Below are 72,089 nucleotides of genomic sequence, written 5' to 3'. Positions count from 1 at the left end.
TTGAGTATAAATTGAATATTGAAAATAACATGGTACAGTATTACATAAGTTGAAGTACAGTGGCGAATATACATGCATAGATTGTGATAGTTTGACGGAATTGAATTCTGGGGGTAAGAACAGAATTGTGCTTTCTCCCTTCGCATAATCAATGTGCAAGCTTTCAATTACATGATACATTTTGACATTCCTACTTTGAGCCTCCTAACCAATAATATTCATATGACAAAATGTTTTCTTAGGTTAACACATCCAGCTCTCATTATAAATAATTGGGACGTACTTCGGTTAGAAATACAAAAAGAAAATTTAAAAACAAAGCTTTATGTATGTTTGTATAGTTACCCAGGCTTAATCGTATTTATACCGTGGAGATTCAGTCAGAACCTTAATTTGTTATTTATTTCTCATGGCTGTCTTGATTGAGATGGAAAAAAACACAGACATTTAAATTGGGCAATAAACTATGCCCTTATATAACACAGAATCATGAATACGCCTAAACGGCTAGCCTGTTCATTTCGGTAAAACCCGTAAAGATCTTCAGCAACCCATGCTCACTGACTTCCTTGATGGACCGCCTCCGTGGTCTAGTGGTTGAGCGTCCGCCCGAAGAGCGGAAGGTCCGGGATTCGATCTCCGGCCACATCATACCAAAATACGTTAAAAGATGGTACTTGTTGTTTCCATGTCTGGCGCTCGGCATTAAGGGGCTAAATCAAGGACTGGTCGGCTCGGAGCTAGTATACTGTGTCTGAGTGGGGTATTCATGTTAAACTGCGGCATGGTATCTCAGTGTGCTAGAACTATAAATCGGCATCAGTCCGGTATAGTACAAGCAGCCACACACACACACGTGTATGTAAGTGCAATAGTCTTGGACGCGACGTTAAACCCCATTAAACCTCAACTCACCTTGATTCATGTAATCGTATCATATCATCCAATTGTTTAGAAACATGCTTATGATGTCAATCACTGGGTTGTCTGGTCCAGACAAACAAAACAATTAATTCCGAAATAGTACCGCGGTATTTGGCTTAATATTCACGGTACCATTACTATATTGTGGAATAATCACGGTACGTCCTCGAAATTATCGCATATTGCCGCAATACTTCGCGGAAATGCCGCAAAGAAGGAAGGTAGTGAGTGGCAGTCTAGTACAACCCTACCGCTTTTGGAAGAAGGCTGAACATCGAACATGGTGACAGGATACAGTGGGAAGGCGGCCTGGATCCTGTTGTAGTCGGGATGAGGAGCCTCAAGTTGTTGCTGATGTTGGTCAACGCCAACTCCGGTGATGCGGATGCCATTCCTGTACAAGTGACGAAACCGAGGCTGAAGATGCGCGGGTGTAGCGTTGTTGTTCACCCGGTGAAGTTCAGCTGGTGGTACTGCCAACGTTGCCGAAAGTACCCCAAGTGCCACCACCGTTAAAACTGTCCACATGTTTGTGATGGAAGTCTGAAAGTAACATAATAGCTATTAAGGCGATATTCTTTTCGCAATTGGTTTACGGATTTGCTTCCCCTTAAGAAAGTAAACAGAATTAAATCTGAAAACTGCTTTCTGTTCCAGCTGCTTATCGTATTGCAATTTGTGTATATATTACACAATAATGTTCAACTAATAATTTCATCACCACTGCACACATGGCAGCATATTCCGATGAGGTTATTTTAATATCTGTGAAATATGAAATTGAATTTTCAATAATTGGCATACATTTTTCCTACCTACCGATTAGACATTTATATAAAGAAATCCGTAAATCGTTAAATATGTAAAAAACTTGACTAAAGATCTTTTAAAAGCATAGACCTCTGTGTAAACGTGCCGATATCCTTTGATGAATACGTTAGCCTTGGTGTCTGTTATTCACGATAGGATTCGCTGATTATATATAATTAAAACATGCCCATTCTTTTGAAAGCACGTCCCTTGGTTAGAACTGGCCGCCAGCACTCTATTGTGTTGTAAGAGGCGACTAAATTAGATGTGGCTTGGCTGATATGCTGTTTTCGCCAGAGGAAATCGGTGACGTTTTATCCCGTTGATTGTGTGTCATCGTACCCCGACGGCAGTTCGTTACTGAGAATATGAACTTTAATAACCACTGGATTGTCAGCACCATACCCGTGCTCGTGGGTTTCATCAAAGTGGTAAACGCCTGCTTCATTCGGGCTTTCCTCCCACATCAACCTGACACGCCGTGAAATAACTGGAGTACTGGTCACTGACTGACTGACTGACTGACTCACTGACTGACTGACTCACTGACTGACTGACTGACTGACTCACTCACTCACTCACTCACTCAGCGTATCCTGCTCCACCAGTGGTACTCGTCACACACACTTGCAACGGCAAGTCAACTGTTAACCAGAAAAAGCACGGGAATGTATGGTACAAGTCAACACAGGGAATTACATCAGACAATATTTTAGTCAGTGACGCGTTAAATTTTGAAATGGCATCCATATGTCTACAAAAAAACGTTTTGAAAGCTTAACTAATGCCTTGCATTTTGAAACCCTGATTAATCAATGTTTGAACAATAATCGTATGATATAACGTAATTCAAAAGTATAAAACACCCCTGCTAAATATTATCCCTAAAAGATCCGCAGCACAGGGCTTCATAAACAGCTTGCAATGATCCCGAAAGTGCCATGATGGGAATTTACGATGATTTATTACTGTCGCTGTATGCAGTGATTTATTGGACACTGAGACCACAGTTTGCAATGGACATCTTTGTAGCTGTGTGTATGTTTCCCACCCTGGAATAAGGGTAAGTAATGACATGTTGACACTGTTTTTTTACCGGTTATAGTACTAATTATTATTTTGAAGAAATAATATTCTCCGGTTTAAACCGTCTCATGCGTATATGCATTCATTTATTCAGCATCGAAGAAGACGCTTCTCACATTATGTTCCAGTTATGTTATCTGTGTGGCTGACTACTGGGACACGAGAACTGTTACAACAACAAAACAACAACATTACGATACTACTAAAATAAATGTACCACTACTGCAACAGCACAAAACAACAAAATTACGATACTATTCAAATAAATGCACCACTACTGCAACACAACAACATTATGATACTATTCAAATAGATGAACCACTATTGCAACAGCACAAAACAACAACATTACGATACTATTCAGATAAATGCACCACTACTCACTGGTACAAAACAACAACGTTATGATATTATTAAAAAAAGATGTAATACTTTTGGTAAAAAAAACCCATTACTATTCAAATTGATTATTGCAACAGTACCAAACAACATTACGAGAATATTAAAAAATATGTACCACTATTGCAGTAGAAATAAAAACAACAACAACATTTACGACACTATTCAAATAGACGAACCACTATTGCAGCAGTGCAAACAACAACATTACTATTCAAATAGATTATTGCTACGGTACAAAAGAAAATCACGATACTATTACAAAAATGTACCACATATACAAAAGTACAAAACAACACCAGTATGATATTATCCATACAGATGAACCACTATTTCAACAGTACAAAACAACATAACGACGCTATTCAAATAGATGTACCACTATTGCAACAGTGTAAAACAACAACATTATTATTTAAATAAATTTGTTATTACGAAACTAAACAATACAAACGTATTATTCTTCACTGAGCTAGCTTATTCATCGATTGTGAAGTAATTGATATACAATTGTAACAATTTGTATGTCCTACCTGCAAGGGCTTCTCCCAAGGCTGATGTTGCAGGTAGCACCAACTGTTTGCCTCCAATGTTTATATATATGCCTGAACAGATGATAGAGGAGAGCTGCACTTGTCCATGAATGAAGTCATCTTTACTGTCATTGTGTCAATCAAAACAGTTTGTACAGACATTCGAACACATCTTCACAAGAAATTAATGTCATGCCCTTGTATTGGGGTAAATAGTTCACAGACACTAAATCAAATACAATGTACATGATTGACATTGATTTATGTTTTAAAATTTACAAGCCAATTGTCTACTTATGCGTATGCTGTTTGTTTTCGAAACATGGACTCTAGTTACATGATAAGCTACATGATAAATATAAACTCATGTCTAGATTGAGAACAATACAACAGACTGTTTTATGTATACATACTTTAATCATGTTCGATGGAATTCCCTAGTTTGACAATATGTTCCCCTGATTTGTTAGGTGAACAATTGTTTGTTTGTTTAATGTTTAACGCCGCACTCAGCAATATTCCATCTATATGACGCCGGTCTGTAAATGATCGAGCTTGGACCAGACAATCCAGTGATTGATATCATGAGTATCGATCCACGCAATTGGGACAGATGACATGCATCAACCAAGTCAGCGAGGCTGACCACCCGATCCCCTTAGTCACATCTTACGACAAGCATAGTCGCCTTTTACTACAAGCATGGGTTACTGAAGACCTGTTCTACCCCGGATCTTCAGGTCAACAATTGATTTGCCTTTGCGTGTGTTTGTGACGGTGCCACCGGTTGGGCAGGATGCCGTCACCTATTGGATAGTGATTCATAAATATGCTCATGATATGGTCAGCGTCGTACTATCAATTTCTTATGAATACGGAAATGATTGTATCGCTTATATTTATGTTATACAAAACATATAGAACCAAGTCTTCCTATTCTGGTAGTGTTTGTATTTGAAACTTCAGTTGCAGCTACTAGTATTAATAATCTTGATATTCCGACGATTATGTCTAGATTGAAAACAATGGATATAGACCAGATAGTTGTATACATGTACATACTTTAACACAGATCTTAAAAAAACTCACACTTTCAGAAATGGCATTTTCTGTTCTCCCTTTGCCTCATAAAGCACCCCTATATTTCATCAAATGTAATATTTGTTTGAGTACAGTTTAAATCAGTGTATTAGTCCTCGCTCAGTTTAGATGGATCTCAAACGATTTCTTCATTGTGTCGGGAAGTCACGCGGGAAGTTTAAGAGAAAACAGGATGGGGTTGGTGATGTTGAAAACGAGTATGACTTAATATTTGTTTTCGTTGTATCAGAAAACAAATTTTGAAGAATGCATTTTTCTTCATCTTCATATCAATACATTCTGTCCGTAGTGTAATTATAAGCAATACATATCACATTCATGTTTTTAGTCTTGTTTAGTCACGACGAATTTTCCTACAACAAAATGTCTCATGGCCACATATACGAAATAAATCTGTCTGTCTGTCTGTCTGTCTGTCTGCCTGCCTGTCTGTCTGTCTGTCTGTCTGTCTGCCTGCCTGCCTGCCTGCCTGTCTGTCTGCCTGCCTGCCTGCCTGCCTGCCTGCCTGCCTGCCTGTCTGCCTGTCTGTCTGCCTGCCTGCCTGCCTGCCTGTCTGTCTGCCTGCCTGTCTGTCTGTCTGTCTGTCTGCCTGCCTGCCTGCCTGCCTGCCTGTCTGTCTGCCTGCCTGCCTGCCTGCCTGCCTGCCTGCCTGCCTGTCTGCCTGCCTGCCTGCCTGTCTGTCTGTCTGCCTGCCTGCCTGCCTGCCTGCCTGCCTGCCTGCCTGTCTGCCTGCCTGCCTGTCTGTCTGTCTGTCTGTCTGTCTGCCTGCCTGCCTGCCTGCCTGTCTGTCTGCCTGCCTGCCTGCCTGCCTGCCTGCCTGCCTGCCTGCCTGTCTGCCTGCCTGCCTGCCTGTCTGTCTGTCTGCCTGCCTGTCTGTCTGTCTGTCTGTCTGTCTGTCTGTCTGCCTGCCTGCCTGCCTGCCTGCCTGCCTGTATGTCAGGCAACACACACTTACTTTTGTATGCAGGTTGTGTGTGTTGCGGGTGCTACCGGTAGGGCAGGAAACTGCTTACCCTCTCAACGAACACCTGGTGTTATCACTGATTTTCAGTGATCCATTCCTACAAGTTTCACCTCTGAAAATGAATGGATCACTGAAAATCAGTGATCGCACCGGGTGTTCGCGTCTTCAAACAGATGAGAAAGAAACACAGCCATTTTAGCCATACCGCGTATTTGAGAACACGTCAGCCTTCCCAAGGTGACACGTGAAATGTGAAATATTGTTAAACCAAATCCATTCCCCATTTTATACCTACTGTTCAAGTGCTCTAATTTGTACACCTTTGTGCCTGACTGAGTGCTAAACATATCCCCCTACTGTTATGCCTAACATATACTACCTTAAGTCCTCTCTATACACGACATCGTGTTAATCCCACTATGGGCAGTGCCTCCGGGGTGTTTTTATGAAATATTTGTGTTTATGCCACGGCAGATAAGATTTTATGACTTAAGAAGGGGGATTCGAAATTAAGTCCAGAGATGTGAGTGTTAACGCTGCAAAGAATACCTTGTCTGCGCGTGATGTCTCCACGGGAGGCGGGCACGAACCACGCCCCGTCCCTACTGGCCTGCGGTAATCTTGTTCTGAGCCTCTCTGTGTAGATACATGTATAAAGGGTACCTACACTGCTGCTGGGTGCCGGTTTATGACTTGTAGCTACATGTCCTGGGGGGCATCTGTTTGTTCCTCTGCTGGACACGGATGAACAGTGTTAATATAACACGGCTGTAAAATATTTATGGATGTGTCACTCGTGCAGGTCCAAAAAGCAGTACACATTCCTGAATGTTACAAACATACAAACACAATCAGTGAAGGGTACTTAGAAATTCACACTACAACTACTGCTACTGCCTACTACTACTACTACTACTACTACTACTACTACTACTGCCTACTACTACTACTGCTGCTACTACTGCTACTACGACTACAACAACTACTGCTGCAGCAAACTACTACTACTACTTCTTCTGCTGCTACTACTACTGCTACTACTGCTGCTGCTTCTACTACTGCTACTACTACTTCTACGACTACTACTTCTATTACTCCTTCTAATTCTACCAGTGATAATAATAGTTATAACGACGACGACAACGACAACAACATATACATGAACTATTGAATTGATAGACGATAAGAAAAGAACACAAGGACATGAAAAATGACTGGGCCATGTGTCTTCCTGACCTGCTGTAGTATATCTACTTCACTTCTGTCACCTTTAAGGAAGTACTAACACAGTGCGCGGAGTTCACCGGCCATGTCAGATTTATGCACTGGAGGAGAAAACCCCGGCTTAAGTTATTGCTGGTAGGATTGACCTCAGTATGAGATCGACATACTTCGCTGCACCTACATCGCGCAATTATTTGTAACTTTCCTATGTGAGAGGTTGTTAAAGGAAACTAATTTGTTCACGAAAAATGGAAAATATGTATTAATACAAATATGTCCGTTGTGAACATAATTATCACTTGCGTATGTAAGAGAATGTCTAAAACAAATGAAATTTGGCCACGTTTTCCTCGGTTTTATAATAAGAGTAGTGAGTGAGTGAGTATGGTTTTACGCCGCTTTTAGCAATATTCCAGCAATATCACGGCGGGGGACACCAGAAAGGGGCTTCACACATTGTACCCATGTCGGGAATCGAACACGGGTCTTCGGCGTGACGAGCGAACGCTTTAACCACTAGGCTACCCGACCGCCCCTATAATAAGAGTACTCTAATGACGACATAATATATCAATGAACATTCTGTATATAGTCACGGCTTAATCTGCATTTTCATGTTTCATTAATATCTATATAAAGATATAAAACGCCAATGTCAGAGAACAATCAGTCTCTATTGTCTGCCGAAACAGATTCCATTGGGCGTCAATGTCAAAATAGTGGTGAAAATATACGAATGGATCACTTAAAATCCGGTGTTAACGAAAAGGGTAAGCATGTCCCAATCTATCAGAAGCACCCGCCTCACACTATTTTGAATAAGGAGGTACATGTATGAAAGATATGGCGAAAGATGTGTCCAGCGTCTGAGACGAATAAAGTAGAATTAGTATTGTCCCAACTGTGTAGGCTGGTGTACGCATTAGTCGCATTTAACGTGATATTAATGCAGTGCGGGGTACCTTAGGAATGGCCAGCAGTCCGAAGTTGACCTACACAGAAGGAAGCGAGCAACAAAATTTGTTTTTATATCACTGGAAAGATCTCGAGGAAATGAAGCCAAATAATGTGTATCCAAGTGTGTTCATATGTTCATAAGCTCAAAAATTGGTTGAGAAAATGTTTTCCTGCAGAAATCACTGGCAGAATTATTTTTTTTCTGCAGTAATAGCTAGCAGAAATAGAGGTCAATCGTGGGAGAGTTTAATTTGAATTCAGCAAAAGAATTATATTCTTCTTCTGGGTATCAATTTTACCTCTATCGAAAAAATGTTGAAGTCTTTTTTTTCTTTTTTTTTCTTCTTGAAATTTCAAGATACTAAATTGAAATTTTAAGTTGTTATGTTGAAATTTCAAGATACATACTAAGTTGAAATTTCAAGATAATCATCATGATAACTTGAAATTTAGTATCTTGAAATTTCAACTTAGTATTTCAAGGTACTAAGTTGAAATTTCAAGATGCTTTTAGGTGAAATGTCAAGATGCTAACTTGAAATTTCAAGATACATAAGTTGAAATTTCAAGATAATGAGCAACCTCGTAATACATTTATATAGTGTACATATATCTTGAAATTATATAGTGTACATATATCTTGAAATTTCGTTAGTATGTTAGTATCTTGAAATTTCACGTTAGTATGTTGAAATTTCAAGAAAAAAATAAAAAATTGCCCAAAAAGGTTTCCATACGAAATGGACAATGGAAATATATATATTGGTCTCAGACCTTTGTATACTACAGTGGATAGCTGCAAGTGAGAATGTCACGTATAACGCTTATAACGTAACAGTAACATTCGAACTTCAACCTCAGCTGGCACTGACATAAGATTTATGCTTTATTTTATTATTTTTAGGTTTTATGTTAGAATTATATATTATGACGTGGGTCTTTGTATGGCAGGAGTACAAACACACACACACACATACACACACACACACACACATACGCACACACACACACACACACATACGCGCGCGCACACACACACACACACACACACACACAGATATATATATATATATATATATATATATATATATATATATATATATACTGTATGCAATTCGGCTGATACCGATAGGGCTGACGCCATGCTTACTTTTTTCGCGAAGACCTGATATCCTCACTGAGTTTTAGTAATTATAATCCATTCATTATCCCTTTTACTGCTATTTTACCTTTTATGCCCAGAGGGATCTGTTTCGTGGGATAATCGACATTGTTCTCTGGGGTTGACGTTTTATGTTTATATATCATTTTCTCTTCACGTGTCTATTTGTTTATTGTTTATTATTTGTTTATCAGTGTAGAATTCTGGATGTCTTCAGTGTCGAGTTCAGTTGGCATTTACCCAATGTAGCGCCTCCATCACGCTCCTATCTGTAAGTCAGCTGTGAATCTATAGCTTAATTTAGAATCACTCGGCATCCTCAGGCGAGCCACTGACGCGATGTTCCACAGTGATATCTATTCAGGTCATTAGGTTAGAGTAACCTCCCTTAGTTTGCGTCAGTTTCAGAACAGAAAGCTAAATTAGGTAGCCTGGATTTAATGTAAGTTAATCCTCTGATGAACAGATTAAATAAACCAACTACTGTGTTAATGGTATTGTAAATGTATGCCTGTATGTCTTGTACATGTAATATGTAATGTTAGTAAATACATTCTTGTTTTGAACGTACTTTGGTTGATCAGAATCTGAATTAAAGTGAGAGTGAGTTGGGTTTAACGCCGCTTTTAACAGTATTCCAGTTATATCGCGGCGTGTCAGCTTAATGTGGGAGGAAAGCCTGAAGTGATGCAGGTCTCTGACGTTAACCCACGAGCACGGCTATGGTGCTGACAAACCTAGAAACATAGTCGGGGCGATCCGGGATTCGAACCCACAATCATAGGCTTCTGGCGTGCCTAAGGGACGCGACTCTGCAGAGCGAATCATCGCGGCGCCTTAGATGACTGGGCCACCCGTGCCCCCGAATTAGAATTTAAAATAGTGATTATAGTCGTACGTTTCATCGTGTGAAAATACAACCGAGCCATCGTCACGTGGGTTATTTCTATTTATTACATACGTTTTCAAACACGTTCAATGTGCGGTATCATGGTTAATGCCCTAAAGATAAACAAGTAATCATTTGTGTAAATATGTTGAAAACCCGACCCTCCAGCAAGGCTCATTAATTCCAGCGGATGTTTTTTTTCCAAAACAGTGGGATTTTTTTCCAGCCGTGGGATGTTTTTCCAAAGCTTTGATATGTTTCTATGATCTTCGTATTCCGTTAATGTGGGGATGCCAGATATTAATTCCAAAGCTGGAAAGTTGATAAATTTTTATTGTGAAATATATGACTATTTCATATGACATTTCGGTTGTGTAAATACCATCACATATATTAAGTTTTTTGCTCGTCATATTTACTTTCTTTACTTTGTCTATGGGGGCGGTAGGCTAGCCTAGTGGTTAAAGCGGTCGCTTGCCACGCCGAAGACCCGGGTTCGATTCTTCACATGGGTACAATGTGTGAAGCCTATTTCTGGTATCCCCTGCCGTGATACTGCTTGAATATTGCAAAAAGCGGCGTAACATTATACTCATTCATTCACATGTTCATGAAATTGTCGGAATCGTACAACATAAGATGTCCATCAGTCCCGATGGGGCACATGTGTTAATTTCCCGCTATGTTTGTTTATGTTCCCCGATCCAGAAGCGTACATCCACCGATGTCACCCGACAGACTGGTGGACAACAAATCTATCTTACCGCACACCTACTTCTGTCTTCTGTATGAGGGGCGGTCAGGTAGCCTAGTGGTTAAAGCGTTCGCTCGTCACGCCGAAGACCCGGGTTCGATTCCCGACATGGGTACAATGTGTGAAGCCCTTTTCTTGCTAGAATATTGCTAAAAGCGGCGTAATACCATACTCACTCACTCTTATGTATGAATGTTTTGTTCCGAATCGGTAAGAATACCACAGTTAGGCATTTATTAACACGCGACGGAAAACAAACTCAGAGTTATTCCCCCTTAATCTATTTCATTCGGAAAATATCGTAAACATCCGAAAAAATGGCGACTTACATCATAAATTCGAGATACAAAATTGCGGTTGGTGTGTTGCAAATGTAATGCCAACAGTTCGGCAACTGTAGGGAACATAAGAAATGTACATTACACGTTATCGGGGTACATTGGAGATAATAGAATATACCTCAGTCAATTAAAATCTGACTTTCATGTGTAAGGTGATATAAAATGTTTTTGTCGCGTTCATTTAACTCAAGAAGAAGTCATAACTCCCTTCTGCAGCTGCATCATGAAATTATATGGAGGTAATAAAGTTTGAGCAAGAAATAGGCTGACATCTGTTATTCCTTTCATATTTGACAGGAGAGACAAATGGATTTCAAGTGTTTTTTTCATGTCAATGCGACGTTTCGGAACAGGTGCAAGTACTATTATATCGGAAATTGATTTCTTGATCAGGTTCCGGTTTATCGTTTTATAAGTGGTTCCGACTTTCTCTACTTGACTTAGTTGTCTTTCGTTAAAGCTGGTAATGATGGTTGGTTTGTCTTTTTACGCCGCACTCAGCAATATTCCAGCTATATGACGGCGGGCTGTAAATAATCGAGTCTGGACCAGATAATCCAGTGATTGATATCATGAGCATCGATCCACGCAGTTGTGATCGATGACATGCTTCAACCAAGTCAGCGAGCCTGACCCCCCGATCCCGTTAGTCGCCTCAAGATCATTGTTGTAGCTATGTATATATAACCAAGAAGTACAGGTATGTTAACCCCGCTCATGTTAAGTCGATATGCTATTTTCACACATTATGGGGCGTTGCACAGGTCCCTAGGAACCAAAACAAAATGTAAAAACAAGCCTCGATTATCCGCCGAACAGACTCGATTTGGCGTAAAAGGCAGATGGTATACTCCCCATGGAGCTGAGAATGAAAATCGAGTGCTCACTGATCCATTGACTGGGGTTATAATGTAAGCGCCATGAGTTCACGAGCTGGTATGGAGTTTGGCGCCATACAAATTCTTTGTTTATTTGTTGACTGACGCGCTTAGCAATCCTCGGGTGGTCAGGCTCGCTGACTTGGTTGATGCATGTTACGAGCCCAATTGCATGTATCGATGTTCATGATATTAATCACTGGATTGTCTGGTCCAGACTCGATTATTTACAGACCGCCGTCATATGTGCGGCGTTAAACAACAAACAAACAAAACAGCAATCCTCCTGCCACAAGACCGCGGGCTGCAAACTAACCAGACAATCAAGTTGTGGATCAGAAACTCCAGTGACAAGATTCCGCACTGACTGATTTTGTTGAAAGCAAGTCGTAAGAGCACGATGATTGGATGGTAAGAATGTATGACCTGGCTAAATGTACATGTATACTACTAAATAAGGTTAAGGGTCATCCGATTCTTTCATATTACTGTTACTCCACTTAATCTGCCATGACAGATTAACTGTAGTAATACGAAAGAACTTTTTCTATTAGTATATGTCAAAGAAACTCCTTTGCGCATGCTATGAGTCACTGGTTTGTTGGATTCTGACTCTCTCACCACTCTCATGATTCAACTGTAATATTACTTCTCTAAAACAACAACCATTCACCCCTGAAACAAATAACATTATTACTGAAATGTTGTTTTTTTATAATTCTAACATTGAATCACATACTCATTTATATACTCTAAGGGGTGCACGGGTGGCCCAGTCGTCTAAGGCGCCGCGATTCGCTGTGCAGAGTTGCGTGCCTTGGGCGCGTCGGAAACCTATGATTGTGGGTTTGAATCCCGGTTCGCCCCGATTATGTTTCTAGGTTTATCAGCACCATACCCGTGCTTGTGGGTTTCACTGAAGTGGTAAACGTCTGAGACCTGCATCACTTCTGGCTTTCCTCCCACATTAAGCTGACAGGCTGCGATATAACTGGAATACTGTCAAAGGCGGCGTTAAACCCAACTCACTCACAATATACCCTGAGGCACAGGTAGTTGTGATAATATCCTTATTCTATCATATTGTCATATCTCCCCTTCTCCCCTGTTCACTTGGGATGAAGATTGGCACAACTGTGTTTCTAGGTATTTAGAATATATCAATTTATTAAAAAATACAATTTACAAATATACATTTTGGTTCTTGACACAAAACCTTCCACACATGTTATTTATTTGTTAGTTGGTGAGTGACTACGCACTCAACAATATCCCAGCTAAATGACGGCAGCCTGGACCAGACAATCCAGTGGTTGATATTGTGAGCATCTATTCACGCTGTATTTGGATGATAAAACGCAATCAACCAAATGAAATTGACCAACCGATCCATTAAACCAATTCTAACCTGGAACGTAAACCAGTTTGAAAAGGAAAGTTTAATAGAAGAATGCCTTTGCCTTTTGAACTGGATAAGCACCATGACCCCTGTAGATTCCTGTGGAACCCTGCACAGGCTTGAAAAAATATTTGTTGTGCACATTCAATATCAATAAAACTCCATGTTGTTCATGTGATCAAATATATTAGTAACTTTCAATTATTAAGTGTGAAGCCAATATCTGGAGTCCACGCCGTGATATTGCTTGATAATTGCTAAAAGCGGCGTAAAACCATATTCACTTACTTTAGTTATTAATACTTGTATATTATCGAGCATATGTTTGCTTCAGAGTATACAATGTAAAAAAAATTACACTTTAACATACTTACAAGCACCTAGGACTTCAGAGAAAACGTATATTAACTTTTTTTCAAATTCATTTTTACAATATTTACAGGTAAGACTTAATGTACAGCGACTTTAAGTGTTGCCCTCTGTGTACACTGAGGCTTAACGTGGCTTTCAGGTGCATGCCACGTCGCTTCTCCCTCAAACCTTTATGTAAAACATGCCTTGCACAAGACGTTCTGAAGTCATAAAAATCCACTCGCCTGTTTTCAATTGTTATCTTCACATTTTTTTACCACATGACTGATTTTACTGAATGCATAGTAATCCACGTGAGGAAAAGTTAGATAGACCAATAACATTGTGGTAACATGATTGACATTTTTACGAATGATTTCTTTAGGATAACAATTGTCAGTTAATACCATCTTCGGGGCGTGTAACGTGTATATATAGCTGTAGTCAACTTCATCTCCTGAGAGATCCTTCTTCATCAAGGACACAGTCTGATTCTCACATGCATATAACGAAGAACTAATCAAGGTAAACGTATTCAATGTTCCGGAGAACCGTGAAGACCCCGGGGTAGAATAGGTCTTCAGCAACCAATGCTTGCCGTAAAAGGCGACTATGCTTGTCGTAAGAGGCGACTAACGGGATCGGGTGGTCAGGCTCGCTGACTTGGTTGATGCATGCCATCGTTTCGCAATTGCGTGGATCGATACTCATGATGTCAATTACTGGATTGTCTGGTCCAGATTTGATTATTTACATCCTATAGCTGTAATATAGCCGAGTGCGGCGTTAAACAACAAACAAACAATGTTCCGGAGTATTTTAATTACATAAAGTCAGGTTAATGTGTGAGGAAAATGCGATTATGTGGTAATATTGGCCGACATTAATCTACATATTGTTGTATTTTGTATTTATTTGTTTGTTTGTGTTTATCGTCTCACTCAGTAACATCCCAGCTGTATGATGGCGGTACGTAAGTAATCGAGTGTGGACCAGACAATCCAGTGATTGATATCATGAGTATCGATCTACGCAATTGGGAAACGATGACATGATTCAACCAAGTCAGCGAACCTGAAGAGCGATTCTCGTTAGTCGCTTCTTACGATAAGCATGGGTCGCTGAAGACAAATTCTAACCCGGGTCTTCACGGGATGTCATTGTTGTAAAGCACGTTGCTCGACTACAATGGGTCGGTTTGTCTGGCTCTGTGATTTAGATGATACGTGTCAACGTGGCCCGATAGTGTGATTCATTTCTCATGCTTTCAGTCATTGGTTTGCCTTGTGCATACTCGATTGTGTTCGGACAACAGTGATAACCATAAAACAAATATTTTAATATTTTATGTATCATTATATTATTATAAATATTCAATGTTCAAAATCACTCTGTTTACTTTGCAGAAACCCTGGAACGCTTTAAGCATCCGTCTAATCTTGGTGAATTTTGAACTCGAGTCCAAACATTTCAACCATACAATACAAAGTGAATTAATCATTTTAAACAAAGCAGTACTGTCCGTATGCGATCACTAACACATTCAAACAATACCAGCAGGGGGCCACACGGAAGATTGAATATACAGGGTGATGGTTCTTTTATGAGGGAGCCAAGGCCTTTCCTAACTGTAGAGTGACAAAGTAAATACGCTTCATATTATACAGCATTGTATGCAGGTATGTTTTGTGTTTCACTAATATCTGGATCTATGACAGTTGTTCTGCAGAAATGTTGGCTCTGTGGCTCCTCTTCCTGACGACAGTGGCTCCAGGTAAGCTCCTTACAGTGTCTTCTATATAAAGCTACTGCTTTCATTGCTGTATGCATACACCCTGAACCGTGAACACTCACCATTGGAGTCAGCATTGTGTCAGTTAAGGTCAACACGGGCAACATGGCGTCAGTTTTACAATGTTGCATTGAATGACGAAAAACTGAGCTTGTACATTCAATCTTATAAAAATCATCTTGAACACATATGAATGAAATAAAGCTTGGTGTATTTCCGTTGAGAGCAGTCCCCGACATATTTTCTGTTCATTGAAGCAAGCATATATAACCTTTATGATTTAAGTTCTTCCGCCCTTGTTTGGGATTGTACAGTTTTAAGTAAACATTCATTCATATCATGCATTCCTGGCATTTGATAAATAAAGCAACAAAACCTTTTTACATAATTAAGGATACCATTGTACACTTCCGTTGCAACTACTGTAAAACTCTTGACATTGACTTTGATACAGATCTGTTATACAGTCGTGAAATTTCAAGCATTTTCTTTATTGAATTATTGAATTAAAGTATGATATAGAAACAAATAGAAACATATAGAAAAATATATGAAACACTTTGAAAGCGCATATTCGATTTTTGTAATATTTGACAAAATGGCAACAAAAATCAAGTTGTTCTGTGTATTTAGGCATGAGACATTCAAACACTCGTATGTTGAATAATGTAAATGCCACATATATGATGTCATGTTTTTCTCATGATAGAAAGGTTGAAATAAAACATAGAGTTTGTACCCCACTGAAAATGTAAAAAAAATAATATAACTGAAAACTTAGAAACGTTATGAATACTATCGGACATTTTCAAATGAAGGAATCGAGTCTCTTTTCTGTCTTTCACAAACTAGTTGTAGACTTATGACCTGATTGTGTATGGCTAATAGGTAAGAAAAAGGCAGGTTTCCCCAACCGAAAACCAAGACAAAAGATGCATGTTGCGATAAAAACAGGTTTCTTAATCATTTTATAAAAAACCCATTCATATGTCCTTATTATGTCTCACCCTTTTCTAGCTCTGCTTAATTATGCATAGTATTACTTATTGATTCTTGTCATTGCATTGCATCGGTTTCAAAATGCCTTGTTTATCATACACCAACACTCTGTATCGTGATAAATATTGTATCTACAGTTTAGCTTGTGAACTGTTATTAAGTAATTATTTCATCATAATTTAGCTTCGTGGTTATTACGTCCAAGAATAGGCCCCATGTACCCCTGCTTGTGGTAAGAGTCAACTGCCGGACTAAAGAATGTTTACACTTAGATATTGCTTTTGACAAACAATTACTGACGTTAGTTCATCGCTAAAAACACATTCGCCGAAACACTGCGGACTTAGGTCTTGTTGCTTCATTTTTAGCCACCATCACACTAAACATGGATGTATACTTTCTTTTGCCCGTCAGTTTATTTGACGATTGCGGGATTTGAACTAGCTGGTTGTGTCATCGTTATATATCGTAGATGTTAATTTGCTCAAAACATGACCCACTAGTTTGTCTTGCCTAGAATCGATTATTTACAGGTTATTGTGATGCAGCTGGACATTTGCTGTGCTCGCTTGAAATAATAGTCCTTCCTTCGCAGACACCTGGTGTTATCATTAATTTTCAGTGATCCATTCATTCAATTTAAGCCTCTATTTTGATTTTACGCACAATGGAATCTGCTCCGCGGATAATCGAGACTGGTTATTCTCCGGCGTTGACGTTTTATTTTTCATAATTCACAAACTTGAACAGGCTTTATGATCCCTATTGTGATTTCTAGTTACCCCAACGTTTGATTGCCGTCGACCGAATCAAGCCTGTTTGAACACTGGATTGTGCTGGTTTGACTCGCCGCTGTGTAAGTGTGACGATGTTACACCGCCCACTCAAGGATACAACTGTGGGCTGGTCACATGTAAGTACTTCTAACAGGGAATTATTAGTAGCTCATGCACGTGTTGAAGGACAGTCTTGAAACATCGGTCCTTTCTGAAAAAAAACCATGACTGTATATTTAACTGAAACATATAAATTATAAAGTTTGAAATAAATAATCATGCTTGGTCTGAAATATTCCCCTGTTTTCTCTTCCTATGGTTTGAATGAATGTCTAATGTCTTTTGATCTCCGGCATCTGGTGTTTCTGTTTATTGTTAAGAATGTATGTGATAACCCACTATAGTCCTGCTGTTGTACTGTGATAACTCGTCACGCCGGAGGCCAGGGTTGACTCTCAACATTGGGGTAATGTGTGAATCTCACTGATGGTTGCCCTGCCGTTATATAAGCTAACGACTAAAAGAAAATTTACCCTAGTTTTAAATCACTCCAGTTTAACCACCACAAAAGATAGAAGCCTGAAGTAAAATTTATTGAAAAGATCAAATTCTCAACGAATCAAGATTTAAAATGATAGTCATACAGCATCGGATATTGGCATGACAGTTGCCCATTACACATTTAAAATGAGTCACCTAGTCAGTGTCTGTCGACTGACCATATGCCCTCTGGCATTCGTCGCCGATGACGTCACTGACAGGAATCGATTCCGGAGATGCCAAGTACGCCAGTACCGGTCTTCATTGGGCGTAGTTACCCTTGGTGAAATCTATTCCTTTCTTTAGCTGTATCGCTGCCGTACCAGAATACAGGCTACTACGGTACAATGTCTGGGTAAAATATGATAAACCAACGTTAAACGGTTAATCGGTAGGGCAGGCTACCATTTTCACAAACACCTGGTGTCATCACAGGTTTTCCATAAACCATTCATATAATTGTTACCGCTATGTTGCCTGTTATATACAATGAAATCTGTTATCGAAGGATAATCGAGACTTATTATTCTCTGGCGTTAACGTTTTATGTTTGATATCTTATAAATTTTGAACTAAGTGATGTTTCAAATGGATGTTTAGATGACTAGATTCACCAAATAACACGCAATGGCTCATCGCTGATTCTAGCAAGGCGTATTGGTACGTCGGCAATTTGTAGTGTACCATAAGGTCCCTTACCTCAACATGATATTATTAAGTAAAGCAAGCGACAAAACCTTTTCCATATCCGTTAGAAATCTCTGCATAAAGTAGAGTCGATTGTACAATTCCGACAACATCATGAGCAGGTGTTTATGAATAACTGTCAAATAGGACACTATTAATTAGGACACGAATACATAATTTTCATGTAAATACATGTTTTCAATTTGATTGAGTATGGTTGTACGCCGCTTTTTGCAATATGCCAGTAGTATCAAGTCGGGCGACACCAGAAATATGCTTCACACATTATATCCACGTGGGTAATCAAACCCGGGTCTTTGGAATGACGAACGAATTCTTTCACCACTAGGCTACCCCACCGCCCCGTTTTCAATTTGATAATATGATAGTTCTTTACAGCCTCAAAAGGTACAGGCGCTTGTGTCAATTCTAACCCCTGTACTCCAAGCCAGGGCGACTGTTACGATGATGGCGGTGTTGCCAGATGCTACTGCGACGCCGACCACTACGGCCAAACATGTCAGGAAGAAAGATGTAGGTAGCGTATGGGAGATGTACACAACATATGCTAGCATCAGCAATCTGATCCCCTCTCAGGCTGTTGCTCAATACACTAAACCACGGAAGCGGTCCTATCATGGAAGAAGCTTCAAAAGTCAATATGTTTTTGTCAGAGAAACCTCAACCTCTGTTCACATTCACCGCACATGTATATTACAATCAAACTACTGTAATGAGACTGCTGCAGATTGGGCTTAGCCGATGTGATTTCAATCCATCTTGGGGGCGAGGGTGGCCCATTCGTCTAAGGCACCGCGATTTGCTGTGCAGAGTTGCGTCCCTTGGGCAGGCCAGGAACCTATAATTGTGGGTTCGAATCCCTGTTCGTCCTGATTATGTTTCTAGGTTTGTCAGCACCATACCCGTGCTCGTGGGTTTCACCGAAGTGGTTAACGCCTTAGACCTGTATCACTTCGGGCTTTCATCCCACATTAAGCTGACACGCCGCGATATAACTGGAATACTTATTACGCGAATAATAAGTCGGCGTAAAACCCAAATCACGCACTCAAGGTAACTGACCTCGAGAAGACGTCTATGTACGTTTGATGATATGACATTAACAATATCAATGATACACGAAGTCTTAATAGCGGCACAACATCTATTTTGAACATCTCCAAAATTTAGCTACTGCATTCAAATTGCAATTCTAGTCACGGTGTCTTGCACGCCCTACACCATGGTCATCGGCATCAACCCCAACGGCAACTTCACGGGAGTGGCTTATATAATGGGAAAGAAAGACATAGATTCATGCCACGCAAAGGCGGTGCCCGTGGAAGCTTCCTCGACTGACCGCATCCCCGACACGTGGAGAGGACACTACATCGAGGTGGACCACGAGAGCACCGACTGCGGAGACACTGACACGACGATGGTGAGAAACGTTTACCTAGTATTGTCACTATTTTCTTTGTTTGTTTCTTCATGTTTACTCAGCCATATTCCAACTATCTGACGGCGCTCTGTAAATGTTCGAGTCTGGACCAGACAATCCCGTGATTGGCATATTGAGCATCGATCCACGCATTTGGTATACGATGACATGCATCAACCAAGTCGGCGAGTCTGACCCCGTTAGTCTCCTCTTACGACAAGTATAATCTCCTCATACGCCAAGCATGGGTTGCTGATCCATGAAGACCTAGATCTTCACGGTTCCGCTATTCTAACTAGTACCATATGGTCCCGTGTTTTTTCAAGTAAACCATTGACTTGCCATTACATGTGCTTGTGGCGGGCGCCACCGTTGGGGCAGGATACGCTTACCTTTTCGCGAACACCTGGTATCATGACTATTTGATAATGATTCATAAACACATGCTTATGAAATAGTCGGAATCATACAATCGATGTATGATTCCGACAATATACTATACCATCTCTTTTTTAGTACATATTCATCATGATTATAGATAGGGTTTTGTCGCTTTTATTTTTTTGTAAACAGTCTCGACGCCTCGGTGGTCGGGGGTTCGATCCCCTGGTTACGTCTTACCAAAAGACGTTAAAATATGGTACTTGTTGTTACCCTGTCTGGCGCTCGGCATTAAAGGGGCACTGATCTAAAGCAATTCCCCGGGACTGGTTGTTGCCTTTGTTATTGTTTTTTCCCCGTGAGTACCCGGATGATAGAGCAGAAACCTAGACTAGTTCGCAACCTGTGCTGCGCAATTCGTGAGCGCATTTGTCACTTGATGGTATAAGGGAGTATGGTCACATTGATCAACAAAATGAAATACAGTTTTCGAAATAATAAGGAAATGTAGGTATCTTTGTGGGAAGCATCGTAAATGGTGACGAAGTTTTGATAAGTCACTTGCTTGGTAACTGTGCGATTTTCGTTTACACTATTTTGACTTGCAACACAAAGTTAATATTTCCCCTGAGCATTGCTTATTTTATCGTGTCTATATTTTTACAGTCAAAATGAGCAAAATTTTCACTTAGGAATGTTATTCAGTTATTTTACAAATTGACTGAAAAATATGTCCATCTGTATTATTATGACAACGAATTCAAAACATTTTTATGTTTAATATCATCACCAAGAGACTGAAAATGTTACGATGAAAAGTACATTTCTATATTGTTTGGCTTCTAATCCTACATAATAATCTATTGTGATGTTTTTAGGCCATATTGATCATCTTAATCAATTTTAGTCAATCTGTTAAAGAAATGGACAGATTTTTCAGTCAAAATAACTGAAATATTTACACATTTCATAAATTGCCTGAGAGAATCACATTTTACAAAGTGACTGTAATATTCAAACGAAAAGACTTGTGAAAACTACGTCTATCGCGCATCGAAGAATTTCCCAACCAAGACGTAGAGGAACAAGAATGAATCTGTCCAATGCTACTGCAAATGAAGGAAAACAAAATGCGAATATCATAATTACAACCTACCAAATTTATGTGTATAATTTTAGGCAGCTTCCTTGTTCGAGGAATGTATCCGTGAATATCCACACAAAGGAACAAATACCCAAACGTCTGCAGCTGTACAAAACGTATTCGATGTCACGTGTCTCTGTAACAATCAAATATTTTAAAATATATATATCGCTTCGGGATATTATAACCCGTGTTCGTTTCTCAACTGACCACTTAGATTGTTTCAGGTGTTTCACATAGGTGTCAAGTCTCAAAGGTCGGCTGAGAAAGCCCACGTGACAACTATTTTCATAACGTCCACGGTTCCTAAAAAAATCCATTGAGTTAGATAACAATGAGCAATTAATCAACGTATTATCAGTTAACCCTTTGAACAAAGTATGTTGTTTTAACATCGGCACTTCACGCAAGGATATGAGTGTATTCCCTTTATTTTAGTAAACCATTTAGTAAATCAATGTATTTTCTGTTAATCCTTTGATGACTACGAACGATCCGCTGATTTACAAAAAAAGTAAATCAACTGATCATTCATCTCTTGCTGGGCTGCCACGTGCATATTACATAACACACATTTCACTTCACTTCAAACCTGGATTTAGATTGAATAATTACCCCAGACACAGTAAATGCCAAATGGGAACCTTCGTCAGGTATTCGGAGTGGTGCCACCACTAATTGTACCTGTAATAAATTCATTAACTGAGCATCAAGTGAATGAAGACAAATACACAAGTGCAGGGTCATACCAGAAAACGTGGATGACAACAAGGGAGTAGTAATCGTATTATCGACGCAATCCGAAATCCGAAAATGCTTTCACTGCATTGATACTTTTTTTAAAAACTATAACACTCAGGGGTATATCCAAATGACGACAACCGATGAGCTCCGCCGTTCTTTTTGTCTGTTTGTTTAGGCTGAAGAAATTAATTAACATGCGCCCTTTGTCAAAGTTTATTTTGCTGTCATTGCAAGACGGTAGCACAGTCTCTTGTCATGCTCAGTTGCGTTGCGTATCATCTGGGTACTCACAGGGAAAAAAACAATAACAAAGGCAACAACCAGTCCCGGGGAATTGCTTTAGATCAGTGCCCCTTTAAGGGGACGAAACAAGGACCGGAGCCTGTTTACTGTGTCTGAGGTGGGGTGTCCATGTTAAACTGCTGTATGGTATCTCACTTGGCTGGCACTATAAAACCGGCATTAGTCCTGCTCGTAGAAGCAGCCACACACACGTGCATTCACGTTGCTCTATAAGTGTAACTATCTTGAGTGCAACGTAATTCCTACTCCACCTCATCAACAGTCGGATATTGTTTATCCAGGGACCCGGCCCTCAAAGGGTTCGTTGCGTTACGAGCTATCGTAACTGTAAAGACATTGGCGTATTATCATTGGCTTACAAATATCGCAGTGCTGCGAACGCTTTGCGGTTCCGGCTCAAGGCCTTATTTCGGGCAAACCTTAAATATGGTTACTTCCCGATTTGTATACACATAATTAGAATGGCATCGTGATAACTAATATTGGTGTAACTGAATAATGTGTAATAACATCGAGAATTTGTCTTGCAGTAACATGACGTTATGTATACACAGGTTTAGAGTGTTATCTGTATCGGTAGCTTGACGTTCTTCTTCCTCCTATTCCTCATATTCTCGACCTCCGTGGTCTAGTGGTAGAGCGTCTGCCCGGAGAGCGGAAGGTCCAGGGTTCGATCCCCGGCCCTGTCATACCAAAAGACGTTAAAAGATGGTATTTATTGTTACCCTGTCTGGCGCTCGGCATTAAGGGGCTAAAACAAGGACTGGTCAGCTCGGAGTCAGTATACTGTGTCTGAGTGGGGTATTCATGTTAAACTGCGGCATGGTATCTCAGTGAGCTAGAACTATAAATCGGCATCAGTCCGGACTAGTACAAGCAGCCACACACACACATACGTGGATGCACGTCGCTATATAAGTGCAATGATCTTGGACGCGACGTTACACCCCATTTCACTCACCTCTTCATATTCTTAAAGTGGTAACGACCGTTCTCCCTTTACAGGAGCCTAATGTTTTGTATGGACATCCGGTGGTGATATGTAACGTATACGTAGTACATATAGTAGTAGCCGCTCTGGTTGGTGTGGGATGGGGTAACCTAGTGGATAAAGCGTTCGCTCGTCCGACGGCCCGGGCTCGATTCCCCACATGGGTACAATCTTTAAAGCCCATTTATGGGGTCCCCGGTCGTGATATTGCTCGAATATTGCTAAAAGTTGCTTTAAACCATATTCACTCACTCACCTAGCGTCCCGTGAAGATTGCGGGTTAGAGGATTGGTCTTCAGCAACCTATGCTTGCCGTAAAAGGCGACTAACGGGATCGGGTGGTCAGGCTCGCTGCATGTCATCGATTCCAATTGCGTGGACCAATGCTCATGGTGTCAATCACTGGATTGTCTGGTCCAGACTCGATTATTTACAGACCGCCGTCATATAGCTGGAATATTGCTGATTGCGGCGTTAAACAACAAACCAAATCAAAATCAAATCAAATGCGTAGATCGATGCTCATGATGTCAATCACTCAAATGTCTGGTACAGACTCGATTATTTACAGACCGCCGTCATGTAGCTGGATTATTGCTGAGTGCATCGTTAAACAGCAAACAAAACGCCAAAACAACAACACTCAACTAACGCAACTTAACACTTTATTACAATCCAGGAGTCTTATAGAAAGTCTATGTTGTAGTAACGGTTCATTTTGTACGTTCATTCTAGCAATGGTTTGAGACACTATATCACTGTGACTCGTTTCAGGGCTCCGATATTACGGAATTCTCCCGCGATGTCGTCATACAGTACAGCCGGGACTACATCGCCGACGTTGACGACAAATACACCGTCAAGTGCATCCTCGACGACGAGGGCACGATGGTATCTACCCGGGTATTTTCCATAAATCCTGACGTGTGAGTGTACAGAATATCATGACTGTTTTTGGTAATGTGGGACAATGTACTATGTACTATGACGTATTGGCTAAAAGGAATTATTTTCTAACTCTAACAAATCTCTGATTTCACATAACTTTCACCATCATTTTGCCTTTTACGTCCAATGGAATCTGTTTCGGCATATAATCGAGTCTGGCTGTTCTCTGGCGTTGACGTTTTATTACGCACATGGTACTTTGTAAAGGGGTAACATAACACAGTCTTGTGATACAACACCTTCCTGTAATTTGATTGGCTGAGATCATGAACCTTGACCTAGCCGAGACTGTTTTCAGCTGTTTCATTCATAATTTCGCAAAAATTCAATCTCATGAAACGAGAAAAATTTTTTAGTTGGACTGTGTAGAGAATGCTTATTGATTATTTTGAAATATGTAGCCATCACACTGTAATCGTGTTGTAAGACTGAGGTAAACCTTCAAATTCAATTGTTTTAGATCTCTGCAAGTTGATTGCACTTTATCCTGTTTTCTACTCAGGAATTATGTATCATTAAGTTAGTAATGGATATATTCATTTTTTTAAATATTAGCCATTGTTATTTTTGCAACCATTTTTGAAAATACAATGTGACCTTATAATGTTGCCGGTAATGAGCCACATGTCCGGGCCTCTTTACCCGTGTTGCGGCTAATACAATGAATATTTACAGTGCTCCGTTGAACCCCGTCAACAACTCCGATACAGTGAGCCCAGTATTCCTGGCGCTGACCTCAGGCGGTACCTCCGTCACTGACAACCCCATCGACATCGGCGCGGAGCTCGTCTTCACGTTCTCCGTCCCCCATCGTGAGTCAATACAAGCTTCTGTTGATAACACTGCCGTAAACGTTACACCTGGAGTGCCAATGCTTCTACTCAAACACTTGGTTGTTGTTAATCCAGCTTGATAGCGGTGTAAGAATCTACATCGAAACGTCGCTAAATGCAATAAACCAGAAGTTGTTATCCATAAAGTTGTTTTACTTCGTCATGGTCCTTAAGACATATGGTCCTTTTGATAAAACCGGTTGCATTTGTCTACATCTATTGATGTTATCACACTACATATATACTGGCACATTACGTACCCGCATCCTTAACTGCTCAGAATACATCTAGTTTATATGAGTATATTTAATATAGATGGAATATATACAGATGAAATAGATTTACAGCTCAAAGTTAATATTTTATTTATGTTTTCTTTATGCGCTAGTTATATTACGTTTGAGACGAAATTACTATTTTATTATACAATGATCACAAAGAATTTATCCCTCATATCAGATGCAATTATCTGCTGCTTGTTTGAATCTTAATTTTGGCAATAAAAGCTCTGAAAGCGTGCAGCTGTCGCGCTAATTTCGTCACAGTGGGGTGGGAAAGTGAACCAAGCTTCAAAGCATCAAAGACAACGGATATATTTTATGTCCGGTATTTTTTTATCCAACATTTGTGACGGCCTTTTAAAATTGAATGTAGATGTTTTCATTGGAAGCAATGGTTCTTAAGTTCATTTTTACGACATTGTGAATGTATGTGAACAGGTCATTTAATGGTTCATTTTTATATCGTTCTCTTCTGACCTAAATGTTCGTTTGAAGCGTGTTCTTATTGCTTCAAACAAAAAATGTAATGTGTAATATAAATAGTGTACAGACAAGACATTGCACAATAATAAAAGACTTGCAGGATTTTTTATAAATCACAACCTTCATTTGCTTACAAATGTAGCAGTTGGTTACATATTGTAACATATTGTAACCAACCCATCAGCTGTATTGTTTCTACGGGTAATAATTCAAAGCCTCAGCTGAACAACCAATGCGGATGTCTCACTAGACCGTAGCTCACCCTTCGATAAGATAACTATCTGCAGACTTAAAAGTCTAAGCGGTGTCGGGGGACACGGTTACCAGTTAGGTTCCCAGGTTCTCCCTGATAACGTTTGTGAGGTTTGTCAGCACCATACCCATGTTTGCCATTTGCATGAGACTGTATTTGTTATCATTCGCCACCACTCGCCCTCGTCAAGATTCATGAAATTGTGGATTCGAATCCCGGTTCGCCCCGATTATGTTTCTAGGTTTGTCAGCACCATACCGGGGGCACGTGTGGCCCAGTCGTCTAAGGCGCCGCGATCCACTGTGCAGAGTTACGTCCCTTGAGCACGCCAGAAACCTATGATTGTGGGTTCGAATCCCGGTTCGGCCCGATTATGTTTCTAGGTTTGTCCTCCATACCGGGGGCACGTGTGGCCGAGTCGTCTTAGGCGCCGCGATCCGCTGTGCAGAGTTGCGTCCCTTGGGCACGCCAGAAACCTATGATTGTGGGTTCGAATCCCGGCTCGCCCCGATTATGTTTCTAGGTTTGTCAGCACCATACCCGTACTCGTGGGTTTTACCGAACTGGTAAACGTCTGAGACCTGTATAACTTCGGGCTTTCCTCCCACATTAAGCTGACACGCTGTGATATAACTGGAATACTGTTAAAAGCGGCGTTAAACCCATCTCCCTCACTCACTCAGCATCATACCCGTGCCCGTCGGTTTTCCCAAATGGTCAACGTCTGAGATATGCATCAGTTCCCTCCCTCATCAAACAGAAACGCCATGATATCTCACTGACTCTAAGCTCATTGTGGACTTTCCCTATTAGGTTGACATGCCATGCTTTTACCGACAAAACTTTTAAAACGACAAAAAACAAAACTTGCTCATCTTTGATAAGTCTAGATGTGAAACATGCACCTTATATATCACTTTTAGTCTATTACAATGATTGCCAGCGATAACGCATCTTTGGAATATATCGTACACCACATTGTTTGTTTGTTTGTTTGTTTGTTGTTATACGCCACATTCAACAACATTCAAGCTATATGCTGGCGGTCTGTAAATAATCGAGTCTGGACCAGGCAATCCAGTGTTTGTCATCATGAGCATCGATCTACACAATTGGGATACGATGACGTTCATCAACCAAGTCAGCGAGCCGATCCACCTAATCCGTTAGTCGCCTCTTACGACAAGCATGGGTTGCTGATGACAAATTCTAACCCGAAACTTCAGGATTGCCAAATGACTAAAAAAGAGCACAAAACTCACTTGTTTTACCTTTGTTTGCAAGTAATGGTTGTATATGTGTCCATGATATTGCTTTGCAGGCTACGAGTCTATGAAGGTAATCTCGGGCTTGGCCGACAACACCCTAACTACTGGTAAAAGGTCACTCACCCTCATATCAGACGGGTAAGCAGTAAAGTAGTGACTTCTCTATTAAGATCTTGTAGTGCAATAGGATGTTTTATCTATACAGTCTGCCGTATTTCTTGGTGAGTGAGTTGGGTTTACCGCCGCTTTTAACAGTATTCCAGTTATATCACGGCGTGTCAGCTTAATGTGGGAGGAAAGCCCGAAGTGATGCAGGTCTCAGATGTTTACCACTTCAGTGAAACCCACGAGCACGTGTATGGTGCTGACAAACCTAGAACGTAATCGGGGCGAACCGGGATTCGAACCCACAATCATAGGTTTCGGGCGTGCCCAAGGGACGCAACTCTGCACAGCGAATTGCGGCGCCTCAGACGACAGGGCCACCCGTGCCCCCCGTATTTCTTAGCATTTAAGAGGGATACTCAGACAGTTCATTTGCAACAGGGGCGGTGTAGCCTTGTGGTTAAAGCGATCGCTCGAACCCGGTTTCCCCACATGGGTACAATGTGTGAAACCAATTTTTGGTGATATTGTTGGAATATTGCTAAAAGCGGCTAAACCCCAACTCACTCACTCGCTCACTCATGTAAACTGGTGTTTAACGCCACAGTAATCTATGTTCCAGTTTTCAATCGTTAGTTCCGTTTCATAACTTTTACAATATTTTCAATCGATTAGTTTATATACTTGAAAGATAATAGTTTAAGAACTGAAGGATACGATTTTTTTACTCGAAATCCTTTGATGTGCATTCTGATTGAGTTTCTAAAGGTCGGATCAATATCAGCATCAGTGAGTGAGTATGGTTTTAGCAATATTCCACTGCGAGGGACACCAGAAATGGGCTTCACACATTGTACCCATGTCGGGAAGCGAACCCGGGTCGTCGGCGTGACGTGCGAACGCTTTAACCACTAGGCTACCCGACCGCCCCATATCATCATCAGACCTATAAGGACGTTATTGATGGAGGGATTCGTAAATATGAATCGGAGACCAGTTAATATTGGCTAATACAAGCAAAAGCAGTACATGGATACCATTTCGCAGCTATTTCGGTATTGCTGGAGTAGTGCTAAAAGCGGCGTGAAACCATACTCAATCATTCACCACAGACACCTACTTCAACTAACAAAACAAAATGCAGATGATGAACAATCTGCGTTCCTTTGTCGTTAGCATTCCCTATGCCTCTTCGGGGCGGTCGGGTAGCCTGGTGGTTAAGCGTTCGCTCGTCACACTGAAGACCCGGGTTCGATTCCCCACATGGGTGGATTGTGTGACGCCCATTTCTGGTGTCCCCCGTCGTCATATTACAGGAATATGTCTAAAAGCGGCGTAAACCCATACTCACTCATTCACTATGCCTATTCAACAGCATCTACTCTAATAAAACAATTTTTCAAAAATGGTTCAGGAATTAAAACTATTTCATTATTGAGTGACTGAATGAGTGAGTGAGTTTGTACGCCGCTTTAAGTAATATTCCAATAATTTCACGGCGGGGGACACCAGAAATGGGCTTCAAACATTGTACCCATGTCGGAAATCGAACCCGGGTCTTCGGCGTGACGAGCGAATGCTTTAACCCCTAGGCTACCCCACCGCCCTGAAGTCATCATTCAGCATGACGTATGAACATTATGCATAACAATGTAGAAATCCACAATAATTCCAACTAACTTCATTTCAGCTGTGTACACCCTGAGGCGTATTCCATTACAATACAACAACCATTACGTCATGAAATAGGAAGTGACGTGGACAAAAGGGAGATAATTTACAAGCTGAAAGCGTTTCTGTTTGACGGAAATAATGACGTCATCTTCAAATTCAACGTCAAAGTCTGTCTAGCTTCAAACGACGCCGACTGTGAACCTGTGAGTATAGTAGGACACAATCACTTTGGCTATGCCCATTAACTAAATATGGGATCTTGTTTAAACCTTAAGGGTTAATCGGAATTTATGAATATAAATCCATCAATGTTTATAATTTTCATCGAATATTTAGAATACTTCATACGATGGCCAAGGCGATGGCAATATTCAGTATCGGTCATGAAATTTTCGATGATGTTATTCATTTTGCTATTAATTAATTATTGCTCTTAGTTATGTTATTAATTAAAACGAAGAATGTTTGTCTTTACGTCTTCCAAACAGAATCTCCGCACTTGTAAGCAGCAGACGTAAGAAAATAACATATCGTTTTTAGTTTCAACAAAATCAGTAAATGCGCAATCGTGTCAATGGATGTCAATCACATGATTGTCTGGTCACTATCACTGGATTGTCTGGTCCAGACGTGATTGTATACAGTCGCCGTCGTATGGCAGGACTAGGCAACAAACAAACTCTGATGATTTATATCATGTGACGCGAACACCTGGTGTCCTCACTGATTTTCAGGTATCAATTTATATAACTTTCACAACTATTTTGCCTTTCACTCCCAATGGATTCTATAATTGAGACTGACTATTCCCTGGATTTTTATGTTTAAAGCTGAAATATAACGAATATTTACAAAGGTGTTATAATAGAGACGGTTGTCCGCGGTCTTTTGTGTCTTAGTACCGCAAATATAACGAATATTTACAAAGGTGTTATAATCGAGTCGGTTGTCTGCAGTCTTTTGTGTCATAGTACCACAAATATAACGAACATTTACAAAGGTGTTATAATCGAGACGGTTGTCTGCAGTCTTTTGTGTCCTATAACCACAAATATAACGAATATTTACAAAGGTGTTATAATAGAGACGGTTGTCTGCAGTCTTTTGTGTCTTAGTACCACAAATATAACGAATATTTACAAAGGTGTTATAACAGAGACCGTTGTCTGCAGTCTTTTGTGTCACAGCACCACAAATATAACGAATATTTACAAAGGTGTTATAATAGAGTCGGTTGTCTGCAGTCTTTTGTGTCATAGAACCACAAATATAACGAATATTTACAAAGGTGTTATAATAGAGACGGTTGTCTGCAGTCTTTTGTGTCATAGTACCACAAATATAACGAATATTTACAAAGGTGTTATAATAGAGACGGTTGTCTGCAGTCTTTTGTGTCATAGTGCCACAAATGTAACGAATATTTACAAAGGTGTTATAATAGAGACGGTTGTCTGCAGTCTTTCATGTCATAGTACCACAAATATAACGAATATTTACAAAGGTGTTATAATAGAGACGGTTGTCTGCAGTCTTTTGTGTCATACTACCACAAATATAACGAATATTTACAAAGGTGTTATAATAGAGACGGTTGTCTGCAGTCTTTTGTGTCATAGTACCACAAATATAACGAATATTTACAAAGGTGTTATAACAGAGACCGTTGTCTGCAGTCTTTTGTGTCACAGCACCATAAATATAACGAATATTTACAAAGGTGTTATAATAGAGTCGGTTGTCTGCAGTCTTTTGTGTCATAGAACCACAAATATAACGAATATTTACAAAGGTGTTATAATAGAGACGGTTGTCTGCAGTCTTTTGTGTCATAGTACCACAAATATAACGAATATTTACAAAGGTGTTATAATAGAGACGGTTGTCTGCAGTCTTTTGTGTCATAGTGCCACAAATGTAACGAATATTTACAAAGGTGTTATAATAGAGACGGTTGTCTGCAGTCCTTTGTGTCATAGTACCACAAATAAAACGAATATTTACAAAGGTGTTATAATAGAGAGGGGTGGCTGCAGTCTTTTGTGTCATAGTACCACAAATATAACGAATATTTACAAAGGTGTTATAATAGAGACGGTTGTCTGCAGTCTTTTGGGTCATAGTACCACAAATATAACGAATATTTACAAAGGTGTTATAATAGAGACGGTTGTCTGCAGTCTTTTGTGTCATAGTACCACAAATATAACGAATATTTACAAAGGTGTTATAATAGAGACGGTTGACTGCAGTCTTTCATGTCATAGTACCACAAATATAACGAATATTTACAAAGGTGTTATAATAGAGACGGTTGTCTGCAGTCTTTTGCTGCCGTTGTTTCATTCCGGGTTAAAATATTACCCAGCAACTTCGATAGTTTAGTCAGGCTTACACCAACGGCGTGGATTGTTGATTGTAATAGCTATCACATTCCTATAGCTGAAATATTAAATGTAAACCATCAAACCAACCAACCAAACAAAACATCAACTATAACCACTGATCAGTGAAAACATACCGGAGTAAGGTCACGTTTAATGTTAAACGTCTGAAGAAATCAGGGTAAACGGGTAGTGCAGTCGTCAAAGACGCCGCAATTCGCTGTGCTGAGTTGCGCCCCTTGGACAAACCAGGAACCTATGATTGTGGGTTCGAATCCCGGTTCGACCCGATTATGTTTCTAGGTTGCCAGCACCATACCCGTGCTCATGGGTTTCACCGAAGTGGTAAACGTTTGATACCTGCATCATTTAAGGTTTTCCTCCCACGTTAAACTGACACGCTGTTAAATAACTGGAATAATGATCAAAGCGACGTTTAACTCAACTCACTCACTCATTGTATCAACACGGTGCGTTTGTTAGTGTTGCTAAACGTGCTGGCTATTGCCTTTGAAAGATGTTTCAATTTGTTATTTGGTGTAAACAGAAATGTTTAATTGTTATAACAGTACTTTCATTTACAACATTTGCATACAGGAGACCTGTGGGGCGGTCTCGCCTACTGCAGCCAGGAAGAGAAGGGATGTCACCGACCAAAGCACACTCGAGAAAACCGTCCGCATCCGTTATCCGGGTTCTACACGAGGAGGTGAGTTACATCTAAACTGTTAACAAATCTTTTTAGCACAGTCCACTGTTTGAATCACAGAATTATTCTTTATCCATTAATTTATCTTCACTTTTTATCCATTAATTCATATGCATATTTTTTATCCATTAATTTATCTGCATCTTTTTATCCATTAAATTATCTGCATCTTTTTTATCCATTAATTTATCCGCACCTTTTTTATCCAATAATTTATCCGCACCTTTTTATCCAATAATTTATCCGCACCTTTTTTATCCATTAATTTATCCGCACCTTTTTATCCTTTAATTTATCTGCACCTTTTTTATCCAATAATTTATCTGCACCTTTGTTATCCAATAATTTATCTGCACCAAAAATGTGGGTTACAACTTTGTCATAGACGTCTACGAAATGAGTAATTTACCCCTGAAGATCACGCGTAGACTAGGTCTTCAGCAACCCATGCCTACAGTAAAAGGCGAGTATGCTTGTCGAAAAAGGCGACTATCGGGATCGGGTGGTCAGGCTCACTGACTGGTTGATGCATGTCATCGTATCCTAATTTCGTAGATCGATTTTCATGATGTCAATCACTGGATGTACAGACCGCCGTCATTTAGTCGGAATACTGCTGAGTACGGCGTTAAACAACCAGCCAACCAACCAACCAACAAACAAAACATGTGTAACTCTTGGCTGCCACTAACCTGCTGCGCCATATTATATCTGACTTGACGTCCAAAACGACGTTAAAACCAACACATGCACTCACTCATCATAAGTTCATTCCTTGCAGGTGATGACAACGGTCGAAGGCCTGTGTGTTCCATATCTAAGCAAATGACGGCTGTTGTAGTTGCCATGGCGACTTGCCTCTTCCTCCTGATCATCTTCGCCATCATTCTTGTAGATCGTGTCGTACAAACAGCAAAATGCAGAAACGACACGAAAGACAAAGACTTGAAGGTGGTATACTGAGATACATCAGTGTGGTTACAGATAAGGTCAAATGCGAGCTGCCATTTGTTACATCACCCAAACGCCTAAACGTATCCACTTTACGCAGTCTAATTGAAATCAGATATAAGTTCTCGCTACAGGTGCACAAAAACCCGACGACATCTTATAACCGACCATTTTTGATTTTACATATGTCTTGCATCTAAAAATATACCCAAGACACAGTTAACTGTGTTCAGTCATACTGTATAATTCCGCACGTCCCGATGTCCTTTAAATTGCATCTGAAATATATATAATATATGGGGAAGTATATGTGAACCATTACGCAACGAGTTGACAATTGTTTTAGGTATGCCCGTTTGCGCTAAGACGGAACCTAGTCGCAAAAATGGCCATGCGAGGGGCACGAGTCGCAATTCGGCTTGTCCCGGAATAACACGAGTTGGTCACGAATGAACTGATTCGGAATTAGTGGAGTGGAACCGTGACAAGTCAGGCTATGTCCCGCAATGCAAAGCGTTGTCTCCCTTGCATTACGAGTTATAGACATGTTGCCTTGGAGTGTTCTCAGTGGAGGCCTTTTCTATGTCTATAACTTTCTGTGTTTCCCACTGTCTAAACACAATGGTTGTTTCCGTGCTCTTCAAGCCTTAAGCCTTTGCCTTGGCAAAATACAAAGCTGCTGTATTTGTGTCTGTTAACGAAATACAACTGTGAAGTACTGTGAACTGTGCCTGGCAAAAAAAGCATCCTCTTGGAAATTGGATTTGACCAAATTACAAACGTTATGAAAACGTTACTTGGCTGAAAACGTTTGCCGAAACACTGAGAGTGAGTGAGTGAGTGGGTTGGGTTTAACGCCGCTTTTAACAATATTCCAGGTATATCGCGGCGTGTCAGCTTAATGGGGGAGGAAAGCCCGAAGTGATGCAGGTCTCAGACGTTTACCCCTTCGGTAAAACCCACGAGCACGGGTATGGTGCTGACAAACCTAGAAACATAATCGGAGCGAACCGGGATTCGAACCCACGATCATAGGTTTCTGGCGTACCCAAGGGACGCAACTCTGCACAGCGAATCGCGGCACCTTTGACGACTGGGCCCCCCGTGCCCCCCGAAACACTGAGAACTTTGGGTCCAAAACACAACTATGATACCCGTATAAAATACATCACCATTTAATAACCCTTTCTTGTTTGTTCATTTGTAGTCACCATGAAACATGGGTGTATACTTTCCTTTGTCCTTTAGTCTGTACATGTGCTTGTGTGTCTATGTGGGTTGCAGGGAAATGTTATTTATTTTGTACTATTGATATTTTTGTATAAATGTGTGGACACTGCTGAGCTCATTGATAGTCTGTACATTTGAATAGAATAGAAACGATGTCAATAATTGTAGCAGATTTCGTGTTTGTTTTTTGTTACAATATGTCAGCTGTTCGGACCATTTCTTTAAAGAAATATTTCCTACAAGCCGGTACAACTGTATGGAGTACGTGATGAGGGGGAATTCCTGTGGGGTATCTCCAATGAGTAGCAAGGTTTGCACGACTGATCCAATGTACAGCTGGGTTTTAAACAAAATAAGGCATCGGGTATCGGGTATTGGGACTATAATTTTATCAGGCAATAAAGACGACCCCGACGTTGGGACTATATTTCACCTGGCAGTGAGATCTGGACGTTCGGTCAAAAGTACTACATGGCAATATGGAAGATCCGGTCGTTGAGTCTAAAGACTTCCTTGGCGATAAGGCAGACCTGGATGTTGGAGCTATAGTTTTACTTGGCGATAAGGCATACCTGGACGTTGGGGCTATAGTTTTACCTTGCGATAAGGCAGACCTGGTTGTTGGGGCTATAGTTTTACCTTGCGATAAGGCAGACCCGGTTGTTGGGGCTATAGTTTTACCTTGCGATAAGGCAGACCCGGTTGTTGGGGCTATAGTTTTACCTTGCGATAAGGCAGACCCGGTTGTTGGGGATATAGTTTTACCTTGCGATAAGGCAGACCCGGTTGTTGGAGCTATAGTTTTACTTGGCGATAAGGCAGACCTGGTTGTTGGGGCTATAGTTTTACCTTGCGATAAGGCAGACCCGGTTGTTGGAGCTATAGTTTTACCTTGCGATAAAGCAGACCCGGTTGTTGGGGCTATAGTTTTACTTGGCGATAAGGCAGACCCGGTCGATTGGGCTATATAGTTGAACTTGCTAATAAGGGAGACCTGGAAATGGGGCTATATTTTCACCTGGCAACAGGCACACCGGCTTTTGGGAGGCTCTATTTTCACTTGCATTGCAATTGGAAATAAGGCTGTGGAGTAAATAAGCTACCAATGGCAATACTTAGCATGTGCGGGGCGTTGAAGCTACCAAAAGTGTAATATTTTTGTTATTCTCTAGATTGAAATAAACCGACAAAACCCTTTCAATAATGGTAAAAAATGTCTGCAGAAGGTAGAGTCTATTGTACGTTCCAAGATATCGTAAGCATGTGTTTATGAAACATCATTAAATATAATGCTTATATATAACACTGTCGAGGTACAGTCAAGATGACGTCAATAATGACAGATGGTGACACAACTATTGTGACGCCATAACACATGAAGTCACTGTCGGTGTACCATAAACAATAAGGTTTGTATAACGTCATTATTGTAGAACACGTAAACAAATACTTCAATTGTTCTTATTAAGTCGCTTATGTTGATCATATGAATAATAATTAGTAATAACAAACTCACTCCTAAAAACGGTTTGAATACAAAAACCACGAGTGAGTTGTTTTATCCCCTTAATAATGTAATGCCAGGCGGTCAATCAAGTCAGCGAGACTGACCACCCGATCCCTTTAGTCGCCTCTTGCATGGGTTGCTGAAGACCAATGCATGGGTTTCTGAAGATCAATTCTATCCCGGATCTTCTCAGGTCTGAGGCGATTTGAATTGAGATGAAATGTGGCCAATAGGGGTTAACATGTTTAAGATTATTGCATCGATATAGTGACATACATCAACGAGTGTGTGGCTGCTTCTTCTAGTCCGGACTGATGCCGATTTTACAGTGCCAGCCCACTAATATACCGCAGTTTAACATGAATACCCCCCACTCAGTCCACCGTAGTGACTCGGAGCCGACCAGTCCTTGTTTTAACCCCTTAATGCCGAGCGCCAGGCAGGGTAACAACAAGTACCATTTATTTAAGGTCTTTTAGTATGACGCGGCCGGGGGTCGAACCCAAGGCCTTCCGCTCTCGGGGCGGACGCTCTACCACTAGACCACACAGGCGGTCTAATAACCAATTGTGATTATATGTTGCCCTGTATCTTCTGGTGAACAACTGACTTGCCTTGGCATGCGTTTGTGACAAATGTCACCGTTGGGGCATCATAAGTTTACCTTTTCACCTGGTTTAATCACTATTTAATTGTGTTTCATAAACAAATACACATGAAATAGTTGGAATAGTACAATATACTCGATGGATTTCTTTCAATTATAGAAAGGGTTTGTCGCCTTTATTTCTATCGAGCGACGCGAGACAAACACAAACTGATGCAGTCCTCTGGCCAATTGCTGGGTGCGAAAGTGTTAATTCAACTCTGGGAGTCATATGATGAGTAGAGAGGTGAGTGATTATGGTTTTACGCCGCTTTTAGCAATATTCCAGCAATATGACGACGGGGGGCACCAGAAATGGGCTTCACGCATTGTACCCATGTCGGGAATCGAACCCGTGTCTTCGGCATGACGAGTAAACGCTTTAACCACTAGGCTACCCGACCACCCTATGAGTGAGTGAGTATGGTTTTACGCCGCTTTTAGCAATATTCCAGCAATATCACGGCGGGGGACACCCGAAATGTGCTTCACACATTGTACCCATGTCGGGAATCGAACCCGGGTTTTCGGCGTAATAGGTGTAACTCAGTCGTAGGAGTAGTTATGTGGAGAGCGGAGATTAATACTTAAAGTAGCATATGATGTGTGATAATTAATACCATTACGATATCTAATCTTAAAATGCCAAGGATTGTCCCAGTATGGAATATTATCATTGCTGACAAAATGACGCAATCTGGCAAGTGAATGTAAATTTTTAAATAAAACATAAAAGAACAATACAATGTTTACTCTAAGACTGTCGAACATTGAAAATATACTGGCATCACCATAGTTCGAGACAAGCGATGCTCCTATATTAGACCATATTTTGAGTCAATGCAAATGACGAATGTTTATGTTTCGGCTTATCGACAGGTTTTTTACAGTTGTGTGTGAAAACTAACGCGGTCAGTTGACTGGGCACGTCCCTCGGTATTACATTTGTATGTCTCATTGCAATTATTAACATTATGTATCAGGACATGCTTACGATTGTGTGAGTACGCCACAGGAAGACTGTGTGATTATACATGTGACTAAGTACACACTCACATTCGTATGTATAATACGTATGTATGCGTGTCTATAGGCCAGCAGCCCATACACTACACGTCATGACAATGTTCCGTCCACATGTGACAGGTCATCGTGACCTCTTCCTCCGCGTGGGCGTCACGGGGAGATGGACTGGGACAGGACAATTGATGCAACGCACTTCTGCCTGTGCTACAATACATATCCACCATGCATGTATTCTTCCTCACATAACAGCTGACTAACCTGATCTTACTTAAAAAACGTGCTCCGTGCATGGACAACTGACCCACAGCCCCAAATAAAAGAGTGAGTGAGTTTGGTTTTACGCCGCTTTTAGCAATATTCGAGCAATATCACGGAGGGGAACACCACAAAAGGGATCTTCACATTGTACCCATGTCGGGAATCGAACCTGAGTCATCGGCATGACGTGCGAACGCTTTAAACACTAGGCTAACTAACCCCCCCCCCCCCCCCAAAAAAAAAAAAAATAAAATAAAAGAAGATAACACGGTTCGCCTTGAAATCTGGTCATGTTTTTAGAATGATTCTGCCAAAAATATGTTTTAAATAATCATCATAAACTCATCGTCTTAGGCGTGCAAGTATATTGCAGGTTTATTTAAAATGATATACATGCAAGACGAATGTGAAAAAAACCTCACTAAAAATTGAACAATAGCGAGCTGTAGCGGTATGCAAATTACGGGCTTGGTTTGTTGGACCAAACAAAATTAAACACCGGCTGTTCTTTTTTGTGACAGATACGAATATGTATACCCCGAGGCTTTGACGTTTTATTGCCGAAGCTAGCTGGAGTAATTGCTGTGTCATACAGATTAGTTTTACTGATGTCTGGGTGACGATTTCTGCACGGTTTTTGTAGTGTTAAATAATTTAATAATCCTATTAATTATGTTCCTTTCTTTGCTGATCTGTGTTCTTATGCAGTTATAATGTCTTCTCGGATTTACAAAATCAAAACAAGGGAATTTTCCCAAGATGTTTAACTTAAGCTTCAGGTATATCGACGATCTGATTTCGTACAATAATTGTCAAATATCTAATTCCCTACCACTGATTTACCCACGCGAGTTAGAAATAGAAATAAACTATGAAACGGCCTAATCAGTTTCATATTAAGATCTAATGCAGAAAGATTCAGAGTGACAAAAACCTATCACAAGACTGTGTGATAAGAGGATGACTTCAACTTTCCAATGGTCAACTTTCCCGTCATGCATATTAAAAAATAGTAGCAGTAGGAGATATGCCTGAAAAGTGCCTGATAGTAAGAATAGAAGTAATAATAAATGTCAGTTCATGGAACACCCAAATGTAACCTCCGACAAACCGCTGACATAAAAATTAGATGACTTTAGTTTGGATGAAATCACCATCTGAAATAACGAAGTGATCATGAGTTTTGATTAAATGAAAATTGAATTGTATTACTGTCCAAATAGTTACTTATGTATTTACGATACCATGAATAATGACAAAAGTGAAATGCAAATTCAAAAGGATGTAATTTGCCATGCATAATAAAATGGTGAATTTGTCTAAAGCATCACGGCAAAGTGACATTTGGCTACCTTATATTATGTGATTGATGACTGACTACAATTCTCAGTCTGTCACTAAAGACGTCACCAACCAGACAACGCTGTCTATTGGCTGTGGAGAGTTGCAAGGGATATAGAAGGCAACAAGGAAATGCTACATTCTACGCGTCAAACGATGTTTCAAATGTGTACTCAGTCCTATATAAGACCCCGTGTTGCCTGCATATTTCACATCAGATCTACATCGCCGGTGTCAAACTCACAGCTGGATATTCTGGTAAGATTCATTCGCTTTTACAAGTTGTGGGTTTAACTGTTTCCATCATTTAAAAAATTGTTTACAAGAAGGAACAGTGTTGACAACGTGTTTAATATACAATCGCTCTTAAGTGTCATATTACTACTCAGTAATAGTTCTTGCACATGGAGAAACAATGTGATTTCCCTGTCTTAAAAATATTAAGTAATTTATCAATTTCTTATTAAAATGATCCACCTACTATATCTCCACATATTCTATATGAACAGTTTCTTTTGGCGCCCAGGATATATTAATTCCATATGTAATTTAAAAGCCGTCGAATGTTATCTAACTGTTGTTTATTCAGTTGTTGACGCATATATATTCATGAGTTCATAACGCTGGCAAATTATACGAAGTCTCAAATTTGTCACATCTGATATTAACAAATAGCATGTTTATCAAACCTATATGTACATCATGGATTGAAACCAATTTATGGTGATGTTCAAGTGAATAACTATTTTTTTGTGATGTTCTTTCAGAATCTCCACCATGGAATCTGTCTTGTCTCTTGCTCTGCTGTGCGCATGCGCCCTGGTATGTTCCGGTGCTGTTTACAACCGATATCCATCCTACGGGCAGTACCCGGATGTACAATACTACCCTAACAACTACCCTGGCAACCATTACCCAGACACATATCCTACTGGTAAGTGAAGAAATATCTAACCTCATTTTACCTAAATACCTCATACCTATAGGAACTGGTAATATCAGGCTACTTAAGGAATATTTCGCGGCCCTGTTGTCTCAAAGCGAGGAGGGAGGTAGGGCTTTTTTTCTCATTTTGTATAAGACAAAAGTGATGTATTAAAAACAAAAGTGATTTCGAAGGAAACAGTTATATAGGTTTACCGCCAAGAATACCAGCAAACACAAATAGCACAAAAATATTTCCTGGGGAAACGATTCTCCTTTTCATCCTAGAGCTACTTGTTGATTTGGAATCAGCCAAATCAGTTTTTATATATTAATTTGTTTACCGCAATATGCGTAACAACCAACACAATTGGTTCCTAGGTTGAGTGGTATGATTTTCAAACAGCTAGAGGCCGAAATCGCAGGGTGGTTTCTTGTGTAATGCTGATGACTGTTTGACTGATTGTATTGACTTGTTGATTTATATATATATACAATCCATGAATGAGTCCGTGCATGGATGAAATATGGGAGTTAGTAATCATTATAACCATACAGTGAAATGCATTTTATCTTTATTTACAAACAATTAATAAAACTGAATTGTTTTCTTTGTACACCTAAATATTTACCTCTGGTGTGCTTGCTCGTCATCTTTGTCTGTCTAAAACCACAAATGGATAGCAAAACGTCAGTAATTTTTAAATGAATGTATTAATTTACGACATAAATTACAACTTTTGATGGTTAAAGAAACGAAAAAGTGGGGCGGTTTATTGCATCTCTGTGGTGTACAACAAAGTTCAGTCGATCAATGGCAAATGGCAAATACTCCGATGCTGTTTAGTCCAGTCAAGTGACAAACCAAGTAACTGACATACAACGCTGTATGTATCAGATTGTATACATGCCGGCCTTTTTCTCCTTCCAGATGTGTGGGGAGGACGCTCTCAGGGACATAACAGAAGTAAGTCTTTATTATCACACATCATCCTGTGTGTGAAGAAAAGATTAAAAGATATGATTCTTTCTGTATCATGTTCCACAGTACATTGCTATGATTTATAGATTTGTTATTTCAATATCGCCTGCTATTTTTTGCATACAAAATACCCGGCTAACATGATGAATGTATTCATTTGAATAGGATACCGACGATCTGTGCCGTCCCATGTCAATGGATACCCGAGTTACAGACAGACCTACCCGTCCAATGACTACCCTACCTATCCATCACACCTACCTTCCTACCCTGAGCACGTGAACACCTACCCCGGACATCAAGACCATTATCAACAAGGTACCAATCACATGTATTTGTTTGTTTGTTGTTGACGGCGGCCTGTGAATAATCGAATCTAGACCAGGCAATCCAGTGATTGACATCATGAGCATTGATCTTCTTACCTGGGATACGATGACATACATCAACCAAGTCAGCAAGCCTGACCTGGCGATCCCATTAGTCGCCTCTTACGACAAACATGGGTTGCTGAAGATCAATTCTAATTCGGATCTTCACGGGCATTAATAATATTTAATATATTTTAAATCCTTTTAGATTGGTGTCATGACACGCGGATATCTCTGTCAACATAATGAAAGATAAGCACCAAACACCAATCTCCCTCCACAATACCTCTTTAAGTCATGTGCCTTTCCATTCAGTCATATTTAATTTGATTGGAGTGCGAAATAAGCAATACTAGAAGCGATCGTAAAATGTTCAAATCTTTCTCTCTTACTCGCACAATTACGCACCTTAATATTTGCAGGTCAGAAATGGAACCAGTGGGGATCCCAGTCCGGCACTCAGAAATATGGCTCTTACCGGGTAGGTTTCTTATCCTTAGTGGGATAATGGACTCATCCAAATTTAAAACTGAATCAAATACTACTGAGACAACAACAACAACAACAACAACAACAACAACAGCATCGAGTATAACTAATGGTGACAACCAATCTTTAATCTCACGTGAAACAGTTTGGCTGTTATGAAACTTTACGTTCTCTATTTGCAGGGATGAAGATATAACCGATGCCGCAACCATGACCTCCTGACTTGAAATCCTCACTACATGATCTGCAATGTACAAGTCTTTCATATAAATAAACTTTACATTATAGTCTTGTGTTATGTTGATTTTAGTTGAGAGATTTAGTATAATATTATCACAGTATATTGGCAGAATTAATAGTCCATGTGAACTATGATTATGAACTGTGAACCCTACTCGTGTTACGTCGGAGCCACTGTGTGGCTGGATGGTCAGTTATACACACAGGTTCACAGAAACTTCTCAGGGGCGTATCTATGCTTCAAGGAAGAACGATGACTTCCGACTCAACATCGTGGTGAATCTGTGAGGTGAGATGAAATGGAGTTTAACGTCGTGCCCAAGATTATTACACTAAAAGCGACGTGCATGTAGACGTGTGTGTGTTCGCGCCTGTTTAGGCGTGTGTGTACTAACCCGGACTAATGCTAGTTTTCAAGACCAGCACACTGAGACACCATGCTGCAGTTTTAGCCAGACCACCCAACAGTATCAGCGAACAGTCTCCGAGCTTTACTCTATCCGCTAGACCACGGAGGAGGATAGTGGTGATTCTGTATAGCCAGTATTTCATAAGTGTACATTCGAATATGGATTGTGTTTTGTCAAACAAAACATAAAGCCAGCAGCATTTAGAAATGTTATGTCCTCTGTTGAGAGAACGGCAGTAAGGATATGTGCATATTTAGGTATTCCGATCATTGACGTTTTGAAATAACTTTGCCACGACGAATGTCAACCTTCTTACACAGCGTTCATTTACGCCATTGTGACAACATCAATTGTTGTGCACAGAATAACGTTACATGGGTGTTATATGGACGCAATATTATAACGTTGCCAAAATGAACACAACATGTAAAATACAACGTTACCACAACGTAAAATACAATGTTACCACAACGTAACATACAACATTACCACAACGTAAAATACAGCATTACCACAGCGTAAAATACAACATTACCACAACGTAAAATACAACATTACCACAACGTAAAATACAACATTACCACAACGTAAAATACAACATTACCACAACGTAAAATACAACATTACCACAACGTAAAATACAACATTACCACAACGTAAAATACAACATTACCACAACGTAAAATACAACATTACCACAACGTAACGTGATGGGGACGTGAACATGACGTATCAGAACGTTAGCCAACAACGTTGTGCCACCATGAATGGAAGCCTACGCAATAACAGTGCGTTGGCGTAATATCATAGCATTGTGACAACATGAACATAACGTTGCCACATCGTTGTGACAACGTGACATTGTTAGCTGGGCACCAGCATCAACGGATCAAATCACCTCACTCTCTCTGTGGGACCAACCATTTGGTGTTCTAGGGAGGGGAGGGGATTTTGTATGGAGACGCAAAAACAGATTTTGTTTTTCTAATAACAACTATTAGCCTAACTATTCTTTTGAAAAAACAACCAAACCTTGCAACAATGTACTTTTTGTGGCTGACAATTTCTTCCTTTGTTTCAACAATCTGAAACATTTGTTGTCCAACATTCCCTGGGACAATTTACTTCTTTTCGGTACAATCCTAGGCACCACACAGGATACCTTATGAACTTTCCATGGTTTAAACACTGTCAATATTAAATCTATGTTTACAAAATGTTGCAAGAAGAAAGAAAGACAAGTCGTCTCCATCTCAACTGACGCCATACTCAGAGGTCAATCCTACAACTTCCAGAAGTCAGCTGATTAGGTTAGTCCTTCATCTTCCATCTTCTAAAAGCCAACAGTGGAAGTCAGTTCCACATGCCAAGCCTTCCACAATCAAACTATAAAGGTTATTTCTACATCTTACGGTTTGAACGTGTCAATTGTTGAAGTTAATATATCGATTGGGGAAGCCATTTCCATAAGTTACATATTACACCTTCAACAAGTCAAATGCAGAGGTCACAAGTAAACTGATGAAGTAAGTCCTTCATCTTCCATCTTCCACAAGTCAACTGAAGAAGTCAGTCCGACATGTAACACCTTCCACAACGCAACTGTAAAGGTTATTTCTACATCTTACGCTTTGAACGTGTCAATTGTGGAAGTTTTATCAATTTTGTGAAGTCATTTCCATAAGTTACACCTTCAACAAGATAACCGTCGAGGTTATTCTTACATATTACACCTTCAACAAGTCAAATGAAGAGGCCATACTTTCTATTTGCTCACTTCCATGTGCCATCGGCAGAGATGGTCCCTATAAAGAACATCAAATGAAGATGAAATCCTCTTTTGAAAATAAATCATAGATACGATGGTTTTGTCTTTGCTATTTATAATAACTACTTTGAAGCGCCTCCGTTGTCTAGTGGTAGAGCGTCCGCCCGGTGAGCGGAAGGTCCGGGGTTCGATCCCCGGCCGCGTCATACCAAAAGACGTTAAAAGATGGTACTTGTTGTTACCATGTCTGGCGCTCGGCATTAAGGCGTAAAACAAGGACTGGTCGGCTCGGAGTCAGTATACTGTGTCTGAGTGGGGTATTCATGTTAAACTGCGGCATGGTATCTCAGTGAGCTAGCACTATAAATCGGCATCAGTCCGGACTAGTACAAGCAGCCACACACACACGTGCATGCACGTCGCTATATAAGTGCAATAATCTTGGACGCGCCGTTAAACCCAATTTCACCTCACCTAATAGCTTCTTGGGAATAAATCTGTCATGGGCTTTGAATCTATAGCTCCACTTTGGAAAAAGCCTATCCAGGGAGTTGCAACTGTATATCTAGCTATTAATGGCCCACTTATGGAAAAGGCTGTCCAGGGCGTTGAAACTTCTTCTCTACTTAGGAATAGAGCAGTTCAGGGAGTTGAAGCTATAGCTCTTTAAGGAATAAGGCTGTCCAGGGAGTCGAAGCTATAGCTGCATTTATTAACGGTGGCTCAATCGTCTAAGGCACCGCGATTTGCCGTGCAGAGGCGCGTCCCTTGGGCAGTCCAGAAACCTATGGTTGTAGGTTCGAATCCCGATGTTTCCAGCTTTGTCAGCACCATACCCGTGCTCGTGGGTTTCACCGAAGTGGTAAACGTCTGAGGCCTGCATCACTTCGGGCTTTCCTCCCACATTAAGCTGACATGCCGTGATATAACTGGAATACTGTTAAAAGCGGCGTTAAACCAAACTCACCCACTCACATAAGTTGGACTAGTTATGTGGAGATCGGAGATGTAACACTTAAAGCAGCATTTGACATGTAATTATAAATACCATTACGATATCTAATCATAAACTGCTCAGGATTGTCTCAGTATGGGATATTGAGGGACATTCCTGACAAAAGTAAATTTAAATTTTCAAATAAAACATAAAAGAACACAAAAAAGTTTACTCGAGAACTATTGACCATTGGAAACATATCGGGATCGCCATAGTTCGAAACAAGCGATGCTCCGATATTTCGAGCCAATGCAAATAACGAGTTTTCTTGTTTCGACGTATCGACAGGTTCGTGCGTGAGTACGTGCGTGAGTACACAATCGTCACATGAAGACATGATGTGTGTCGATGGGTCAGCAGTTCATACACTAGACGTCATGACAATGTCCCGTCCACATGTGACAGGTCATCGTGACCTCTTCCTCCACGTGGGCATCACGGGGAAATGGAAGGTGATAGGGCATATTCAACAATAACGGTCTAACGGTATGCAGTTTTCAGACTTGGTTTATTGGACAAAACAAAAATTCAACACTGACTGTTCAAAGTCATTTTTTTTTGTGACAGATACGAATATGTATACCCCAAGGCATTAACGATTTATTGGCATGTCTAGCTCTGTATTGGTTTTGTAGTGTTAAAAAATACCTTTTAATTGTGTTCCTTTCTTTGCTGACCTGTTTCTTTATGCATACTTGTTAGAATGTCTTCTCGGATTGGCAAAATCAAAACAATGGAATTGGCCCAAGGAGTTTAGCATAAACTTTAGGTATATGGACGATCTGATATTGTACAATAATTGTCAAGAATCTGATGAAACGGCCTTATCGGGTTCATGTTTAGATCTAATGGATAAAGATTCAGAGTGACAAAAACCTAACCACAAGACTGTGGGACAATAGGGATGTCTGCAACTTTGGAGGAACAATAGAGCATGCTCATTCCAGGAAGATTTCAAAGGACAATGAAGCAATAGACAAAGGATTCCTTACGATTATGGCAAGGGTTCTGCCACTTTTATTTACTCAGCAGTCAGTTTACGCATCGCCAATAGCATGTAATATTTCACAATGACGTTAAAATATCAGATACAGACAAATTTCTCTTTAAATGTTCACAAGGAACTGAAGATCTGGGCAATTGTTGATAAATATATGTATGGAGCCCTTTATTTTAACATTTGTTTTATTATGGAAAGCGTTTTTTCGCTTTTGTATAGTCTGCAATCAGTTTCCGCATCATTAATAGTATGTAATATTTCACAATGATGTTGAAATTACATTCTTTAAATGTGTTTTAAGAAATCAAGAGTTGTGGCAAAGTGTTGATAAATGTATGTATGGAGCCTTTAATAATAAAGCTATGTTGTCCCTGACGTCACAGTGACAGGACGAGCAACACCATCTCCCCTAGGCCTGTTTGGTACTATGGTGGTTATTTATGACACAATGACAGTTGAAAGTATATATGTAGATACACATTTACATGTACGTCATACGTTATATCCATCATTTACTGTGGCCCTTGATGACTTTGTCGAAATACCATATTTATGAATGTGAGGTTACATTAACTTTATAAAGAAGAAAATTCAGTTCAATCCTTACTTGACCTGTTTTAACAGCAGTGCCTTCTATCAAGTCGGTTCATTCACCTTCAAGAAGTTTTATGGAACTGAGCAGCTGTTGTGTATCTGTTTCCTTTTCAGTTTCGCAGATCGTAGTGGTGGTAGTAGTACTAGTCGTCGTATTCGTGTTCATAGTCGTAATAGTCGTAGTTGTGGTAGTAGTAGTAGTAGTAGTAGTAGTAGTAGTAGTGGTAGCCGTCATCGTCGTATTCGTATAAGTAGCATCAGGGGCAGCAGCAGCAGTAGTGGTAGTAGAAACTGTAGTGGTAGCCGTCATCGTCGTGTTAGTAGTAGTAGCACCAGTAGCAGCAGTAGACTGACTGACTGACTGACTGAGTAGTTTACCTTTTCACCTTGTTTAATCGCAATTTAATTGTGATTCATAAACAAATACACATGAAATAGTTGGAATAGTACAATATACTCATTGGAGTATAGAAAGGGTTTGTCGCCTTTATTTCTATCGAGCGACGCGAGACGAACACAAACTAATGCAGTCCTCTGGGCAATTGCTGGGTGCGAAAGTGTTAATTCAACTCTGGGAGTCATATGGTGAGTAGAGAGGTGAGTGATTATGGTTTTACGCCGCTTTTAGCAATATTCCAGCAATATGACGGCGGGGGACACCAGAAATGGGCTTCACACATTGTACCCATGTCGGGAATCGAACCCGGGTCTTCAGCGTGACGAGCGAACGCTTTAACCACTAGGCTACCCGACCGCCCCAGCAGCAGTAGAAGTTGTAATGGTAGCAGTAGTAGTAGTGGTAGAAGCAGCAACAGCAGTAGTAGTAGTAGTAGTAGTAGTAGTAGTAGTAGTAGTAGTAGTAGTAGTAGTAGTAGTAGAGAGGGAGAGAGAGCACCAGTTACTGTTACAAATTGTTGAAGTTAACACTGATAGTAGCAGATGCAAACGCCAAATAGTAGCAGTAGGTAATAAGCCTGAAAAGTGCCTTACAGTAACAATAGAATTAATAATAAATGTCAGTTCACGGAACACCCAAATGTAACCTCCGACAAACTCCTGACATAATAATGAGATCACTAAAGTTGGGATGAAATCATCATCTGAAATAACAAAGTGTTCATGGTTTTATATTAACGGTTAAATGAATTGCATTTCTGTAAACATAGTGATCAATATATCAAAGATAATATAAATTATAACAACATTGAAATGCGAATTCATAAGGATGTCATTTGCCATGTGCAGTAAAATGGTGAATTTGTCTAAAGCTTCACGTCCAAGTGACATTTGACTACCGTATGTGATGGATGACTGACTTCTACAACATGTCTGTCAGGAAAGACGTCATCAACCAGGTAACACCGTCTATTGGCTGTGGATAGTTGCAAGGGATATAGTAGGTAACAAGGAAATGCTACATTCTACGCGTCAAACGATGTTTCAAATGTGTACTCATTCCTATATAAGACCCCATGTTTCGATACTATCTCACATCAGATCTACATCCCCGGTGTCAGACTCATAGCTGGATATTCTGGTAAGATTCATTCCCTTTTACATGTTATGAGTTTAACCTCGCATTATTCCAACATTTAACGACATTGTTTACTAGAATGAACAGTGTTGAACACTTGTTTTATATACAATCGCAATCGCGTATGTGGAGTGTTGCTTTCAACAGCTAAGAAATATAACCTACTTCATCGTGTATTTCACTACGTTTGAACAGGGGCATTCCCTGCGAAAACTAAGTGGAGAAAGATTGTGTTGAATGAAATAACCACCCACGCGTACGAGGAGAAGTATGGAAACACAAACTATCATGTAGAGCTGACCTGTTTCGGTATTCTAAAATTCACACAACACTTACACCTCATGTGTTAAACAGCACTGTAATGTTATATCCAGAATTGAGATAAGAAATACAGTACGTAATAAGCATTGGATCCAGAAGGAATGTACACAATGTAATACTTTTGCGACTGATTATTATCATAATGTCATCTTAAACATACTTTCAGAGAGAGGTGTATTCTTTTCCACTCTAATTGATAATCTTGATGTTTAAATGTATGTTGAAATGGAGATGATGGAAGACCATGATATGTTAGCATTCTTTCATACTGAAGATAACAATGACACTGATGAAATAACGTGGCATTTCACTATTATAGAATTCTCCAAGTGTTTATATCAAATTAAACTTATCCTTAATAACGTGTGGTATTCTTACCAATATTTCTCACTGTTTATAGCCTGTAAATATGCGGGACATTGATTTACTGTTTCTTTTGGCGCCTAAGGTATATTAATTCCATAGTTAACAAAGCAATGTGTCTATGTAATTTAAAAACCGTCGAATGTTATCTAACTGTTGTTTATTCAGTTGTTGGCTCATGTATATTCACTAGCTCATAACGCTGGAAAGTACACAGTCTCAAATTTGTCACATTTGCTATTAACAAATAGCATATTTATTAAACATATATGAACATCATGGATTGAAGCCAATTTATTGTGATGTTTAAGTGAACATGATGTTCTTCTCAGAATCTCCACCATGGAATCTGTCTTGTCTCTTGCTCTGCTGTGTGCATGCGCCCTGGTATGTTCCGGTGCTGTTTACAACCGATATCCATCCTACGGGCAGTACCCGGATGTACAATACAGAGATCAATACTACCCTAATAACTACCCTGGCAACCATTACCCAAACAGATATCCTACTGGTAAGTGAAAACATATTTATTCTCATTTTACCAACCATCTAAATACTTGTTACAAATAAGGTGGTATTAAAAGGCTACATAAACAATTCTCGGCCACACTTTTCTCCGTAGTGAGAATGTAGGTTGGGCATTTTAACTGTTTTTATTAAAAGAAAAGTGACCTTAGAGGAGCACTTTATATTTTTCCCTCCAAGAATACCAGTAAACACAACTGGGATCACACCGAACTTGGATTTTCATCTTTACGGAAGTAATATAATAAATCGTATTCACTGGTTTCTCAATCATAGGTAATCGTTATGTCATCACTGATTTTCAGTGATCCATAATGATTCATATAATTTCCACCACCAAATGCCTTTTACTCCCAAAGGAATCTGTTTCGGCAGAAAATCGACACTTGTTATTCTCTGACGTTGATGTTTCATAATGTAACGTTGTACATGTATGTATCTGATTGTATGTGTACATGACAGCTTTTTGTTCCTTCCAGATGTGTGGGGAGGACACTCTCAGGGACATAATAGAAGTAAGTCCTTAGTATCACATATCATCCTCTATCTGAAAAAAGTAAATTGATATGATTCTTTCTGTATCATATTCCTAAGGGTACATAGCTCTAATATTAAGATTTATTATTTCAATATAGCCTGCTAATATTGTTTCTGTAACAATACCCGACTAACATGATGAATGCATTCATTTTACCAGGATACCGACGATCTGTTCCGTCCCATGTCAATGGATACCCGAGTTACAGACAGACCTACCCGTCCAATGACTACCCTACCTATCCCTCACACCGACCATCCTACCCTGAGCACGTGAACACCTACCCCGGACATCAAGACCGTTATCAACAAGGTACCAGTCACATTTGTTTATTTGTTTGTTGTTTTACGCCGCACACAGCAATATTTGGCTGTATGACGGCGACCTGAGAATAATCAAGTCTAGACCAGACTGTTATAGTGATTGACATCATGAGCATTGATCTTCGTAACTGGGATACGATGATATGCATCAACCAATATTGCAAGCCTGATCAGTCGATCCCGTTAGTCGCCTCTTACGACAAACATGGGTTGCTGAAGATCAATTCTAATTTGGATCTTCACGGGTATTAATCATATATAATTTATTATTGTCCTTTGATTGGTGTCATAATACGCGGATATCCCTGTCAACATAATAAGCACCAAACAACATTGTCCCGCCAGAATACCTCTTTGAGGCATGTCCCTTTCTATTCAGTCATATTCTATTTGATAGGAGTGCGAAATAAGCAATACTAGAAGCAATCGTAATATTCTTTCAATTTTTTTCTCTCTTACTCGCACAATAATGCACCTTAATATTTGCAGGTCAGCGATGGAACCAGTGGGGATCCCAGTCCGGCACTCAGAAATATGGCTCTTACCAGGTAGGTTACTTATTCTCAATGGGATAATGTGTAAATCAGAATATAAAACTTACTCAAATACTACAGAGAACATATCTACATAAGTAGAGGGAATCCGACATGTCATAAGATAGCATAGCTCCACTTTTGAATAAGCCTATCCAAGGAGTAGAAGCTGTAGATCTACCTAGAAATATAATTGTCCAGGGAGTTGAAACTATAGGTACATCAATGAACACGTTCCATACAATACTTTGGTTAATGTGAGACAACGATGACGACACGAACAAGAAAAACAACAGCATCAAGTCTTTGAAAGGAATTTAGAACTGATACACACAAGGAAGGGATTTATGGATGTTAACTTCTTTTTTATGTGGAACACAACTTTTTGGAGTATATTCTTACTCCTTCATCAAGTGAATGAATGCAATGAGGCAGAGAGCATATATATGTACATGTAAGAATAACAAAAGTAATAAGATAACAAAAGGTGGAAACTTAACAAGGAAGCCAACAGATAATTGGCGCTGATAGGTCATTAGCAATTTAGAAAATGGAAGCCAACACTTCACAGTAATTAGCACTGATAGTTATGTCTATTGCTAATCACCTATCAGCGCCAAGTCCAACCATTCTTTCCTTTCATATGAAACAGTCTGGCTGTCACGAAACCTTACGTTCTTTATTTGCAGGGATGAAGAGATAACTGATGCTGCATCCATGACCTCCAGACTTGAAATCCTTGATCTGCTATGTACAAGTCTTTCAAATAAATACACTTTACATTATAGTGTGTCTTTTGTAATGTTGATTTTAGTTGAGAGCTTCAAGGAAGAACTTTGACCTCCGACTTAACATCATGGTGAAACTGTGAAGTGAGATGAAATGGAGTTTAACGTCGTGCCCAAGATTATTGCACTTATAAGCATTATTGCAAGACGTGCTTGTATGGGTGTGTGCGTGCGTGCATGCGTATGCGCGCACGCACGCGCGTGTGTGTGTACTAATCCGGACTAATGCCGGTTTTATAGTCTTGCTCACTGAGACATAATGGTCACCCCACTGTATCAGTAAACAACCTCTGAGCTGAAAAGTCGTCTTTCCACGTCTTTTGGTATGGCGCGGCCGTGCCACCGACCTTCCTCTCTCCAGGCAGACAATCTATCCACCACGCAGGCGGTTTGTGGTGATTCTGTATAGCCAAGACTTCATAAGTATACACTCGAATATGGATTGTGTTTTGTCACACAAAACATAATGCATGTTTAGGTGTTCCGATGATGGACATAATGAGATGACGTTGTTACAACGCTTTTCAATCTTCTTACACAGCGTTCGTTCATGTCATTGTGACAACGTCAATGGTGGTGCACATAATAACGTTACATGGACGCAATATAGACGTCATATTATAACGTTCAACATCCCCACAATGTAAAATGCAACGTTACCACAACGTGAAATACAACATGACCACAACGTAATTACACTGTTTTCGTAACGTTGTGGCGACGTGAAAATAACGTATGACAACGTCAGACATAAACGTTGTGACAACACAAATGGGAATCCACGGAATAACATTACTTTGACGTAATATCATAACATTGTGACAAGGTGACATTGGTAGCTGGGCACCTACATCGGCACCCCCTACATCAACGGATGAAACCACTCTCTGTTATGGACCAACCATTTGGTATTCTAGGGATGGGATGGGATTTTGTATGGAGAGTTGGTATTTTCCAGCTGAAAACACAAAAACAGATATTGTTTTTTCCAAATTAAACTATGAGCCTAAATATTCCTTTGAAAAAAAAAACACCTTGCAACAATGTATTTTTTTAGGCTGATGATTTCTTCATTTTTGAAACAGTCTGAAGCATACTTATTTTGCTGCAACATTTACTGTAACAATTATTTTTGTACTCGATAAATTCCTAGTCACCACCCATGATAGCTGATAAACTTTCCATGGTTTAAACACTTTCAATATCAAATTTATATTTACAAAATGTTGTAAGAAGAAAGAAAGATATCTATAAGTAATCTCCTTCGCAACCTTCCACATGTAACGCCTTCCACAATCCACCTGTAAATGCTATTTCTACATCTTACGCTTTGGACGTCAATTGGGGAAGTCATTTCCATAATTTACACCTTAAAAATAAGGTCATTCTCACGTGTTACAACTTCAACAAGTCAAATGTAGAAGTCACACTTTCTTCTTGCTCACTTCCATGTGCCATGGGCAGAGATGGTCTCTACATAGTCCATCGAATGGATCGAATGGATAAAAAGAAACTATAGGTACGAGGGTTTGTCTTTGCTATTAATAATATCTCTACTTGGCAACAGATCTGTCTTAGGCTTTGAAGATGTAGCTGCACTCAGAAATAAAGCTTTCCGGGGCGTTGAAGCTGTAAATAATAGCTTCACTTTGGAATAAGCCTATCCAGGGAGTTGAAGCTGTAGCTCTAGTAAGGAATAAAGCTGTCCAGGGAATTGAAGCTATAGCTCTAGTTAGGAATAAAGCTGTCAAGGGAGTTGAAGCTGTAGCTCTAGTTAGGAATAAAGCTGTCCAGGGAGTTGAAGCTGTAGCTCTAGTAAGGAATAAAGCTGTCCAGGGAGTTGACGCTGTAGGTCCACAGGTATAAGACTGTCCTGGGCGTTGCAGCTAAAGCTCCACTAAAGCTCCACTAAAGCTCCACTAAAGCTCCACTTAAGGCTGAAACTAGAGTCTATTGTATGATTCCAACATATCGTAAGCTTGTGTTTTGCTAATATGTAACACTGCCGAGAAATTAGTCAAGATCAGAAGATGACACAACTATTATGACGCCAGTACTATCTGTTTGTATTATCACTGAATATATGTATATGTTAATGATATGAATAATAATTAGTGATAACAATCTCACTCCTAAAACGATTGGAATAAAAAAAGCACGAGTGAGTTATTTGCATGTACGTTTATAAGAATGAATGTTCCAAAACGTGTTTCAGAAAACCATTACAGAACTAGTTATCTTATGAGTGTGAGCATAATTCAGGTTTATTTAGAATTATATACACGCACGACGAATGTTAAAAACCCTGCTTTACCCTACTACATATTGAACAACAACGAGCTGACGCGGTTTGCAATTTATGGGCTTGGTTTGTTGGACAAAACAAAATTAAACACTGGCTGTTTAAAGCTATCTTTCTTTTTGGCATATACAAATATGTATACCCCGAGGCTTTGAGGTTTTATTTGACGTAGCTACGTAGATGGAGTTTTCGCTGTCATACAGATTAGATAAATCAGCATTTTTTCGAGCATGATTCACATTGTAACAATTGCAATGAAGGACTACCCGATCAACTTAAAGAGACATAACCATTCTGGAAGTTAAATTAAATGTCATACAGCCGTAGGTTGCACTCGAATGTTATCAGAATTGCTTAAACACTCCACAATTCAAATAACTCCAAAATTGATGAAATAATGATAATTGGGAATTTCCCGATTGATTGGTGCAAGGCAAACAAATGCCCTCTTCATAAAAAAGGCACTTTATCTTATCCAAACAACTACAGACGAATCTCTCTATTACCAGTGGAAAGGTTTTCACCAAAATATCAAACCAGAGACTCCAAAATGTGTTTCATGAAAATAATGTTATTTACGAAAATCATGTCGGATTCAGGAAAGGTTATTCGACGGTGGATAACATGTTTACACTTTATGGGATGATTAAACAAAACTCTCTTTGGACGAGGTCGAGACAGGCGTTGGCAAAGCAGGCGGAATAAGTATGCTTACTCATATACAGATTGCACGCTGTGTGTGGTGGCTCACCAATTACGACTGCACCAATGATTTTCGATAGCATGGTTCTGCCCATCCTAAAATAAGGCTCCGAACTGAAGGTATACGAAGTCGTGGATTAAATGGAGAGAGTTCAGACTAAGTATATGAAAATAATTCTGTATCTGCCTCTGAGTGCTTGTAATGATTCTGTTCTTGGAGAAAGTGGTCGACCTTTATTATTTCTCACCTATGTAACACAATGTGTAAAATATTGGGCTAAACTAGTCATTATGAATAATGGCCGACTACCGAAGCAAACGTATCTGATGCTGTATGGATTGGATTACGTAAACAGAACTTCCTGGCCAACTAAAATAAAAACATTTCTTATTTCAGTTTGGATTTGGCTACGCCTGGAATATGCAAGATGTTGGAATTTTTTGTATCTTTATATCTCAGTTTAAACAACGTGTATCCGATTACAACATCCAACGATGGCCTTCATCGAAATCATCAAATCCAAAACTAATGACATTTCAACCTGCAAATCAGTTTCACAGACCGAAGTATAGCTTTCTCAAGTCGACTCTACACTATTGAAACAACCACTGTCAAGATTTAAATGAGGCTGTCGTCAGTTGATGATCGAAATGGGCAGAAACAAAGGCATCGATCCAGAATGTCGCTTGTGTAGATATTGTCTTCGATTAAATATTAGTCTAGTTGAAAATCAATATCATTTTGCACTAAAAGTCTTGCATGCCTTTCTTTTAATGATTTAAGGTATCCATTGATCCTAAATACTTAAATCATAAACCTACTATTGTACAAGTCACTTTATCAGTAATTGTATTCCTGCAATGTTATGTTCTATGGACCTGGGGTCTCTAACTGGAAACAAAGGTGCTACTTCTACTACAGATTAGTTCACAAATGTCTGGTTGATGAGCTCTGCACTGGATTTGTAGAGTTTATAGAGTTGTAGAGTAATAATCCTATTAATTCTGCTCCCTTCTTTGCTGATCTGTTTCTTTATAAAGATGAGTTACAATGTCTTCTCAAAACAAAGGAATCTGCTCGAGAGGTCTAGCATAAGCTTCAGGTATATCGACGATCTGATGTCGTTCAATTATTGTCAAATATCTCAAACCATCTTTTTCATATTTAATGCATACAGATTCAGAGTGACAAGTGCCTATTCACAAGACTGTGGGACAAGAGGGATGACTTCAACTTTCCCTTCATGTCGAACAATTCCAGCAGAGGTACAAAGGAGCATAATCATTCTATAAAGATTTCAAAGGACGATATAAAAAGCAGACAATGTATTTCTTACGATTATGGCCAGGGTTTTGCCACTTTTATTTACTCTGCAGTCAGTTTGCGCATTGCCAATAGTATGTAGAATTTCACAATGACTTATAAATATAAGATCCAGACACATTTCTCTTTAAATGTTCACAAGGAACTGAAGATCTGGGCAATTGTTGATAAATATATGTATGGAGCCCTTTATTTTAAAATTATGCTGGGTTAATTTTGTCGCTTTTATTTACTCTGCAGTTTGTTTGCGCATCACCAATAGTATGTAATATTTCACAATGATGTTGAAATATCAGATCAAGACAAATTTCTCCCCAATTATCCCAAGGAAATCAACAGTTGTGGCAAGTGTTGCAAAATGTATGTATGAAGCCTTTAATAATATAATTATGTTGTCCTTGACGTCACATTGACAGGACGAGCAACACCATTTCCTCTGTTTTATGACTTGGTGGTTATTTATAACACAATGACAGTTGAAAGTATATATGTAGATAGACATTTACATATACGTCATGAGTCACATCCATCATTAACTGCGGCCCTGACGACTTTGTCGAAATACAACATTTATGAAAGTGAGGTTTACATTAACTCAATAACGAATAAAATGCATTTCATTCCTCACTTGACATGTTTTAACAGCAGTGCTTTCTATCAATTCGGTTCATATACCTTCAAGAGGTTTTATGGAACTGAACAGCTGTGTTTCATTTGTATCTGTTTCCTTTTTCAGTTTCGCATATTCGAAGTGGTAGTAGTAGTAGTCGTCGTCGTATTCGAATTCATAGTCGCAATAGTCGCGGTAATAGTAGAAGTAATAATAATAACAGTAGTAGTAGTCGTCGGCATCGTAGTAGCAGAAGAAAGAGCAGTAGCAGCAGTAGTGACTTATATATTAAACGTAATATGAATTATAACCATACTGAAACGCAAATTCAAAAGGATGTCATTTGCCATGTGCAACAAAATGATGAATTTGTTTTAAGCACCACAAACATCAAAGTAGTGACATCTCATGTGATGGATGAATAACTCTCCAACATGTCTGTCAGGAAAGACGTCACCAACCAGATAACGCTGTCTATTGGCTGTTGATAGTAGGTAACAAGGAAATGCTACATTCCACGCGTCAAACGATGTTTCAAATGTGTAGTCAGTCCTATATAAGACCCCATGTTTCGTTACTATCTCACATCAGATCTACATCCCCGGTGTCAGACTCATAACTGGATATTCTGGTAAGATTTATTCCTTTCACATGTTCTGAGTTTAACTTCGCATTGTTTCAACCATTTAACGACATTGTTTACTAGAATAAACAGTGTTGAACACTTTTGTAATCTACAATCACTCATTCACAAAGAAGTTCATATACTAAGTGTCGTATTACTACTCAGTAATAGTTTTGCACATGGAGAATCAATGTGTTTTCCCTGGCCAAAAATTACTAAGTAATTTATCAATTTCTTATTAAATTGATTCACTTACTATATTTACACATAGACTATATGCACAGTTTCTTTTGGCGCCTAGGATATATTAATTTCACAGATAACAAAGCAATATAAGCGGATACATGTTATCAAACTGTGGTTTATTGTTCATAACGCTGGTTAATACGGTCATTTATTATCAACAAATCACCTGTTTATGAAACCTATATGTACATCATGGATTAAAACAAATTTATGGCGATGTTTAAGTGAATATGATGTTCTTTCAGAATCTCAGCCATGGAATCTGTCTTGTCTCTTGCGCTGCTGTGCGCATGCGCCCTGGTATGTTCCGGCGCTGTTTACAACCGATATCCATCCTCCGGGCAGTACCCGGATGTACACTACAGAGATCAATACTACCCTAATAACTACCCTGGCAACCATTACCCAAACAGATATCCTACTGGTAAGTGAAAACATATTTGACCTCATTTTACCAACCACCTAAATACTTAACACCTAGGAAATGGTTTTGTAACTTAAAGTTACATAATGAAATGTTTCTCGTATTTGTGAGGAATGAGGTAAAGCTTTTTCTCATTTTGCATTCAAACAAAAGTGATGATTTTTAACAAAGACTACCAGCAAACATAAATGGTACAAAAAGTTGTTTCCTGAGGAAACATTTCTCCTTGTCCGCCTAAATCTACTTGTCAATTTAGAATCAGCCAAAAACAGTGGTGTGGTTTTCCAACAGCTAGAAGCCCTAACCGCACGGTGGTTTCTTGTGTAATGCTGATCACTGTTTGACTGATTGCATTGAACTGTTAGTTGACATATATACAATCCATGAATGAATCCGTGCATGAATGAAATATGGGAGTTGGTAATCATTATAACCATACATTGAAATCTATTTTATCTTTATTTGCAAATAATAAATAAAACTGAATTGTTTTCTTTGTACACCTTAATATTTACTTCTGATGTGTTTGCTCGTCACCTTTGTCTGTCTAAAACCCCTAATGAATAGCAAAACGTCAGTAATATTTTAATGAATGTATTAATTCACAACATCAATTACAACTTTTGATGACTAAAGAAACGAAAAAGTGGAATACTTGCCGACCATCGATCTATTGCATTTCTGTGGTGCACAATTAAGTTCACTCCATCAATGGCACATGGCAAATAATTCAATGCTGTTTAGTCCAGTCAAGTGACAAACCAAGTAACTGACGTACAACGCTCTATGTATCAGATTGTATACATGACAGCCTTTTTCTTCTTCCAGATGTGTGGGGAGGACGCTCTCAGGGACATAACAGAAGTAAGTCTTTATTATCACATATGATCTTGTATCTGAAAAAAGATAATTGATATGATTCTTTCTGTATCATATTCCATAGCACATAGCTATGATTTACAGATTTATTATTTCAATATCGCCTGCTATTATTTGCCTATAACAATACCCGACTAACATGATCAATGTATTCATTTGACCAGGATACCGACGATCTGTACCGTCCCATGTCAATGGATACCCGAGTTACAGACAGTCCTACCCGTCCAATGACTATCCCACATATCCCTCACACCTACCTTCCTACCCTGAGCACGTGAACACCTACCCTGGACATCAAGACCATTATCAACAAGGTACCAATCACATTTGTTTGTTCTTTGCTTGACGCCACACTTCCTGCTATATGACGGTGGCCTGTAAATAATCGAATCTAGACCAGATAATCCAGTGATTGACATCATGAGCATTGATCTTCTAAACTGGGATACGATGACATGCATCAACCAAGTCAGCTAGCCCGACCTCTCGACCCCGTTAGTCGCCTCTTTCGACAACATAGGTTGCTGAAGATCATATTTATTTGATAGGAGTGCGAAATAAGCAATGCTAGAAGCTATCGTAAATACGTAAATATATCCAATTCTTTCTCTCTCAATCACACAATAACGCACCTTAATATTTGCAGGTCAGCGATGGAACCAGTGGGGATCCCAGTCCGGCACTCAGAAATATGGCTCTTACCGGGTAGGTTTCTTATTCTCAATGGGATAATTGGTAAATCAGTTTACTGCCGAGAACATACCAATAGATAATGGGTAAATCAGTTTACTGCTGAGGACATACCAATAAATAATGGGTAAATCAGTTTACTGCCGAGAACATACCAATAGATAATGGGTAAATCAGTTTACTGCCGAGAACATACCAATAGATAATGGGTAAGTCAGTTTACTACCGAGAACATACCAATAGAATTTGATGGAATCCGCCAGGACATAACATTGCATAGCTCCACTTAAGAATAAGCCTTTCCATGGAGGAGAAGCTGTAGATCTACATAGATATAAAATTGTCCAAGGAGTTGAAGCTATAGCTACATAAATGAACACGTTCCATAAGGAAATTTGGGTTAACGGTACAAAACGATGACGACAAGAACAACAACAACATTGAGTTTAATATTAGTGATCAACTTACAAATTGAACCATTCTTTCATTTGATATGAAACAGTTTGGCTGTTATGAAACCTTACGTTCTCTTTTCGCAGGGATGAAGAGATAACCGATGCTGCATCCATGACCTGAATGACATCCAGACTTGAAATCCTGACTACTTGATCTGCAATGTACAAGTCTTTCAAATAAATAAACTTTACATTATAGTTTATCTTTTGTTATGTTGATTTTAATAAATCCCTTAGGTATAACATTTATCACACTATATTGTCAACAGAATTATAAGTCCATGAGAAATATCATTATGAACTGTGAAGCCTATTCGTGTTACATCGGAACCACTGTGTGACTGGATGGCCAGTTGGACCTATGACAGAAGTACACACAGGTTCACAGAAAGTTCTCAGGAGCGTACCTCTGCTTCAAGGAAGAACTATGACCTCCGAGTCAACATCGTGGTGATTCTGTGATGTGAGAGGAATAGGATCGCGCCCAAGATTATTGCACTTTTATAGAGACGTTGATGCATGTGTGTGCGCGTGTGCACTCGTGTGCGCGCGCAAGTGTGTGTACTAACCCGGACTAATGCCGGTTTTTCAGTCTGGCACACTGCGACACCTAGCTGCAATTTTCACATGACACACAGTAACAGTGAACAATCTCCGAGCTGAAAAGTTATCTTATCGCGTCTTTTGGTATGACGCGGTCGACCAACCGACATTCCTCTCTCCAGGCAGACACTCTCTCCACTAGGCCACTGAGGCGGATTGTGGTGATTCTGTATGGCCAAGTCTTCATAAGTGTACACTCGAATATGAATTTTGTTTTGTAACGCAAACATAAAGCCAGTAGTATTTAAAGATGTCATGTACTCTGTTGGAAGAACGGCAATGAAGACTGGACGTAATATGGACGTCATATTATAACGTTGCCACAACGTACAACATAACATTCCTATAACTTAAAATACAACGTAAAATACAACATTACCATAACATAATGCAAAGTAACGACAATATTTTTGTAACGTTGTGGCGACGTGAAAATAACGTATCACAAAGGAAAGCTGTGACAACATAAATGAGAGTCCATGGAATAACATTACGTGGACGCAATATCTTAATACTGTGACAACGGAAACATAACGTTGCAATACCGTTGTGACAACGTGACATTGTTAACCATTAACGGATTAAATCACTTCACTGCCTTTTAGGGACCAACCATTTGGTATTCTAGGGAGGGGAGGGGATTGTGTACGTTGAATTTTTCAGCTACAGACGCAAAAATCTGATTAAAGCTATTAGCCTAAAACTTCTTTAAACAATCTTTCAACAACGTATTTTTTTGTGGCTGACAATTTCTCCCTTTTTTCAACAGTCTGAAGCAAAGTGATTTTCTTTCCAACATTTTCTGGGACAATTTACTTTCCCAGCCACCCACCCACCCAGGTACCGAATGAACTTTCCTAGGTTTAAACACTATCAATATTGAATCTATATTCTAAAAAATATTTCAAGAAGAAAGAAAATAAGAGAAGTCATCTCCATCGAAACTGACGCCCCTTTTCATAACACACTCAGATGTCAATTATACATCTTCCACAAGTTAACTGATGAGGTTAGTCCTTCATTTTCCATCTTCCGCAAGTCAACTGTAGAAGTCAGTCACACATGTAACGCCTTCCACAATCCATCTGTAAAGATTATGTCAACATCTTAAGCTTTGAACGTGAAAGTTTCAATTGTTGATGTTATATCAATTGGGGAAGTCATTTCCATAATTTACATATTACACCTTCAACAAGTCAAAGGGGCACGGCTGGCCCGGTCGTCTAAGGCGCCGCGATTCGCTGTACAGAGTTGCATCCCTTGGGCACGCCAGAAACCTATGATTGTGGGTTCGAATCCCGGTTCGTCCCGATTATGTTTATAGGTTTGTCAGCACCATACCTGTGCTCGCGGGTTTCACCGAAGTGGTAAACGTCTCAGGCCTGCATCACCTCGGGCTTTCCTCCCACATTAAGCTGACACGCCGTCATATAACGGTAATACTGTTAAAAGCGGCGTTAAGCCCAACTCATTCACTCACTCACTCACTCACTCACCCATTCACTCACTGAATAAGTCAACTGCAGAGGTCACACTTTCTTCTTGCTCAATTTCATGTACCGTCGGCAGAGATGGTCCCGACATAGTACGTCGAATGAAGAAGAGACCCTCTTCTGAAAAGAAACCATAGATACGAGGGTTTTGCCTTTTGAATTGAGAATTACTCTACTTAGGAATAGATCTGTCCAGGGCTTTGAAGCTGTAGCTCCACTCAGGAATAAAGCTGTCCAGTGAGTTCAAGCTACAGCTGCACTTAGAAATAAAGCTGTCTTGGTCGTTGAAGCTATAAATAACAGCTCTACTTTGGCATAAGGCTGTCAAGGGTGGTGAAGCAATAGCTCGGCTTTGGAATAAAGCTGTGCAGGAAGTTGAAGCTGCAGCTGGACGTGGAAATAAGGCTGTCCAGGGCGTTGAAGCTATTAATAATAGCTCCAGTAAGGAACAAGGCTATCAAGGGAGTGGAAGCTTTCGCCCCACTTAAGATTAAGGTTCATCCGGATGTTTACCAAGGTCTCAAAAGTGAGAGATTGTGAAACGATACAATTTTTATCTTTGCATATATGTGTGAAAAACATTTCCTTCTTCTGATTTGTCCACAAAATATCCCTCAAACATGAACGGTAAGACACAATAAATTCGGTTGTTTTTTTTTGTCCAGGTGTGCCTTTTCTTTTGCATTCAAATAACTGACTAAACGTGTTGAAACAGTTACACTTGTAATGATGTTGACACACATAATTTTATTATCACAGTGGCATTGACGGATATCATTATATGTTTGTTGAACTGATTTGATCAAATTTAGCGCCAAAAGATTTCTGCAAGAATTTTTTTATATCGGTATGGTACACGCACAAGGGTAAAATTACTTAATTGTCTATATAGAAATAAAACCGACAAAACCCTCTCCATAATGATAAGAAATCTCTGCAGAAAAGAATAATCCGAAATATCGTAAGCATGTGTTTAAGCATGTGAATCATTATCAAATATCAAATGCTTACATATAACACTGTCAAGATGACGTCAATAATGACAGATGATGCCAAACCTAGTATGATGACGCCATTACACGTGACGCCACTGTCTGCGAACCGTGAACAATTATGTTAGTATTTCGACATCATTGTAGTACACGTCAAAAAGTGTTGCTAATGTTTTTATTGAGTCGCTTATGTTGATCATATGAATAATAATTAGTGACAACAAACTCACGAAAAATGCACAGAGTAAAATTACTATATTGTCTATATTGAAATAAAACCGACAAAACCATCTCCATAATGATAAGAAATATCTGCTGAAAGTAGAGTTGACTGTACGGTTCCAACCTTCCGTAAGCAGGTGTTTATGAATTAATGTCAAATATAGTGCTAACATAAAACGAGAAAACAGATGATGCCAAAACTATGATGACCCCATTACACATGATGCCACTGTCTGCGAACCGTGAAAAATTATGTTTGTATTTCGTCATCATTTGAGTACACGTCAAAAAATATTGCTGATGTTTTTATAAAGTCGCTTATGTTTGTCATGTGGGAAAAAATTAGTGATAACAAACTCATTCCTAAATACGATTTGAATTGATAACACCACGAGTGAGTTGTTCGCAAAACACATTGGTTAGGCAAAAGAATAACCAATTGTGACCATATGTTCCCCTGTATCTTCTGGTGAACAATTTATTAGCCTTTGCATGTGTTTGTGCCAGGTGTCACCGGTGGGGAAGGATACGCTTACCTTTTCACCTGGTTTAATCACTATTTAATGGTGATTCATAAACACATGCCCATGAAACAGTCGGAATCATACAATGGACTCAATGGATTTTTTATGATTTTAGAAAGGGTTTATCGCTTTTATTTCTATCGGGCGAAGCGAGACACACACCAACTTATGCAGTCCTCAGGTCAATTGCTAGGTACGCAAGCTTTAATTCAACTCTTTTAGTCATATGATGAGGAGAACAAATAATTAAAACGAAGGACTACTAATGCGGAGATCGGAGATGTAACACTTTAAACAACATTTGATATGTAAACATAAATACCATTACGATATGTAATCATAAAAATCCCAGTATGTCCCAGTATGGCTCATTGTGGGACATTGTTAATAATATGTCGCTATCTGGCAAGTAAATGTGAATGTTCAAATAAAACATAAAGCATACTGTAAGACTGTCGACCATTGGAAACATATCGGGATGGCCATAGTTCGACACAAGCGATGCTCTGATATCAGACCATATTTCGAGTCTATGCAAAGAACGAGTTTTCATGTTTCGACTTATCGATAGCTAGGTTCGTTTACAGTTGTGTGTGAAACCTAACGTGTTCAGCTGACTGTGCACGTCCCTCGGTATTACATTTGCATGTCTCATTGCAAATATTTACATTATGTATTGAGGCATGCCTACGATTGTGTGAGTATGTGCGTCCATCGTCACAGGAAGACTGTGTGTTTATACATGTGACTAAGTACACACCCACATACGTATGTATAATACGCATGTATGCGTGTCTATAGGCCAGCAGCCCATACACTACATGTCATGACAATGCCTCGTCCACATGTGACATGTCATCGTGACCTCATCCTCCGCGTGGGCGTATCGGGGAAATGGACAGTGATAGGGTAATTGATGCCACGCACTTCTACCTGTGCTACAATACATATCAATCATACAGGTAATCTTCCTCACATAACACCTGACGAACCTGTTCTTAAAAACACTGTGTTGAATGGGCAATTGACTTGCAGTTCAAGTAACAGAAATCATTAGCCCTTAGGCTACACAGTTCGCCTTGAAATCTGTTCATTATTTAGGCCATAAATGTGTTTTAAATAACTCACATCACAGAACTCGTCGTCTTAGGGGTGCAAATTCAATGCAGATTTATTTAAATTTTTATACATATAAGCGGCACGACAAATGTAAAAAAAAACAGCTTTACCCTACTACATGTTGAACAATCTTACAGTATGCAATTTAGAGGCTTGGTTTATTGGACAAAACAAAATGAAACATCATCCGTTTAAAGTTGTTTTTTGTGTGACAGATACGAATATGTATACCCCGGGGCTTTGACGTTTATTGCCGAATCTGGCTGGAGTAATTGCTGTGTCATACAGATTAGTTCCACTGATATCTAGGTGGCGAGCTCTGCACTGGTTTTGTAGTTTTTAATAATCCTATTAATTGTACTTCCTTCTTTGTTGATCTGTTTCTTTATGCATATGAATCAGAATGTCTTCTCGGATTGGAGAAATCAAAACAAGGGGGATTTGCCGAAGAAGTTTAGCATATACTTTAGGTAAAGGACGATCTGATATCGTTCAATAATTGTCAGATATATAATTCCCTACTTCTAATTTACCCACGCGAGTTAGAAATAGAAGAAACCAATGAAACAGCCTGATCGGTTTCATATTAAGATCTAATGCATAAAGATTCAGAGTAACAAGATTCACAACCTGTTTACAAGACTGTGGGACATGAGGGATTACTTTAAATTTCCAATGGCCTTTTTTCCCTTTATGGCTTACGATTCCAGCAGCTCCGAAGCTTTGGTGTCTGCAACTTTGGAGGCACAATATAGCATAATCATTTTATGAACAATGAAACAATGGACAATGGATTTCTCACGATGATGGAAAGGGTTTTGTCGATTTTATTGCTAAAATCTGCTATCAGTTGCAATCAGCCAAAAGTATGTAATATTTCACATTGACGTGTGTTGAAATATCAGAACGAGCCAACATTCTCTTTGAATGTATACCAAGCAAATCAAGAGTTGTGGCAAGTGTTGGTAAATGTATGTATGGAGCCTTTTATACATAATTTATTCTGTCCTTGACTTCACAGTGACAGGACTAGCAACACCATCTCCCCTTGTTTAGTGACATGGTAGTTATTTATGACACAATGACAGTTGAAAGTATATATGTAGATAGACATTAACACATACATTTACATGTACGTCACAAGTTGTATGACCGCCTCCGTGGTCCTTATGGCAGATCGTCCGCCGGGAGGTCCGGGGTTCGATCCCCTGCCGCCAAAAGACGTTAAAAGATGGTACTTGTTGTTACCCGGTCTGGCGCTCGATATTAAGGGGCTAAAACAAGGACTGGTCGGCTTGGGGTCCGTATACTGTGTCTGAGTGGGGTACTTATGTTAAACTGCGGCATGGTATCTCAGTGAGCTAGCACTATAAATCGGCATCAGTCAGGACTAGTTCAAGCAGCCACACAAACACACAGACGTACATGCACGTCGCTACATAAGTGCAGTAATCTTGGACGCGACGTTACACCCCATTTCACCTCACATCATAAGTTATATCCATCATTTACTGTGGCCTGTGATGACTTCGTCGAAATATCACATTTATGAATGGAAGATTTACATTAACTCAATAAAGAAGAAATTACATTGGTTTATTTGTCTTCAAGACGTTTTTTGGAACTGAGCAGCTGTGTTTCTTTTGTATCTGTTTCCTTTTTCAGATTCGCAAATTCGTAGTGGTAGAAGTAGTCGTCTCGTATTCGCTTATCCGTACATAGTAGTAGCTTTACCAGCAGAAGTAGTGGTAGCGTCATCGTCGTATTCGGAGCAGCAGCAGTAGCAGCAGTAGTAGTTGTAGTGGTAGTAGTAGCAGCAGTAGTGGAGGGAGAGAGGGAGAGAGAGAGAGAGAGGAGAGAGAGAGAGAGAGAGAGAGAGAGAGAGAGAGAGAGAGAGAGAGAGAGAGAGAGAGAGAGACCACCAGTTACAAATTGTTGAAGTTTACACAGATAGTAGCAGATCCAAACAACATAAATAGTAGCAGTAGGAGATAAGCTTGAAAAATGCCTCATAGTATTAGTTGAAGTAATACTAAATGTCCGTTCACGGAACACCTAAATATAACCCCCCCAAACCGCGGACATAATAATGAAATCACTTAACTTGGAAGGAATCACTACATGAAATAAAAAAGTGATCATGATTTTTTATTTACTGTTAAATGAACTGAATAACTGTAAACATAGTGACCTATATATTAACGATAATATGAATTATAACAAAATTGAAATGCATATTCAAAAGGATGTAATCATGAATTTGTATTAAGCACCACATTTGACATTTGACCACCTAATGTGATGGATGACTGACGTCTACAACTCTCGACACATGTCTGTCAGAAAAGACGTCACCAACCAGGTAACGCTGTCTATTGGCTGTGGGTAGTAGCAAGGGATATAGTACGCTACAAGGAAATGCGACAGTCTACGCGTCAAACGTTGTTTCAAATGTCTACTCAGTCCTATATAAGACCCCATGTTTCGTTACTATCTCACATCAGATCTACATCCCCGGTGTCAGACTCATAGCTGGATATTCTGGTAAGATTCATTCCTTTTCACATGTTGTGAGTGAAACTTCGCATTTACAAGAATGAACAATGTTGAACACTTTTGTAATCAACAATCGCTCCTTCACTGCTAATTTCAAAATTCAAACAAGTAATTTATCAATTTCTTATTAAATTGATTCACTTACTATATTTACACATACATGTATACTGTTTCTTTTGGCGCATAGGATATATCAATTTATACGGAGTCACAAATCTGTCTCATTTGTTATTAACAAATTGCCTGTTTATCAAACCTATATGTATATCATGGATTGAAACCAATTGATTGGATGTTTTTAAAAATGAATATGATGTTCTTGCAGAATCTCAACCATGGAATCTGTCTTGTCTCTTGCTCTGCTGTGCGCATGCGCCCTGGTATGTTCCGGTGCTGTTTATAACCGATATCCATCTTCCGGGCAGTACCCGGATGTACACTACAGAGATCAATACTACCCTAACAACTACCCTGGCAACCATTACCCAAACAGATATCCTACTGGTAAGTGAAAACATATTTAACCTCAGTTTACCTACCACCTAAATACTTGATACACAGAAGCTGGTATTAAAAGGCTGCATACAATATTCTCGAGAACATTTTTCTCCAAAGTGAGAATGTAGTTTGGACTTTTGAAATGCTTTTATTAAAAACAAAAGTGACCTTAGAGTAGCATTTTATATTTTTCACACCAAGAATACAAATAAACACAACTGGGCTCCCACTGGACTCGGATTGTCCTTTGTACAGATGTTTGATATAATAAATCAAGACGTTTTGACTGCGGATTTGTCTGTCCTCATTTCTGGGGAATCGTCATCACTGATTTTCAGTGATTCATAATGATTTATATAATTTTCCCCACCAAATGCATTTTACACCCAATGGAATCTGTTTCGGCAGAAAGTCGACATTGGTTATTCCCTGACGTGGATGTTTCATATCATAACGTTGTAGGTATCTTATTGTATACATGCCAGCCTTTTGTTCCTTCCAGATGTGTGGGGAGGACACTCTCAGGGACATATTAGAAGTAAGTCCTTAGTATCACATATCATCCTGTATCTGATACAAGTAAATTGATATCATTCTTTCATACTTCTGTGCGTAAATAGTTACGTACAGATTATGTAAATTTATTATTTCAATATATCCTTCTATTTTGTTCCTACAACAATACCCGACTAACATGCTAATTGCATTCATTTGACAAGGATACCGTCGATCTGTGCCGTCACATGTCAATGGGTACCCGAGTTACAGACAAACCTACCCGTCCAATGACTACCCTACCTATCCATCACACCTACCTTCCTACCCTGAGCACGTGAACACCTACCCCGGACATCAAGACCATTATCAACAAGGTACCAAATATATTAAATGTATTATAACTCAAGTTGTTAGGGTAGTATTGCTGCCAGAATAGATTTACACCTCTACCACCATAATCAGAAATTATAGCACCATACATACGTGTCTCGACACAATACCTCTTTAAGGCATGTCCCTTTCTATCAAATCATATGTATGTGATAGGAGTGCGAAATAAGCAATGCTAGAAGCTATCGTAAATATATCCAATTCTTTCTCTCTCAATTACACAATAATGCATCTTAATATTTGCAGGTCAGCGATGGAACCAGTGGGGATCCCAGTCCGGCACTCAGAAATATGGCTCTTACCGGGTAGGTTACTTATTCTCAATGGGATAATGGGTAAATCAGTTTACTACCGAGAACATACCAATAGATAATGGGTAAATCAGTTTACTACCGAGAACATACCAATAGATAATGGGTAAATCAGTTTACTACGAAGAACATACCAATAGAATTTGATGGAATCAAATGGACATAACATAGCATAGCTCCACTTTAAAAAAAGCCTTTCCATGGAGGAGAAGCTGTAGATCTACATAGATATAAAATTGTCCAAGGAGTTGAAGCTATAGCTACATAAATGAACACGTTCCATAAGGAAATTTGGTTAACGGTACAAAACGATGACACACAAGAACAACAACATCATTGAGTGTAATATAAGTGATCAACTGACAAGTTGAACCATTCTTTCATTTGATATGAAACAGTTTGGCTGTTATGAAACCTTACGTTCTCTTTTCGCAGGGATGAAGAGATAACCGATGCTGCATCCATGACCTGAATGACATCCAGACTTGAAATCCTGACTACTTGATCTGCAATGTACAAGTCTTTCAAATAAATAAACTTTACATTATTAAGAATCTTTTGTTATGCTGATTTTAGTAAATCCCAATAATTTTTGTAACGTTATAGCAACAGAAAGTTGTGACAACATAAATGTGAGTCCATGGAATAACATTGCGTGGACGCAATATCTTAATACTGTGACAACGTAAACATAACGTTGCCATACCGTAGTTGCAACTTGACACTGTTAACCATTAACAATCAACGGATTAAATCACCTCACTGCCTCTTTGGGACCAACCATTTGGTGTTCTAGGGAGGGGATGGGATTTTGCATGGAATTGAAGGTTGAAGTTTTCAGCTACAGACGCAAAAATCTGATTAAAGCTATTAGCCTAAAAATTCTTAAAAAATCCCATCTCGCAACAATGTATTTTTTGTGGCTGACAATTTCTCCCTTTTTTCAACAGTTTGAAGCAAAGTGATTTTCTTACCAACATTTTCTGGGACAATTTTCTTTCCCAGCCACCCACCCACCCAGGTACCGAATGAACTTTCCTTGGTTTAAACACTATCAATATTGAATCTATATTCTACAAAATATGTCAAGAAGAAAGAAAGAAAGAGAAGTCATCTCCATCGCAACTGACGCCCCTTTTCATATCAAACTCAGATGTCAATCCTACATCTTCCCTAAGTCAACTTATGAGGTTCATCCTTCGTTTTCCATCTTCCACAAGTCAACTGTAGAAGTCAGTCACACATGTAACGCCTTCCAAAATCCATCTGTAAATATTATGTCAACATCTTACGCTTTGAACGTGTCAATTGTTGAAGTTATATCAATTAGGGAAGTCATTTCCATAATTTACATATTACACAAGTCAAAGGGGCACGGGTGGCCGAGTCGTCTAAGGCGCCGCGATTTGCTGTGCAGAGTTGCGCCCCTTGGGCATGCCAGAAAACTATGATTGTGGGTTCGAATCCCGGTTCGTCCCGATTATGTTTCTAGTTATGTCAGCACCATACCCGTGCTCGTGGGTTTCACCGAAGTGGTGAACGTCTGAGGCCTGCATCACTTCGAGGCTTTCCTCCCACATTAAGCTGACACGCCGTGTTATAACTGTAATATTGTTAAAATGGCGTTAAACCCTACTCACTCACTCATTCACTCACTCAATACGTCAACTGCAGAGGTCACACTTTCTTCTTGCTCAATTTCATGTACCGTCGGCAGAGATGGTCCCGACATAGTACGTCGAATGAAGGAGAGACCTTCTTTTGAAAAGAAACCATAGATACGAGGGTTTTGCCTTTGGAGTTAATAGTAACTCTACTCAGGAATAGATCTGTCCAGGGCTTCGAAGCTCTTTCTCCACTCAGGAATAAAGCTGTCCAGTGAGTTCAAGCTACAGGTGCACTTAGAAATAAGGCTGACTATTAAAAGGTGAGGTGAGGTGAAATTGGGTTTAACATCGCGTCCAAGATTATTGCACTTATATAGCGACGTGCATGCAAAAGTGTGTGTGTGTGGCTGCTTGTACTAGTCCGGACTGATGCCGATTTATAGTGCTAGTCCACTGAGATACCATGCCGCAGTTTAATTAACATGAATACCCCACTCAGATACAGTATACTGACTCCGAGGCGACCAGTCCTTGTTTCAACCCCTTAATGCCGAGCGCCAGACAGGGTAACAACAAGTACCATCTTTTAACGTCTTTTAGTATGACGCGGCCGGGGATCGAACCCCGAACCTTTCGCTCTCGGGGCGGACACTCTACCACTAGACCACGGAGGCGGTCTCTGTCTATTAATAACAACTCTACTTTTGCATAAGGCTGTCAAGGATGGTAAAGCTATAGCTCTATTTAGGAATAAATTTGTCCAGGGAGCTAAAGCTGTAGCTCCACTCATTAATAAAGCTGCCCAAGGAATTCAAGATACAGCCGACTAAGAAATAAGGCTGTCTTGGT

The 72,089-nt window shown here is 39.6% G+C and overlaps 5 protein-coding genes across 5 annotated transcripts; all 5 read left to right on the top strand.

Annotated features, from left to right (window-relative positions):
* Positions 1-14,238: 14,238 nt before the first annotated feature.
* Positions 14,239-29,660, top strand: LOC124111453 (EGF-like domain-containing protein 2). Its single transcript, XM_046471170.2, has 9 exons — positions 14,239-14,297; positions 15,491-15,546; positions 17,342-17,476; positions 18,966-19,100; positions 19,784-20,007; positions 24,345-24,496; positions 25,194-25,330; positions 27,690-27,774; positions 29,432-29,660. Exons 2-9 carry the CDS (start codon positions 15,504-15,506, stop codon positions 29,658-29,660), a joined length of 1,140 nt encoding a protein of 379 aa, XP_046327126.2. The 5' UTR covers positions 14,239-14,297; positions 15,491-15,503.
* Positions 29,661-39,632: 9,972 nt separating this feature from the next.
* Positions 39,633-42,520, top strand: LOC124111471. The gene is made up of 6 exons (XM_046471191.2): positions 39,633-39,725; positions 40,235-40,401; positions 41,323-41,358; positions 41,539-41,691; positions 42,167-42,225; positions 42,416-42,520. The coding sequence occupies exons 2-6, from the start codon at positions 40,245-40,247 to the stop codon at positions 42,419-42,421; spliced, it is 411 nt and encodes a 136-aa protein (XP_046327147.2). The 5' UTR covers positions 39,633-39,725; positions 40,235-40,244; the 3' UTR covers positions 42,422-42,520.
* Positions 42,521-48,707: 6,187 nt separating this feature from the next.
* On the top strand, positions 48,708-52,166 carry LOC124111470. The gene is made up of 6 exons (XM_046471190.2): positions 48,708-48,779; positions 49,793-49,971; positions 50,465-50,500; positions 50,683-50,835; positions 51,336-51,394; positions 52,069-52,166. Exons 2-6 carry the CDS (start codon positions 49,803-49,805, stop codon positions 52,072-52,074), a joined length of 423 nt encoding a protein of 140 aa, XP_046327146.2. The 5' UTR covers positions 48,708-48,779; positions 49,793-49,802; the 3' UTR covers positions 52,075-52,166.
* Positions 52,167-57,671: 5,505 nt separating this feature from the next.
* Positions 57,672-60,630, top strand: LOC124111469. The gene is made up of 6 exons (XM_048401059.1): positions 57,672-57,736; positions 58,222-58,400; positions 59,229-59,264; positions 59,444-59,596; positions 59,929-59,987; positions 60,512-60,630. Exons 2-6 carry the CDS (start codon positions 58,232-58,234, stop codon positions 60,515-60,517), a joined length of 423 nt encoding a protein of 140 aa, XP_048257016.1. The 5' UTR covers positions 57,672-57,736; positions 58,222-58,231; the 3' UTR covers positions 60,518-60,630.
* Positions 60,631-67,788: 7,158 nt separating this feature from the next.
* Positions 67,789-70,180, top strand: LOC124111468. Its single transcript, XM_048401058.1, has 6 exons — positions 67,789-67,924; positions 68,262-68,440; positions 68,937-68,972; positions 69,154-69,306; positions 69,569-69,627; positions 70,069-70,180. Exons 2-6 carry the CDS (start codon positions 68,272-68,274, stop codon positions 70,072-70,074), a joined length of 423 nt encoding a protein of 140 aa, XP_048257015.1. The 5' UTR covers positions 67,789-67,924; positions 68,262-68,271; the 3' UTR covers positions 70,075-70,180.
* Positions 70,181-72,089: the final 1,909 nt, after the last annotated feature.

Source organism: Haliotis rufescens, unplaced genomic scaffold (genome assembly GCF_023055435.1).
Source record: "Haliotis rufescens isolate VD_foot unplaced genomic scaffold, xgHalRufe1.0.p SCAF_21, whole genome shotgun sequence".
Lineage (NCBI taxonomy): Eukaryota > Metazoa > Mollusca > Gastropoda > Lepetellida > Haliotidae > Haliotis > Haliotis rufescens.
The sequence above is the reverse complement of the archived record's forward strand: the minus strand, read 5'-3'. Positions and strand labels throughout refer to the sequence as shown.

Coding starts and splice junctions, on each gene's coding strand:
- LOC124111453 (XM_046471170.2), top strand. CDS start 15,504: ATGTTGGCTCTGTGGCTCCTCTTCCTGACGACAGTGGCTCCAG. Junction 15,547..17,341: donor CCTGACGACAGTGGCTCCAG/GTAAGCTCCTTA, acceptor TGTGATTTCTAG/TTACCCCAACGTTTGATTGC. Junction 17,477..18,965: donor CAACTGTGGGCTGGTCACAT/GTAAGTACTTCT, acceptor AGTTCTTTACAG/CCTCAAAAGGTACAGGCGCT.
- LOC124111471 (XM_046471191.2), top strand. CDS start 40,245: ATGGAATCTGTCTTGTCTCTTGCTCTGCTGTGCGCATGCGCCCTGGTA. Junction 40,402..41,322: donor CCCAGACACATATCCTACTG/GTAAGTGAAGAA, acceptor TTCTCCTTCCAG/ATGTGTGGGGAGGACGCTCT. Junction 41,359..41,538: donor CTCTCAGGGACATAACAGAA/GTAAGTCTTTAT, acceptor TCATTTGAATAG/GATACCGACGATCTGTGCCG.
- LOC124111470 (XM_046471190.2), top strand. CDS start 49,803: ATGGAATCTGTCTTGTCTCTTGCTCTGCTGTGTGCATGCGCCCTGGTA. Junction 49,972..50,464: donor CCCAAACAGATATCCTACTG/GTAAGTGAAAAC, acceptor TGTTCCTTCCAG/ATGTGTGGGGAGGACACTCT. Junction 50,836..51,335: donor TCAAGACCGTTATCAACAAG/GTACCAGTCACA, acceptor TAATATTTGCAG/GTCAGCGATGGAACCAGTGG.
- LOC124111469 (XM_048401059.1), top strand. CDS start 58,232: ATGGAATCTGTCTTGTCTCTTGCGCTGCTGTGCGCATGCGCCCTGGTA. Junction 58,401..59,228: donor CCCAAACAGATATCCTACTG/GTAAGTGAAAAC, acceptor TTCTTCTTCCAG/ATGTGTGGGGAGGACGCTCT. Junction 59,265..59,443: donor CTCTCAGGGACATAACAGAA/GTAAGTCTTTAT, acceptor TCATTTGACCAG/GATACCGACGATCTGTACCG.
- LOC124111468 (XM_048401058.1), top strand. CDS start 68,272: ATGGAATCTGTCTTGTCTCTTGCTCTGCTGTGCGCATGCGCCCTGGTA. Junction 68,441..68,936: donor CCCAAACAGATATCCTACTG/GTAAGTGAAAAC, acceptor TGTTCCTTCCAG/ATGTGTGGGGAGGACACTCT. Junction 69,307..69,568: donor TCAAGACCATTATCAACAAG/GTACCAAATATA, acceptor TAATATTTGCAG/GTCAGCGATGGAACCAGTGG.